The 69640-nt window shown below is 55.6% G+C and overlaps 1 protein-coding gene and 1 long non-coding RNA gene across 2 annotated transcripts; one reads left to right on the forward strand and one right to left on the reverse strand.

The window, feature by feature from the left end:
- Nucleotides 1-491: 491 nt before the first annotated feature.
- On the forward strand, nt 492-30055 carry AP1M1 (adaptor related protein complex 1 subunit mu 1). Its single transcript, XM_019416174.2, has 12 exons — nt 492-655; nt 6013-6169; nt 8024-8091; nt 9650-9780; nt 10483-10630; nt 20516-20642; nt 21766-21908; nt 22337-22408; nt 22830-22988; nt 28239-28364; nt 28929-29004; nt 29169-30055. Exons 1-12 carry the CDS (start codon nt 614-616, stop codon nt 29189-29191), a joined length of 1272 nt encoding a protein of 423 aa, XP_019271719.1. The 5' UTR covers nt 492-613; the 3' UTR covers nt 29192-30055.
- A 1764-nt stretch (nt 30056-31819) lies between these two features.
- Nucleotides 31820-36362, reverse strand: LOC128775502 (uncharacterized). Its single transcript, XR_008420208.1, has 3 exons — nt 36173-36362; nt 33970-34038; nt 31820-31992 (listed from the first exon to the last, which is right to left on the reverse strand). It is a non-coding gene; the product is annotated as an uncharacterized LOC128775502 (long non-coding RNA).
- Between the last annotated feature and the right edge of the window lie 33278 nt (nt 36363-69640).

The raw sequence follows: 69640 nt of genomic DNA on the forward strand, positions 1-69640 counted from the left end.
GGTAATAAACAAGCTCTGATGAGTGTTGACATTGACAGGTGATAGGTCGTGACCCTTGGTAAGACTTGATTGCCATTCAGAGTTTGTTTGACCTCTTTTCCAGGTAACAACCACCTTACCCTCCCCCTATAAAGCATATTACAGTTGGTAACTGTATTTGTTTCCTAGACTCCCCCACCAGGCTAGGAGTTTCATGGGGCTGGGCCCCAGGTGGGGTTCCACCAACGGTATGTCACCTAACTTGGCCCACGAAGGCGGGGCGGGGTTTCCAGCTGCCCTGGCTTGTCTCTCAGCCTGGCAGCCAGAGAGGGCCTCGCTTCAATCAGCCCCGCCTAGCGCCGCCCAGGCCCGCCCTTCTGGGCCTTACTTCCGGGATGCCTGAGGCCAGAGCGGGAAATAAGGGCATATCGGACGTACCGCGCCTGCGCATACCCGCCTCGCGCCTGCGCCTTCCTGGCAGCCCCTCCCCGACCGGACATAACGGTTCGCGCGCGGCTTCCCGGGCCGGAAGTGGAGGCGAACTGTCGCGGGGCACGCCCGGCCTTGCTCAACGCCCGGCAGTGCCCGCCGTCGCCGCCGCCCTCGGCAGTAGCCGAGGCTTCCCGCAGCCGTCATGTCCGCCAGCGCCGTCTACGTGCTGGACCTAAAGGGCAAGGTACAGATGGCTCCGCACCCTCCCCGTTGCCAGGCAACCGGCGGGGCCTCGCCCCTGGGTGGGGGGGTGAGACCCATCCTGTTGCTTGGTAACCGGCCAATGGGACCCACCCTAATCTTAGGCAGGGAGGTCTATAGACCTCACCTGAGGCCGCCACCCTGTTGCTAGGGTACCAGGCGGGGGCTTCGATCCACGAGCCCCGCCCTGTTGCTAGGTAACGCAGCTGCACTGACCACCCCCCCCCCCCCCCCCACGGGCCGGGTTCTCAAGCCTCCGTGGGGGCATCCGGGAACCCGAGGCGGCGGGGAGAGCGGCCCGCATCAGGCTTCGAAGCCAGGACTGGCTCTCAGGTGCCGTGCGACCCTTGGCCCAAGGTGGTGAGGCGTGTCGGGGACAGTGTGCCCTCGGGCCAGCCCTGCCCCCTGTTTATCCTGTGACTTTTCTTTGCCAGTCCCTGTAAAAAATTTATTAACGTTCAGTGTGACACCGAGTTACGAGGGTTGAGTGAAGTGGGTGATGGGAGGGCCATTTTACAGAGGGAGAAACTGAGGCACACAGGTGTGCAACTTGCCCAAGGTCACACCAGTTACAGAGTGGCAGGTCTAGGAGTCGGCTGGTATTTGGGGAGCACCTGCCAAGTGCCATACAGGGTTCTTAGGCTTGGGCTGCTTTTGGTGAGCAAAATCAGAGTTGTCCTTGTCCTTCTGGAGCTCACAGTCTGGTGGGAGAAAGGGACACTGATCTCACAAAGTACAAATCAATGTTGGGTGCAGTGGCTGGGGGTCAGGGAGGGCTTCCGGGAAGGAGGGACAAATCTGGCTGAGACCTGAAGGAAGAGGTGGGCAATTTAATTAGGACCTAAGTGCCATTCCCCGGGGAATCTGGGAAGACCTCTTAGAGGAGGGATCTCCAAGCCTTTCACAGTGGGCTGCTGCTTTTTCCCCCGGTCCGTCCGGTCTGGAAGGCAAGCGAGTATTGGCCTCTTGTATCTGGGAGTTACAGGAACAGTACAATGTTAACCAAGCCCCGCGTGGATCACCGAGAGAGAGAGAGAGGGGGGGGGGGGGGGTGGGTGTCGGGCCTTGGGGCAGGCAAGAGTTAGCTCAGAAGCCGTGGGGAGTGAAGAGGTGAGGCTATCCCTTCCTGCTCCCCTCCCGGAGTCCCAGGCTCTAGAACTTTCCAGGAGTCCCTTGAGTGGGTTGCCTGCCCTGGATGCCACCCAAAGTCAACAGCTAGTGAGGCCCGGTGCTGGGCTCCCTTCCTCAGGCCTCAGGCAAGGGATCAGTCACAGGGCACACCAGGGGCTGGGTGGGTGCAGCGTTCCCAGAGCCCTTGTGGCACGTGTTCTTGCTCCCGTCCTGGCCACTGGGTCCCCAGAGTTCCCAGAGGCTGCCTTATCTCAGATCACTCATTCAGCAAACATTTCCCGAGCATCTAGCATGCCACCAAGCCCAGTGCTGCCTATCTCACCGTGACTGTGGAGTTAGGGCTGAGTTCAAAACCCACCTCTGCTGCTCAGCTGTGTAACCCCAGGCAAAGTAACTTCTCTCTGCGCCTTGTTTCCGTCATTGCTCACCCGAAGCTTTTATGGTGTTGTTGTGCGGGCTCTCTGAGCAGACGCTTAAGACAGGCTCAGCACCCCCATGGCCCACAGTCCTGGTTAACCCCATCGAGGGCCTTCAGGTGGGAAGACACGTGGAAGCTGATGGGTCCAGGTGGTCAGATCTAGGTAGCTGCAAGGGCATGGACAAGGCCCCAGGTAATATGGTTGCCAACCTCGATTTTGGCTGCAGAAGTAGTTACAGAAGGCCACCTGGAGGAGGGAGGTGCCATAGGACCAGGTGACAGTCAGCTGGACAAGGAGTCACCGCAGTAGGCCTGAAGAGTCGGGGGCAGCCTGCTGGGGCTGGCGGGCCGGCAGCCTTGGGGAATGCTGGAGCCTGGAGGATGGCACCGGTGTGGCCGTGGGTGGTCGAGGATGTCCAGATGGGCGTGAGGAGCAGAGGGGACTGCTCTGATCCCAGGAAGGAGGAGCCACTGGAGGAGATTGAAGCCTCGGAGGAGCGTGATCAGACCTGCCTTTTGGGAAGCTCCCAGGGCAGCCGCGGGCTTGCCTCCCACTCTCAGCAGCCATTGTGCCGTTTGTTACTCCATGCCCTTGGACCTCAGGTCTTGAAAGGACCTTTTGTGCGGACCGTTTTTAGCAAAAAGTAAGGTAAGGCACATTAGGAAATTCACGACAACACGTCTGTCTGCCAGCCGCCCGGAACCTCTGAGCGCAAGGAAACCAGCATGGCCACATTTGGCTGCTAGAAGGCCGTCCGTGGACGCTTCTTGGCCCTTATCTTTCTTGTTTCTCTGCAGTTTCTGACATCGCAACCACACTCCTCAGCGGGCGTCCATTGGCCTCTGAGTTGCCGCTCTCTCTCGTTTTGCCCATTTCTGTCGAATCTCCTGGCCCCTCCCCTTGGATGTCGGCCCCTCCTGCTCGGGCCTGGGCGGCCCCCTGACACTGCCCTCTCTTCGGGTCTGCTCTGATTCTCGCCAGTGTGCCAGTGACTCGATGTGTGCCGCATCCCAGAGGACTGCTCTAGAGATGCATTGTTCTCTGGGACACCTCGGAGGTCCTACAGCTGCCACAAACCTGGCCTTTGCCCTGAACTCTCTCCCCAGACCTGCTCTTTCTCACCTGCTCTCTCTCCACCGCAGACCTGCTCTCTCCCACCTCATTGAGCGACACCGCCGTCCATGCGACTGTCCTCATTGGAGACCTGGGCGTTATCCTGGCCTCCATCCTCTCCTCACCCTCGTGTTCACTCCACGGACATTTCCTGAGCACCCACTGGGGTCAGGCTCTGTTGTGGGCTCTGGGACACAGCCGTGAATGAGGTGGAAGTGGTCAGTGTTCTCAGGGAGTGTTAGACTCTGGTGGAAGGGACAGACCATAAACGAGGACAGGGGTCATAGTGCAGCAGTGTAGTGGGCAGTGAAGGAAAAGTGGACAGGTTATGACCTTTCAGGCAGGGCAAGCAGGGAAGACTTCTTGGAGGAGGTGCCGTCTTTGGTGAGGCTTGAGAAATTAGAAGAGGCCCAGGCATCCTGGACAGAGAGAACTGCAAGTGCAAAGGCCTCGAGGCAGGAGTAGATGTGGACGGCTCAGAGAGCAGCTGGGGGACCAGGGTGGCCGGAATGGAGTGAGCTGGGGTGGGGGCAGAGGGGTGAGATGGACAGAGCAGCTGTGGGGATAGAGGTTTGTCACCTCACCATTGCCTGTCTCCCTTCAACCTGTCCTCTGCTCTCTCACCTGGGGCCTGCGGCCCAGGCTCCAAGACCATCCTCACGCCCCCTCGACCAGTGCTCCAAGGTCTCCCCCTGGACTGCACCCCTGTTCTGTCCCGCGGCTTCAGCCACCGCCGTCCCTCTGCCTGTGTAGCACCTGTCCCTTCAGGCCTCAGTGTGAAGGTCACACCCTCGGGAGGCTCTCAGCTTCTCCTAAGTCGGCATCCCAGTTCAGAGACCCTGTTTGTTTTGGTCACCTCTGGTCCCCGGGCCCAGCATGGTGTGCGGCAGAGGGGCCCGCGGTGTGTGCCGGGTGGGTGAGTGGACCTCTCCGGAGCCCTGGACATGAAGGCAGGCAAAACAGATGCTTCCTCTTTCCTTGGAGCACTAGGGGCCTTGAGGCTCCCTGCCAGCGGCAGTCCCCAAAGTCATATACCTGAGAAGGAAGGTGGGGCCTTGGGAAGCCCAGGAAAGCAGTGTTAGGGAGCAGAAGGGGCCGTGCGGGGGGTGAGAACTGGTTAGGATCTGGACTCAGCTTTGCTGGCTGTGACCTCAGGCGGCTGGTGCCAGAGTTCTAGGCATCACTGTGCATCTCTGTAAAAATAGTGGCCCCACCTCGTGGCCGGTCAGTATAGATTCTGGGCAAGGAGCACAGGAGAGGGGACATGGGAATCCCTCGGTCCGGGCCTGGCTCTCCCACTGGGTGCCTAAGAGGCCCTAAGCGGCCTTGTGAACCTCAGCAGGAAGAGGGCACGGACCACAAAAGAGAAGCCAGGAAGGAGGTTCTCGTTTTGATTCTCTCCCTCTCTCCTGGCTTGAAACAATGACGACCATTGAGGCAGGCGGCTCCCAGCTTGGTCAGCTCAGCAAGGCCGACCTCCGCACGTAGCTGGGCCCTGCAGCTGCTGCCCACATGAGCTCACGAGAGCGGCGTCAGCTGTAGGCGGCGTCTCCAGATGGAGCCTTGCTCAGCCTGGCGGAGCTTCAGGCTGCCTCCTTGTTCCTTCAGGGAGGCGTGATGGACGTGTACCCAGCTGCGTTTATTCCAGCGCACAGCGTGGTGCGTTCGGTCATTGTATATACCCAGGAAGCCAGAAGCACACACCCTGTCACCCCCTAAAGCTTCCTCACGCCCCTCGTGTCCAGCCCGTTCCCAGAAAGCCACCGGTTTTCTGTCACCGTTGGTGAGGGTTTTATGTAAGTGCGTTTTATGTGGGACAGGATATGGGACTTGCTGTCTGTTGTCTGGTGGCTCACCTGCTGTGGCTCGAGTCAGTGGTCTTTCCTTCTCGTGGCTGAGTTGCGTTCCGGATGGACACAGTTCTTGTTTCTGGTCGCCTGTTGAGGGACATTGGTGCTCACTCTAGTCTGGATCCGTCGATCAATCTGTTTATCTATTTATAAAGTTTATTTATTTATTTGGAGAGAGAGAGCGTGCGTGTGCATGAGCTGGGAAGGGGCAGAGAGAGAGGGAGACGGAAAAGATCCCAAGCAGGCTCAGCGTTGTCAGCACAGAGCCCAATGAGGGGCTCGAACTCACTAACCATGAGATTATGACTTGAGCCAAAATCAAGAGCTGGACACTCAACTGACCGAGCCACCCAGGCGCCCCCAGTCTCTGGGTCTATTTAAAATAAAGCCGCAGCGAACGTTTGTGTGCGAGTCTTGGCCACAGGTGGCTTTTAGTGGATGTGAACACTCAGCAGTGTCCCCTGATTGGGTACCCTGACACAGGCAGAAGAGCAGAGTGCATTAGCGTAGGAAAGGCCCTGAGAAGGTCTGCAGTGAGAACCTACAGGATGTTGTTTTCACCTGGCATCTCCCAGTTGACTGAGTTCTGGACTGCGACCTCGTATTGCTTTCCCCCGCGAGTTGGCCCCTGTGGAGTTCACTCTGGGAAATGCGCTCCTTGAGGGATTCCCTGGGGGATAGAGGTCAGCGCGGCCTGGAGTCTCTGATGGCCAGGGGTGTGAGTGGGGTCCTTGCGGCAAGGGAGGTTGGCGCGTCTCACGCCCCACCGCACGCATCTGGCTGTGGGCCTCCAGATGGAAGCAGCCTCACCTCCCACCCCCGCCTAGGTGCTCATCTGCCGGAACTACCGTGGCGACGTGGACATGTCCGAGGTGGAGCACTTCATGCCCATCCTGATGGAGAAGGAGGAGGAAGGGATGCTGTCGCCCATCCTGGCCCACGGGGGAGTCCGCTTCATGTGGATCAAGCACAACAATCTGTATCGTATCCCTTTGCGGGGGAGCCCCCCGGGGGCCTCCTGCGTGGGTGTGTGCGTGTGCGCGTGTGTGGGCCCGCAGGCAACCGAGAGTGGCCGGCACCTGGCCTAGCCTGGCCCGGGGCGGGCTCGGGCGCAGCAAGGGCCGTCGGGCACACCCTCCCGGAGCTCCCTGCGGCCTGAAGAGATGAGCGGAGAACACGGTGGCAAGTGTGACGGGAGCTGGGCGAGGAGAGGGTGTGGCAGGGGACCTCATCTAGTCTGGGAACCCAGGAAGGCTTCCCTGAGGAGGTGACATCCAGAGGAGCCCTGCAGGAAGGCCAGGTGTCCACCATCCAGAGCAGTGGGCAGACGCCAGGAGCGATAGACCTGGGCAGAGGCTCTGCAGAAGGAACAAGCTCATTCTGGAAGCTGCAGGAGGGGTGGCGAGAACACCGGGAAGGGGTGTGTGGTGGGAGCAGGCCCAAGTGGTCAGCAACGCTGCGGGGTCTCGAGGGACGTCACCGTAGATGTGATGAGAAGCCTTCCGGGGGTTTTAGGCGGGGGGTGGTGACACAAAATCAGATTTGCATTTTCTGAAGGTTTCTGGCTGCTGAGCAGAGGCCAGGCTGCAGGGAAGCCGGAGTGGATGTGGGGAGGGGGAGGGGGCCAGAAAGGCCCGGTCGGACTGTCTGTGTCCCTGAGGTCCAGCTCCTGCCCCGCCTCTGTTTCTCCCTCACCTCTCTGGAGGGCCCGGGGGGCTGCTCGCAGAGTGCTCAGAGAGAGTACCGCAGGTGGCTTGGAACCCGGAAGCTGGACGACGGTGAAGGCGCCCGGGTCTTGGGGGAGGGGGGGGGGGGTATAAGCCCAGTGGGAGCCGTCAGACCAGTTTCCGGTTGGGCCCTGGCTCCACGTGGGCAGCGGGGAGGAGACAGCGGTGGCTCACCCCTCCAGGTGCCGCTGCCCGGCGCCCCCGGCCTCCCCGGCCTGTCGCTAGTTCTGCTGTCTGGTGACGGTCTCCAGCCAGCCCAACCTTGTGGTGCCCACTGGTCCTCCTTAGCACCCGAAGGCATGCAACCTGGGCTGGAGGCCCAGCACCTGATACCTGGGTCCCGGCTCCAGGCAGGAAGTGAGGTGGACGTGGCCCCTGCTGTCCCTGTCACCTGCAGCTCCCAGCTCGGCCCTGGGGCCGGGCGGCCCAGGCCTGTCATGAACGGCCACGGCCAGGGCGCAGGCCGCGTGCCTGCGGGGGAGGAACCGGCCTCCCCGGGGGGCTCGAGGCCCTTGAGGGAAGGAGCAGGGAGTGTTCAGGACATGCTGCCCCGTGATGACGTCGGAGGGGAGTCTGTGCCACGCACTTCGCACACATTGCCTCAGCGACTCTGCTGCCGGGCGCCCATCAAGCAAGTGAGAAAATGGGGCTCCGTTAAAAAGGTTTGCTTTAGGGGCCAAGGCTTGCAGGAAGGGCCAGACCCAGCGTCGGCCCTGGCTGCCTCCTCTGGAGCCTGCAGTCCTGCCTTCTGCTCCCAGAATGAGCCGCACGCTGCCTCCCCACCCTGGGCTAGAGCTCTCAGCGCAGATATCACTGCTTGGGGCAGCCTCCACCCCGCCCCAGCAGCTGGGGTGGGCTCTCGGTGCCCCCTGCTGCCTCTCTGTCATCGAGCGCTTCCTGGGGTTTGGGACCATGTCTGGTGACTGCCTGTCCCGGGCCTGGCTCCGACCCAGTAGCCCACTGAAGGCCTGGTGAATGGTCGGGGGTGGGGTGGAGGGAGGTTCTGAGCCGGGGGTGGGGGTGGGGGTCCTTTCGAGACGCGGGGTGAGTCGGGGTCTGTGAGGCAGCAGTCTGGGCCTCTGAACTCTCCTTAACCGTGGCCGCCATGCAGTGGTTGCTACCTCCAAGAAAAACGCATGTGTGTCGCTGGTGTTCTCCTTCCTTTATAAGGTGGTGCAGGTGAGTTGACCTGAGGAGGGGTGTCAGTCGCCCTGGCTTTGCTGTGTGCTCGAGGGCTGGAGCACTCCTGGGGAGTTCCGGGGCTGGAACCCCAGGGAATGGGAAGGGGAGCTCCAGCTGCCCTGTGTGTGGGACTTTATGGCCTTAGTGTCCCTCTGCCCTGACGAGGGGAGGAAAGTGAGCAGGAGGTGGAGCTCAGGGCAGGTCCGTGCGCCCGGACGTCAGGAGGGACAGGTACGCCCCACAGCTGGCTGTGGGAGGGTGGAGGGTGGCCCGCTGAGGGCCGAGTTTAGGGAGGCAGGCTAGCCGGGAGGAGGGCAGAGCAGCCAGTTCTGCGCAGAGGTGGGGAGGCGCGAGAGCAGCACAGGCAGAGGCCCTGGGGCCACAATGCGTGTGGTCCGGTCGGGAGCATCGGGCTGGCCAGCGTGCCTGGGGCCCGTGGGGGGCTGCGATCAGCAAGGGGTGGGTGGGGCTGGGCTGCAGGGTTGGGGGCAAACAGGACTTAGTGAGGAGTTTTGATTTCGTTCCTGACGAGAGATGGCGGGGGACTTTAAGCGGGGGACTGATGAGACCTGATTGGAGTTGAGATCGGCTCCGTGGCTGCTAAGTGGAGGAAAACTTGAAGGCAACAAGGAGGCCAGCGAGGAGGTTGCTGCAGGCTTCCAGAGCAGAAATGGAGGGACCGGGCTGGGGCAGGAGCCGTGGGGTTGAGGGAAGTGGAGAATCGGACCCGGGAGGCCTGCGGTGAGCCCTCAGGTGGTACCACGTGCAGCTAGCTCAGGAGTCACTGGTGCTGAACACGGGGGGACTGGTCTGGGCCGTGGAGACACGGGGGTGGGAGAGTATGTGTCCCCCTGGGAAGCCCTGAGTGCAGGCTGAGGAGTAGGCTTTCGTGCCAGGGCGGTGGCCCTGTCGCAGGAGTAAAGAGGGGCACCGGCAGGTCCGAGAGGGTGGGGAGAACGTTCTCCTTCCTGCCGTGTCTGGCATTTCCTGTCTGCCTCCGTGACTTTCCTTCGGTGCGGGTGCTAACGAAACTTTTCTCCCTTCCCTCGTTCGGTCGACTTAATTTTCTGTTGAACTGGGGGACATGTGTCCGTGGCCCAGGGGGCTCGGAAGAGTCCGGAAGAGCCACTGGTTCTGTCTCCAGCGGCTCTTGCCCCTCACCTGAGTCACTTGTAGCTCAGAGGCAAAGGGTGACCGTTCACAGCAGGGATTGAAGAGAAGCTCAGATGGGGCCCTAGCCAGACTGGGGGTGACTGTCAGGGAGGAGAGGAGAGAGGGACCCTCGGGAGTGGAGATGCAGGGCTTCTGACCAGGCCCCCGGAGGACGCCCGCACTGCCTGCAGCCCGCGACTTGCCTCACGGGCAGCCGTCGCTGTCCTGCCGCGGCCCCTGGGTCTGAGGTCGTGTCTGTGGCATGTCGCCAAGCCTGGAACGTGGGTAGATGCAGCTTGTGGGCAAGAGGGCTGTTGGTTCTGGGCCCTGGGGCATGAAGGACAAGTGGGTCTGTGCGGGCGGTCCCCCTCCCGCGTCTCAGCCCCCCGCCGCCCCCGCCCAGGTGTTTTCAGAGTACTTCAAGGAGCTGGAGGAGGAGAGCATCCGCGACAACTTTGTCATCATCTACGAGCTGCTGGACGAGCTCATGGACTTCGGCTACCCCCAGACCACCGACAGCAAGATCCTGCAGGAGTGAGTGGGTGCGGTGGGGACCCAGGCTTGGGGCTGGGGGAAGCGAGCGTGCCTTCACGCCCTGTGCCGCCACCCTGTCTCCTGGCCTTTGTGGTTTCTGTTGGGCGGTTTTGGATTCTTGGCCGCTCCGCGTCCCTGCACAGTGTGAGCATTGTTCAGGGCGGTGCACTGGATGCCTGGGTATCAGGGAGTCACCGCCTTTGTTTCCGCTCACGTAACTGAGGCTGAGAGAGACGCGTCCTTCTTCGCCATCCTGCCCTTCACACACGGATCAAGCACTTTCTGTGAACCCGGCCCCTCGGGAGCGGCTCCCCTTTTCTCCGTTCTCTGACACGGGGCAAGGGTTACTCAGAGAACTGGCCCGCGCCTGCATCTTGTGCCGTTGTTCCCCGGGGGGGGGGGGGGGGGGGCGGGGAGGTCGGGGTCGCCAGCTCCCCTCCAGGGACTCAGTCTCCTCTGCACATGGCCGTGGCAGCTGGCGCACACTCCCTGTGGTCCCGCCCCTGCCGGCTCCTTGCCCCTCCCCCACCCCGGCCTAAGTGAGCGCTCTGCGCTCCTGGTCACTTGAGTTCTTTGGGGCTTTTTGGAAATCCTGACATTCTTGTATAAAGCGGCCCAGGTGAAACTGGAGCCTGCCACCGGGAGGGGCTGTTTTCGGAATGTCCGTGCCTGAGCTCCTCAACTCTGGGCCTGGTCCCACAGGTACATCACCCAGGAAGGCCACAAGCTGGAGACGGGGGCCCCGAGGCCCCCAGCCACCGTCACCAACGCAGTGTCCTGGCGGTCTGAGGGCATCAAGTACCGGAAGAACGAGGTGTTCTTGGACGTCATCGAGTCCGTCAACCTCTTGGTAGGGCTTCCTCTCCTTTCTTTTCCTCTGGTGGAAAAATGTTGTCTTCTCCACGATTGACGTGAGAACAAGCAGACTCTGAACAGCAGCAGAGCCCTGGGAAGCCGTTACTTTCTGGGTGACGGCAGATCCGCAGCAGTCAGGCCGCGCTGCGGCTGGCGCTCGTTCAGGCTTCCTTAGCTTCTGTTCTTGTTGGGGGTCCACGCAGGGGCCTTGTGGGCGTTGCTGTGTAAAGCAGGGGGGAGGTTGGAAGCGCAGGGCTCCGTATTCAGAAAGACCGCCTCACTCACGATCCACTGTCCTTTTGGGCCTCACGCTGTAAATTCACAAACGCGTGTGCGGTCCTCCCGTCGCACCGAGAGCAGTCGCGGCTCTCCTGCAGCTGGTTTTCTTAGGTTTCTTTTCTGTTTGTGCGTGTTTGCTTTTTCCTTTGGTTTTATTTTTTAAGTTCTCACTAAGTCGAATTGACCTTTTTTGCTATTAGTTTTAGCCCACATAGAGATTCTTGTTCCCCTTTGCCGTAATCAGGATACGTGTCACCTCTAAAACCTCCCTCCTGCCGCCTCTCCACCCCCTGGCAGCCGCTGCTCTGGTCGCGTCACGCGTCGCTAGCCAGTAGGCCCCATGCTCCACGCCGCCTCTCTGCCAGCCCGCGCGGCCTGGGCCCGGGGGTCCTGCTCCTGACTGGCGTCGGAGCGCCACATCCCAGTGCCCGTGTCGTTCACCTTCATCTCCTCCCATAGGCGTTTTTCGTCTCACCTGTCACAAGAAGGGCGGGGTACAGGTATTAGCGCGAGCGAGCGCAGTCACGTACCTTGTATAACAGTTTGTGGTTATAACTGTCCCATTTGATCTTTGTTGCTCTTCTCTTACTGTGTGTAACTTACGTATTAACCTGTATTACAGATATATACGTTTAGGAGAAAACATAGCACGTGATGAGGGTTCCCAGGCATCCACTGGGGGTCTTGGACCGTCTCTCCTGCAGATAAGGCGGACTCCTCTAATGTTGTCTTGTTGAGGTTGTCATATGCGTGGAATCCCAGAGTATGTGACCTTTTCAGTCTGGCTTCTTCCACTAAGCATAATGTCTTTGAGACTTATCCAAGTTGCTGTGTTTATCAAGAGCTTGTTTCTTCTTCTTTTTTTTAACGTTTATTTATCATTGAGAGACAGAGAGACACAGAGCGTGAGCAGGGGAGGGGCAGAGAGAGGGGGAGACACAGAATCCAAAGCAGGCTCCAGGCTCCAAGCTGTGAGCACAGAGCCCGACGCGGGGCTCGAACTCACAAACCGCGGGATCATGACCTGAGCCGATGTCAGACGCTTAACCAACTGAGCCACCCAGGCGCGCCCCGCCTGTTTCTTCTTATATCCATTTGTATTTATTTTATTTTCGGAACCACACTGTGTTTATCCATTCACCTCTTGAAAGACTTTTGGGTTGTTTCCAGTGTTGGGCTATTGTGAGTGGAGTTGGTATAAACATTTCGTGTGCAGGTTTATGTGTAAACGGAAGTTTTTCTTTCTCGAGGGCAAATACCCAGAGTGGGATCGCTGAGTCACGTGGTAAGTGTACGTTTAACTTTATAAGAAACCGCCAGACCGTTTTCCAGAGTGGCTGCTCCATTTTTGCCTTTTCACCAGCGGTGGATGAGAGTTCTGGTGGTTCTATATCCTCGAGCACTGTTTTGATTTTCTCCATCTTAATAGATGTATTGTGCTAGCTCATTGTAGGTATAATTTGCAATTTCCTGATGGGTGATGATGTTAAATGCGTCTCTATGTGCTGCTTTGTCATCTGTATTTCATCTTTGGACAAGTGTCTTTTCATGTCTTGTGAGCATTTTTAAATTGGGTTGTTTCTTTTCTGATTGTTGCATTTTGAAAGTTCTTTATGTATCCTGGATAGAAGTCTCTTGTCAGATACGTGATTTGCAGGTATTTTCTCCCAGGCCATCACTTGTCTTTTCATTCTTTTGGTACAGTGTCTTTCACAGGACAAAAGTTTTTAATTTTGAGAAAATCTAATTACCGATTTTTTTGTGCGTGTGCTTTTGGTGCCACGCTGCCGAACCCAGGGTCATGTAGGTTTTCTCCTGAATTGTCTTCTAAAAGTTTTCTGGTTTTACATTTAGATCCATGACCAACTTTGAGTTAAGTTTTATATAAGCTATGAGGTTTATGTCCATTGTGTGGATGTAGAACAGTGTTCTGCAGTTGTTCCAACATCATTTTTTGAAAAAACTACCCCTTTCTCCGTTAAACTGCCATTGTATTTTTGTCAAAAATCAGTTGGCTGTATTTTGTGAGTCTGTTTCTGGACTCTCTTCTGTTCATTCATCTGTATTATCTATTCATTCACCAACACTGCACTGTCTTTGACAACTGTAACTTTATTAAGTCTGAAAATCAGGTAATGAGATCCTTCCAGCATTCTTCTTTTTTCAAAATTGTTTTAGCTATTTAGTTCCTTTGCATAAAATATTAGCATCAGGAGGTATCTGGGTGGCTCAGTCAGTTGAGTGTCTGACTTCCAATTTTAGCTCAGGTCATGATCTCATGGTTGTGGGATTGAGCCCTACATGGGGCTCTGCACTGACGGCTCGGAGCCTGCTTGGGATTCTCTCTCTCCCTCTCTCTCTGCCCCTCTCTCGCTTGTACGCATGCACACACACTCTCTCTCTCAAAATAAATACATATATTTTTAAAAAGTTTAAAATGTTAGCATCAGCTTGTCTGTGTCTACAAAAAAAATCCTGCTGGATTTTGATTGGGATTTTATTAAATAACTATTAAATAATCAGTGTGGGGAGTGCCTGAGTGGCTCAGTTGGTTAAGCATCCGACTTCAGCTCAGGTCATGATCTCGCAGTCCGTGAGTTCAACCCCTGATTCAGGCCCTGTGTTGACAGCTCGGAGCCTGAGCCTGCTTCGATTCTGTATCTCTCTCTCTCTGCACCTCCCTGCTCACACTGTCTCTCTCCTCTCTTTCACAAATAAACATTAAAAAAATTTTTTTAATAAGTAATCAGTGTGGAAAAGAATTGGTATCATTGGTATATTAAGTCTCACAACCCACAAATGCTATATGTCTCTCTAGTTAGGTCATCTTTTTTTTTTTTTTTTTTAACATTTATTTATTTTTGAGAGACAGAGACAGAGCTTGAGTGGGGAAGGGGCAGAGAGAGAGGGAGGCACAGAATCTGAAACAGGCTCTAGGCTCTGAGCTGGCAGCACAGAGCCCGACGTGGGGCTCAAACTCATGAACTGTGAGATCATGACCTGAGCCGAAGTTGGACACTTAACCGACTGAGCCACCCAGGCACCCCTAGTTAGGTCATCTTTGATTTCATTCATAAACATTTGGTAATTTTTACCATGTATATGTTATGTTAGAGTTATACTTAAGTATTTCGTATTTTTGAAAGTATCATAAATTGTGTATTTTAGATTTACTTGGTAGAAGTCACTTGTGAAACTATCTGAGCCTAGAGATTTCTGTTCCAGAATATTTTTAACTACAAATTTCAATCCTGTAATACTTATAGGATTCTTCGGGTCTTCTGTTTCATCTTGGGTGTTTTGGCAGTTTATTGTTTTTAAGAAGCTGATCTACTTCATCAGAGTCATTGAGTTTATGTGTATAGTATTCTCTGTAGTATTCCCTTACTGTCTTTTTTTTTTTTTTTTTAAATGTTTATTTACTTTTGAGACAGAGAGAGACACAGCATGAGCAGGGAAGGGACAGAGAGAGAGGGAGACACAGAATGTGAAGCAGGCTCCAGGCTCTGAGCTGTCAGCACAGAGCCCGACGCGGGGCTTGAACTCACGAACTGTGAGATCATGACCTGAGCTGAAGTCGGACGCTTAACCGACTGAGCCACCCAGGCGCCCCCCTTACTGTCTTTTTAATGTCTGCAGGGTCTGTGCTGATGTCCCCTTTTTCATTCCTGATATCAGTCACTTATGTCATATTTTTTTTCTTTGTCAGTCTTGTGAGAGTTTCATCTATTTTATTGGTGATGAATTGGCTTTTACCAAGAATTGACTTTTGATTTCATTGATTTTCCATTTTCAATTTCATTGATTTCTGTTCTTGGCTCTAGTATTTCTTTCTCTGTGATTTGAGTTTGTTTTGCTCTTCTTTTTCTAGTTTCTTAAGTTGGAAGCGAAGATGCTGATTTGGAATCTTTCTTTTCTAATATAAAGATAATGTCGTACATGTGTAAGCAGTGCTTTAGCTACGACCCATAATTGGTATGTTAGATTTTCATCTTCAAAATATTTTCAAATTTCCCTTGAGACTTCAGTTTTGACTCATGGATTATTTATTTATTTATTTATTTATTCATTTATTTTAATGTTTATTTTTGAGAGAGAGAGAGAGAGAGGGCATGAGCAGGGGAGGGGCAGAGAGAGAGGGAGACACAGAATCCGAAGCAGACTTCAGGCTCTGAGCTGTCAGCACAGAGCCCGACACGAGACTCGAACCCACCAACTGCGACATCATGACCTGAGCTGAAGTTGGACTCCTAACTGACTGAGCCACCCAGGCACCCTGACTCATGGATTATTTAATGAAAGTGTGTTAATTTTTAAATGTTTACCTATTTTTCTGTTACCTTATTGTCGTTGTTTTTTTGTTTTTAATTTAATTACATTATTGTTTAAGAATATACTTTCTATGCAGTGCCTAGGTGACTCAGTCAGTTAAGCATCTGACTCTTGGTTTCGGCTCAGGTCATGATCTCATGGTTCGTGAGTTCCAGCCTTACATCGGTCTCCATGCTGACCATGTGAAGCCTGCTTGGGATTCTCTCTCTCAAAATAAATAAACTTTAAAATATATAAATATACTTTTTATAATGCCCATTCTTTAAAATTTAAGGTTTGTTTTAGTGACCCAGAATGTGATCTCTCTTGCCAAACGTTCTAGGTACACTTGAAAAAAATATATATTTTGCTTTTGTTGGGTGGACTGTTCCGTAATTGCCAATTAAATCCTGTTGGTTAGTGACATTTATTTCTTCTAGCTTTTCTTACTCATTTTCTGTCTACTAGTTCTACCTATTATTGATAGCGTTAAAAGCCCCAGCTGTTAATTGCAGATTATGTCTTAGCATATTTTGAAGTTATGCTGTTAGGCACAGGCACATTTAGGATTCGTATGTTTCCTTGATGAAATGACCCCCTTTCTTTTTTCATTATATAAGGTCCCTCTTTATCCCTGGTAATTTTTTTGCTCTGAAGTCTATTTTGCTATTAATATTGTCACTCCAGAGATTATTCCATCAGTGTTTACACACTATGTGTTTTTCTATCCTTTTACTTCTTTTTTTTAATCCTTTTATTTTTTTGAAGATTTTATTTTTAAGTAATCTCTACATCCAACATGGGGCTTGAACTCATAACTCCCAAGATCAAGAGTCACACGTTCCACTGACTGAGCCAGCTAGGTGCCCCTATCCTTTTATTTTATTTTTTTAAAGTTATTTAAATTCTAGTTAATATACACGGTAATGTCAGTTTCAAGTATACAGTGTAGTGATTCAGTACTTCCATACATCATCCAGTGCTCAAACTGGGTCATTTTTTTAACATCCATTCTGGCAGTCTCTGTCTTTTAATTGATATGTTTAGAGCATTTATACTTACTGTAACTGTTAATTTGTTAGATTAAAATGTCTGCCATTTTATTGTTTTTGTTGCCTCTGTTTTTCATTCCTTTGTTTTTGTTTTTTTTTTTTTCCTATCCTTCCATGGTCTGTTTGAATGTTTTTAATATTCCATTTCATTTCTTTATGGTGGTTGTTACCATATCTCTTTATATAGTTGTATCTAGTGGTTGCTATAAAATGCATACTTACCTGCTTAGAATCAATATTTCACCACTTCACTTGGAATCCAGAAAGTTTCCTACCCCTCAATGCTAGAGCTGTTTTATACATTAATCTAGATGCATTGGAAACCACCTCCGACAGTGGTAAGATTTGTTGCTCTCAGTTCTCAAACATGCTTTAAAGCAGTCAAGACAATAACCCATTTAACTCAGACATTTGGCACTTCTGTGGCTCTCCCTCGATTTCCTGACTTTTCCCAGGTTTCCTTCCGGTATCATTTCCCTTCTGCCTAAAAAGCTACTCTTAGCTGTTCTTTCAGAACAGGTCTACTTTGCTTTTCCTCCATCTGAGAATGTCTTCGTTTCTGCTTCATTCTGAAGGATATTTCAACTGGATACAGGTTCTGGGTTGACAGTTGTCCTTTGGCTCCTTGAAAATGTTGTGACATTCCCTCCAGGTTCCATGCTTCCTGGTGAGAAATCCATGGTCACTCGAATCCATATTTCCCTGTAGGTAACACATTGCTTTTCTCTGGATGCTTTCCAGATTTTTTCTTTGTCTTTAGTTTTCAGCAGATAGATTTGCTGTGTCTGGGTATGGATATCTTTAGGTTTCTACTGTTTGGGGTTTGTTCATCTTCTTGTATCTGTTTGGTTATGTCTCCTACCAAAATTGGGATGTTTGCAGCCATTATGTTCTCAAATATGTTTGCCCAGTGACATGAATATCAGACCTTTAGTCAGTGTCCCAAGGGCCCCTGAGGTGCTGTTTCTTTTATCCCATCTTTTTTTTTTCTCTTTGTTGTTTAGATTGGATGCTTCCTTCTGATCTGTCTTCAAGTTCACTGACCCTTTTCTGTTTTATCTCCATCCTTTTGTTGAGCCCATCCAGCAAGTTTTGTATTTCAGTTACTGCATCTTTTAGTTCTAAAATTTCCATTTGATTCTTCTTCCTATAGTTTGCTTCTTTACTGAGACTTTCTATTTTAACATTTGTTGCAAGGGTGTTTGTAATTTTTACATAACTGTTTAAAGTCTTTTGTCAGATAATGCCAACATTTGCATCAGCATTGGCATCTGTTGATTGTATTTTCCGTGTGAGTTAAATTTTCTTGGCTCTTTGTATGCTGAGTATTTTTAGATTGTATCTTGGACCTTTTTGAATGTTACATTATAAGATTCTAGGTCTTATTTAGATTATACAGAAAATGTCCGTATTTGTGTTTGAGCTGACAGTTGGCCTGGTTAGGTTCAGGCCACAAGTTGCAGCCCCCAATTTGTGGGCCGTAAGTATCAGTTCAGTTTTCAAAGCCTTCCTGCCATTTGCTATTTGAGTTTGTTCGGAGTATGCACTGCCTGGTGGTCTGTCTGGGACTGGGTGGTTTGTTTCTCAGAGTCTTTGGCATGCTAATTAGGATCGTAGCTACTCCTGCCCATTTCTAGAGTGCTCTGGAGACACAAATAACTTCATGGGTTTGCTTTCCTGGACTCCTCACTCTCTGCTCTCTTTCTGGTATTTGTCAGCTGTTTAGGACTTCCCTTTTGGGTTCTGTGACCAACTGGGGGCTCTAGATCCCCACTCTGGCCTGCCTGCCTGCAGTGGGCCTGAATCCTGGGTTTGCCCCACCCTCTGGGAACAACAGCTAGGTTGCCTGGGGCCTGGAGGTGAGAGAACAGACAAGGGGGGAATCGGGGGATTTCCATATGCCCTCTAAGCAGCAGGAGTTCCCCTTCTGGCCCTGAAGCCAGAGCTACAGGCTTCCGCCAGCTCAGTCAGCGTCCCCAGGGCTCACTTCCGCTTCCAGGTTTCCTCTGCACTTTCCCACGGGGCCTGGGTGCCGCGCTTTCAGCGGCTCTTCCCAGATCCACCCACTGTGCCTTTCAGTCTTCGATGATTGCCCATGAACCCTGCCCACGTGTCGTCCTTGTAGCCAGTGGCAGGGAAGGGCATACAAGCCGACCCCATGTTACCCGCAGCCTGCTTGTGTTCACTTTGGAGATGATCATGACTGATCAGACCAGTCCCATCACGCGGCTCACTAGGGTGTGCCCCTTTCCAGCTGCCACAGGCAGTGCAGAAATGAGCCAGCTTGTCCGTCCGCAGATGTGTGTTTGGGGCAGCATCCTTACCTGGGCGGGGTTCCTGGAGCGGTGGGTCCTCCGGTGTGGGATTGTTGACGGTGCTTCCCCAAAAGATTCTCCCAGTGGACTGCGCATAAACATATTTGCCTTTTTACTTTTTAAGTCTTGGAGCAAGACAGTGGCCTCAGTAACCACATGCCCCTCCTGCCTTTGTCTGAATTGTTTATTGAGCCCAGAACATGGTCCATCTGGCACTAGAGTGTGCTGGCCTATGAAAGCAGATCCGGGGAACAGCCTATAAATAGGTTATATGAAAACGCTGGCAGTTCGATGGGTGTCCTGACCACAGTGCACCCAGCATGTGGCTGTGCCTGAAGGACCCTGTTCTTCCGTACACGGGGCAGCACGAGGCAGGTGCAGGTGTCCCAGATGTGCTGGAACACCGTCTTCCTGAGTCTGATTGCAGAGCCGGCTGCTGAGTCCACACCGGCGTCCAGTTTCCGGTGACCTGGGTGTAACGGTATACTTGAGCAGCTCAGCAGACATCCCTTCTGCACCCACCCATCCTGGTTGCCGCCTGCAGGGCTGAGATGAGCCTTGGGCCTGCACAGTTCTTCTCCCCTTCCTGAGCCCGCCTTCCCAGCATTGGTGACCTCACCTGTTCAGTTCCAGAGGGCTGTGTAGTCCCTACTCCCCACGCGGGGGGACGGCCCTCCACATCTAGGGGCAGTCACAGTTGGGAGCATGGGGGGTGCCCAGAGCCCATCCCACCAGCGAGGGCCTACGTTTGCACGTACCTGCTGAGGACCTTCTGCCCCCAGGCACTGTCTTCGTGCTGGACCCAGCAGTGAGTGGCCTGACGCACCCCCTCACCAGAGTGGGGACAGAGGTGGACAGGCAGAGCTGACGAGAGGCGGAGGAGGAAGAGGTGGCCGCTGTGTGCAGTGGGGACAGTGAGAGGCCAGCGTGACCAGAGTATAGTGAGCAGTGAGGTGACAGAACCAGACGTTGCAGGGCCTTCTGTCCTGTTTTGTGCCTTTCCCGGGTTGTCGTTTCCTTGGTGCCTCGGTTTTCCACCTCCTTCAGAGGCGAAGGGCTCTCATGTTTGCCTGTGGTGCTTTCCAGATGCTTGAGTTAAAGGCTGGACAGATTTTCCTCCTTCTCTGTAGAAATAGGCAACTGGGGCCTTCCAGCACGTGGGTGTGGCTGGCACCTCCGAGGAGCGGCCCTCGTGGCCCCAAGGCCTGTGCATCTGCAGCCCTTGTTCTTGGCTGTGGGTGTGGACGTGGTGATGTGGGGTGGTGGTCATAGCTGTGGCCCCAGTGCCTCCGCCAGCCATTGTGTGGCCTCTGTTCTGTATCTAAAATGGGCCTGAGAAGAGGTGTTCCAGCAGCCTGGCTCCCTCAGGACAGCCTCAGGGTTTGCCTGCTGGCCTGTTGTGACTTTCTAATCACTATCTCAGATGCTTCCTGGTCTGCTCTTGAGCTACAGGGTTGCCCGAAGCATAACTCCGCCATGCAGACTGTTGGAGTGCACGGGGAAGGGCTCAGCCGTTACGCCTCTGACTTTATCTGGTGCTGTGGATCCGTGGTCATCGGACCTCAGGGCAGCCCTGGGGAGCAGCGAGGTGTCAGGGCCCGGGAAGCTCCATCTTTAGGAAGTAGCGGATATGGGGCAGGTGGCCTCCTCAGGCCCCACTTGGAGAAACAGAGATCTCTAGAAAAGCAAGTGTGGCCTGCCTGGAGGAAGGCCAGCCTAGTGGTTGCGCAGGCACTGGTAGGGTCCTCGCTCAGCTGTGGCCTGAGGCCTAGAGGGCAGAGCCCACGGGTCGGCCTCTGTGACCCTGGCACAGAGGCTGGAGGGAGGCCGGGATGGGGAGAAGGGCATCGAGAACTGGGTGGCGGGAGGGTATGAAGCTGGTGAGTGGGGGCCTCCCTTCACGCCCGCCTCGCCGCCCCCCAGGTCAGTGCCAATGGCAACGTGCTGCGCAGCGAGATTGTGGGCTCCATCAAGATGCGGGTCTTCCTCTCAGGCATGCCCGAGCTGCGCCTGGGCCTCAACGACAAGGTTCTCTTCGACAACACGGGCCGTGAGTACCCCCCGCCACCCCCCCCTGCATCCTTGTGGCCAGAGCGGGCCTGTGCTGAGCTCACAGCTGAGCTGAGGGAATACCCAGCTGCATGGGCCAACGCGTGTCCCTCAAGTACTTGCTTTAGAAAGATGTTCAGGTGGTTTAAAAGGCAACCGTGAAAACTAGTAAATCCATAACTGGACGTAGAAAACATAGAAGAGCAGAGATCCCAAAGTCAAGTCCCCTCGTCACCCTATGGGCCAGAGGGCACGGGCGAGGACCTCAGACGTCGAGTGTGGGAAGGGTCACGTAGGTCCACGACCCTGCCCTACGCCATCTTGAAGGGAGCTGCGGGCTCAAGGTCAGGCCTTGCCTTGTTCTCTCCTGTCCTGTGCCAGCTCCTGCCCCCACCTGGAGTGCTGGGTCTGGGCTGTTTGAAGGCTACACACAGTGGCTCTGGCTCTTGCCACGCGGCCTGCATGTAGCACCCCCTGCGGTGGGGCGGGGGCCAGAGTGATCTCAGGCACCCAGCGTGCCGAGGCTCTGTGTTGACAAATGGGACACCTGGCTCCTGGCCCACCACAGGCCCCCCGGCCGTGGGAGCGGTGGCAGGGGCGGCCACACCGTCACAGCAGGAGTGAGGCCCCCTCGGGTGTCAGCCCATCAGGGCAGCTCCTGTCCCTGGCTGGGCCCCACCTGCACAGCTCCTCTGCGGGATGGAAAACCAAGACAGGAACCCAGAACACAAGGGATGACGATGCGGCCGGGGCACACCGGGAGCCTTGAGCTGTCGCCCCGCGTCTCCAGCCGGGTCTGTTATACATTCAGCAGACTCGCCCTGGGCAGGAGCGCCGGCTAAGCCACGGACTGGCTGCTGGGGGCCAGAGTGAGCCAGGCCACCCAGCCCTGCCCTCAGCCCGAGCCCGGGGCCAGGATGTGACGGGGCTTCCGAGGGGCTGTGGGGGGACGGGGGAGGTCGTCCAGGAAACCGGGCCCCTTGGCATTCGTGACCCAGACGCTCTCGCGGATTTGAGGGGCAGCTCTGCTCTGCCAGGGGCGAGCCCCCGGGATTGGCAGTGTTGCCGAGGGAATGACCCGGAGGGGCTAGGGTCTGTCCCGCCCTCACCCCGCCTCCCCGCAGGTGGCAAGAGCAAGTCCGTGGAGCTGGAGGATGTGAAGTTCCACCAGTGTGTGCGACTCTCACGCTTCGAGAACGACCGCACCATCTCCTTCATCCCCCCAGATGGCGAGTTCGAGCTCATGTCCTACCGCCTCAACACCCACGTGCGTGCGCCCGCCCGCCCCCGGAGCAGGCTTTCCTCCAGGGTGGCCGCGGGAGGCTCCAGACAGGCTCCCGCCCCCTCCCTGCTGGGTGGGAATGGTCCCTGTCCCCGAGCTGACACCCAGGGCACGAACAGCCCCCTACGGGCTGCCCGGCTCTGCGGAGCCGGTGTTTGACAACTCGGGGCTCTGCACCGTTTGAGGGACCGGAGCCCTTTGGCCCTACTGCCCCCACTGCAGGCAGCCCTGGTGACGTGTTCTGCATTTTCAGAGGCCCCTCTGTCTGCGTGTCCATCTGGCCTGGCTGGGACTCGTCCGGCAGCCCCGGGCGGTGGCTTGCTGGGCTCACGCCTGGCAGATGGTCCCTTGCCTCGGGCCTCAGTGTCCCTCTGTGGGAAAGGTGTGAGTGCCACATTCGCTTTCCCCAACAGGTCAAGCCCTTGATATGGATCGAGTCCGTGATCGAAAAGCATTCCCACAGCCGCATCGAGTACATGATCAAGGTGCGTGCACACCCGGCACACAGCGCCAACCTGGGGACAAGGGCAGTGAGAGAGGGGGCTGTGGATAGCCTCGCCGGCTCAGGGCTGGCTATCCAGGCCTAACCAGGCCTAACCAGGGCAGGGACACCGTGGGGCTCTGCGACCCCTGTCCGGGGAGATCAGGCCTGTGGCTGAGGCCCTTGCTGCCTCACTGACCCAGAGGGGAGAATGGGGAGCCCTGAAGGCCAAGGGGACTGGAGGCTATAGGGAGGGTCTCAGGGGGCAGGAGGGTACGAGCTGAGCCTGGAGAACCGGGGTCAGCTTGGTGGGGGGCCCCGGGCCAGGCCAGGGGGGTGGGGCCCTTGCCGGGGCAGGCCGGGTCGGGGCCGGGCCTTCTCACCTGTGCCTTCCGCAACCTTGGCTGCATCGGCCTCGTCTCCAGGCCAAGAGCCAGTTCAAGCGGCGGTCAACGGCCAACAATGTGGAGATCCACATCCCCGTGCCCAACGACGCCGACTCCCCCAAGTTCAAGACGACAGTGGGGAGTGTGAAGTGGGTCCCCGAGAACAGTGAGATCGTGTGGTCCATCAAGTCCTTCCCGGTAAGCGCCCTTCTCAGTGGGGTGCCCCTCGACTTCCTCCCACGCCCCGCCTGCCTCCTGTGCCCATCCCAGCACGCAGCAGCCTCAAAGCGGGGCACGGGGCCAGGATCCCCGTGGACGGAGAGCCAAGGGGCGGGCCAAGCGAGGAGGGAAAGCCGGAGCCGGCATGGGCAGCTTGTCCGAACGGCCCGTCTCCAGCATCAGGGCAGCACCCCTGCCTCTCTGCCTCCCTCCTGCCCTCCTTCTGGCACTCCGGGTCAGAACTCCGCTTCCCTTGAGGGGAACAGACTGCCTCGAGGCCTGAGCAGCGTGGGTTTCGGGACTCCAGCACCAGCTCCGGGAAAATAGAGCACTTCGTGCTGGCGTAGATGCCTGGCTTGTGGTCAGGGTTTTGAGCACTTGAGTCTGGGTTTGCAGCAGTGGCAGCCGGAGAGCCGGGAAGGGGGGTGTGCCCCCCCGTGCTGTGCCGATTACGGCCCGTTGCCGTTTTCTCATCATGAACAAGACGAGACTCCTTTCCTTAAGTCTGGGGGCCATTTGCATTTCTTTCTCTGGAAATTACGGCAGCTGTCCCCTTCATTTTTCTGTCAGGTTTGGTCATTTTCTTCGTTTCCGAGAGCTCTTTTTATATGGGCAAGATTAAGCAAAGCATTTTCCTTGGTACGAGTTGCAAGAGGTTTTCCCTAGTTTGATGTTATCTTTTGGCTTTGTTTCTGGTGGTTTTTGCTGTGTGACCTGTTTTCTTTTTTGAAAAAATTTTTATTTATTTAGTTTGTGAGAGACAGTGAGGGGGGCACAGAGAGGGAGAGAGAATCCCAAGCAGGCTGTGCAGTCAGCACGGAGCCCACGGGGGGGCTCAGTCCCACGAACCGTGAGATCATGACCTGCGCCAAAACCAAGAAAATGAAGCCGCTGTGTGACTTTTTCAAAATTGCTTCTTTGCTTTATGACTGTTGTTTAACGTAGTCAGATTTCTCAGCCCTTTCTTTTTATGGTGTCTGGACTGTAAGTCATACTTTGAAAGGCCTCACCTTTCCCAGATATAAAGGAATTCACCCATATTTGCTTCTAGAACGTGTATAGTGGCATTTTTGTTAACCTTGGCTTTTAGGTCCTTTCAGAGCTGGGTCTGGTAAATGGGGTGAGGTACAGGTCCAGTTTTGTCCAGTTTTCTAACATCATTTACTAAAAAATCTTACCTTCCCCCAGTGGTTTTGAAATGCCATGTGTATCAAATACCAAATTTTCATATGGCATAAGATCTCTTTCTGAATGTCCTGGTGTCTACCTGTCCATGGAGAGAGGCCACGTTTTAACTCAGGGCTTTAGTCTATATTTTAACATCTGATCAGGCCAGGCCCACCTCCCCCCCCAACCCCCCATATCCATCTCTTGTCTGTTCACTGGTGATTCTTGCTTGTTTGGTTTTCCTTAATGAATTTTGGAATCTGTTTGTTTGTACTAAATACGAAAGTCAGAACACCTCTCTGAGGCTTTGTCCTTTATGAGGACTTTGTCCTTTGTCCTTTTATGAGACTGACCTTTGTGTCAGTCTCGCCTTTGTGCTTTTGGGGATGTTTGAATGTTTACCTTATATACTTCACATAGCCTTTCCCTAGGTGTAAAAAAGTGCATTTGTTGAAATACAACATGCAGAAAAGTACACAAATGCAATGTGAATGAGTCAATGAACTTCCTCGGGGGAAACATCCACGTGTCTGGAACTAGATAAAGGCCACAGAACATCCCCTGCCCTCAGGAGCCTCCAGGGCTCACGACCAGTGGGCACATTTCTCATAAAGATGATTTAAAAAAAAAATTTTTTTTTTATGTTTGTTTATTTTTAAGAGAGACAGAGCGCAAGAGGGGGAGGGGCAGAGAGAGAGGGAGACACAGAACCCGAAGCAGGCTCCAGGCTCCGAGCTGTCAGTACAGAGCCCGATGCGGGGCTCGAACTCACAAACCGTGAGATCATGACCTGAGCTGAAGTCACATGCTTCACCGACTGAGCCACCCAGGCGCCCCTCTTGTGAGGATGATTTTTAAGTCAGTGTGTCGGTGAGTGGGGTCTTCTCTTCCATTGTGTCTTCCAGCAGGTGGCTGATGTTTGTATGGGAGTTTTACGCCCTAGTTCCCTCCTGTATTTTTGGTTTATGGTAGTTTTTCTTTCAGTTCCTGTGCATCTTCAGATACTCCTTCGTATCATTTATAACCAGATACGGTTTTCCCTTCTCTGCTGTTGTTGGGCATTTGATGGCTCTGGCGTCTCCTTGCTGTGGCTGCTGTCTCCAGGGCCCGTAAGTGGAGGTGGAGAGTGACCTCTGGTCTTGGCCCCAGCTGGAGGCGCTGGGCGTCGTCCCCCCAAGTCTGACACCACGTGGGGCCGTGGACTCGATCCAGCCCTTACTTTCCTGTGTTTTCGGCACAAACGGGTAACAAATTCATCCAGGTGCCCTTTTGGTGTCTCAGTTCAGATCTGTTAACGGGTGGATCTCGAAACATGGCTGCATTCCGGTAAGCTCCACCTGATCGAGGCTTGTTTCCTTTTTAAAGCACCGTTGAACTGCGTTAACACTGTGCATAACCTTTGCACGCTGATGTTCATAACCGAGGCTGACTTTTTTGGGGGCGCTCTCTGTTCTGCCTGTTTCGTAATTACCCCGTGCCCCATTTCCATGCCGCAGGGCAGTTTGAGGAGCCTGGATGTCGTCTGGTCTTGAGGTTGATAGAATCTGGCTGTGTGACCTTCCAGATCTCGACTACTTTCTCTCTCCTGTGGAAATTGGGCCATTCAGAGTTTCCATTTCTGTTACAGGCTGTTTGGGTAAATTGTTTCCCTTCAAAAAGTCAGCCAACCTAAGCAGGTTTTTAAGTTGTCTGCCAAGTTGGAGAAAGTGGTCTTTGTCTTTTTCTTTTTCTTTTTCTTTTCCCATTATGATGGTTACTTCTACCTTGTTATTTTTTATTTTGTCTATTTGGGCCTTCTGTCTTCCTTGATAAAGCTACCTGGTGGCTTCTCTCTCTTTTTTTTTTTTTCTTCCAGATTTGCTTTTTAATTTTGTTGTAATATTTTCCAGTCTTTTATAAGTCTTCGGTTTAAATTTCTTCATCCTTTCCTTGTTCTAAGTTTTCTTTCTTTTTTTAAAAAAAATTTTAATGTTTACTAACTTCTAGAGAGAGAGAGAGAGACAGAGCATGAGCAGGGAGGAGCAGAGAGAGAGAGGGAGGCACAGAATCGGAAGCAGGCTCCAGGCTCTGACCTGTCAGCACAGAGCCTGACGTGGGGCTCAAACCCACCAACCGTGAGATCATGACCTGAGCCGAAGTTAGATGCGTAAGCAACTGAGCCACCCAGGCTCCATCCTTGTTCTGAGTTTTCAAGTTGGATAGCTTCATTTGATGATTTTGTTTTAAAATTTATATCGCCACAAGTATTTAAGCCGTAAATATTCCTACGAGCCCTGCCTTAGCCATATAGCGCTTAGATTCTGACATGTTCTATTTCATGTGATCATCTGGAAATTCTGTACCCAAGCAGAGTGGGTTGTTCTTTTTAAATTTCCTCGGGGAAGGGCCTTCTGTTTTCTTTTCTCCTCACTACAGATTTGGAGCACTGAGGCCAGACAGTGCTATTCTTGTCGTTTCCGTTTCTGGGATTTCTTGAAGTGTTTGTTGTATGCGAATGGAAGGTCAGAGTTTGCAGATCCCCTGCGTGCGCTTGGGAGGAAGGCAGGGCTTCTGCTGGCGGGGAGAGAGCCCACGAGGTCTGCGTGACGCCGAGGTAGCGTCTGCCCGTCAGCTCGGCCTTCCTCCGGCTCCCTCTGCGCCTCGTGTGGCGCCCGCTTCACAAGCTGCTGCCGCGTGAGTTGGTGGCCTGGATACTCGCAGCTGCGGTGTCTTCCCTGTGGACCGCGGGACCGCGGCCTCTGGGACCATGGCCTGTCCTCCCTTGCACCTGTGACTCCTGCCCTGCGTTCTCCCCTGCCGTTTGTCTGCCTCTGGCTGGTGCGCCTTCGCCGGGTCTTCCTGCGGGTGTGGCCTTTCTCTGCTTTTGCGGCACAGAGTTGTGTTTTGGCCTGTGAGCCGGCCTATAGGTCTCTCTCGCTCTCGGGGGACTCGCACCCGCTGACATCGGCGTGACGGACACGGGGCGGGCGAGCCGACGCGCCGCTGCCCCTCGGCCTGTCCTCGTGCTTTCGTTTCCCCTTTTGTCTTTATAAGGCTCAGATTTGGGGTCCGTTACTGTTTCATATACAGGCTGATGATGAAGCGGCTTTAGTTCCTCGGCTGCCTGCTTTGTCTGCGGCTGGGACCGCATTATTCTCCCCTCATTGTCCCAGAGTCTTTACTCAGCACATGTCACTGGCTCAGGCAGAGTCCCTGCTGTGGCCCTGGCCCTGGCGGTGGTGAACACACTGGCCGCTGGCTCCGCCCCAAGGAGGGGAGCATGAGGGGAGCACGACCGCAGGCCGGGAGCCGGGGCTCCGCTCCGCTCCGCTCTGCCCTGCCCGAGAAGCTCCAGGACCGCCCCTGCCTGCTCCGGCCAGAAGCAGCCCCGCTCAGCAGCCGCTCCTGCCAGAGCCGCGGGGGTCACCTGGTGTCCTGGGCGCGATGAGGGCCGCACTCTCTTTGCTCCCTACTCCTCTAGGCACGACACCCCGGGCGCTTGGATGGCCGGGCTGAGATGCCTCACTCACGTCCGGGCCTGGGCTTCCTGTCGTTCAGGGGCCACCTCTGGGAGCAGGACCCGAGTCCAACCCATCAGTCAGCCCCCAGCCTCCATCTTTCACTTTTGTCATCTCCCTGTGTTCACCATGCCTCACCTTGACCTTCCCCCTCTGCTTCCACGTGCCGCCCAGACATGGGGCAGGTGGGGCTGTTCCCTCGGGCTCTGGCCTCAGCAGGTGGTCCACACCTCGTGCCTCCTTTCCCTGCCTGAGGCCTGTAAGTCTAGGCATCCTTGAAGCAACTAGTCTTCATTCCCTGAGAGTCTGTGCCACTCTCTTGATCCTAAGAATTCGGTGATTTTCTGCAGCATGCCTGCGATCGGGCCGGCTCAGCTGGCAGGACGGTCCGAGAGGCCTGGGCTAAGTGTAAGTGTGTCTGAGGAGCCGAGACTCTGGGAGACGGCGGCCACGCAGGAAGGGGCTCCGTGGCCGGGCCAGCAGCTGGGCGCCCTGCAGGGGCAGCTGTTGGCTGAGCTGGGTCGGGGCCTTGGCCTGACTGTCTCTCCCTCGTCTGCTCCCCCAGGGTGGCAAGGAGTACCTGATGCGGGCCCACTTTGGCCTTCCGAGCGTGGAGGCGGAGGACAAGGAGGGCAAGCCCCCGATCAGCGTCAAGTTTGAGATCCCCTACTTCACTACCTCTGGCATCCAGGTACACGCGGCCAGGGCCGCAGGGCCCCAGAGCACACGTGGACGGGCCCAGGCCTCCATCCCAGCTCGGGTTGCTGCAGCCAGCGTGGACAACGGTGCTGGTCTGCCTTCCCAGGGCGCCGACGTGCTGCCCCGGCTCTGCCGCCCTCCTCGGGCAGCCTGGTCCCGCCCCTGTCCGCACAGACCTCACCCTGCACTTCAGCCCCGAGATTAGAGAGTCGTTCCGCCCCCGGAACTAGAGTTGGAGCCTCCGGTGTTCACGCGCCTGCCACCACAGGGCCTGTTTTCCAAATCCGCGAGGGGAGGTGAACTCTGGGCCTCCTCTCCAGGAGTCTGCCGGAGGGCCGTGTGGGAGAGGGCACAGCCTGGCTCGCTCCTGCACCTTCTGGCAGTGACTGCTCCCTCCCGCGGTGTCCACACGCTCCGGACCCCCCCCCCCCCACCTCTGCCTGTGCTTGCCTGCTCCTCCTCACAGCCTCCCCTCCCCTCCCTGGCCCCGAGGGAGTGACGGGGTGGGGGCGGGGGGCAGCACGCACGTACTCAGGCCCCGCTGCCTGTGCCCTAGGTGCGCTACCTGAAGATCATTGAGAAGAGCGGCTACCAGGCTCTGCCGTGGGTCCGGTACATCACTCAGAACGGAGGTGCGTGCAGCCCGCCACGGGCGGTGCAGACAGGCTCCCTGGTGGCCGCCCCCCTGTGCCCCAGGTGGTGCACACAGAGCAGCCCCGGGGTTGTGGTGGGGGAGGGGGGCGGCCCCGCCTCCAGGTGCGGAGCAGAAAAGCAACGCCTCCTTCCCTGCTTCTAGATTACCAGCTCCGGACCCAGTGACGGGCCCCACAGCTGGCGCTGGCGCTCCAGGTGGAAGCACCCGGAGGAAGCACCTGCCGAGCCTGCGGGATGGAGGAGGGGTGCCCCCTTGGCTGCCGGCCACCCTCCCGGCTCCTCCGGGCTCCTCCCGGGCCCCACCTCCTCCAGGCACACCTGCTCTGCCGTTGCCACTCTCGTCCCTGAGGTCCCTTCTCCCAGAAGAGGCTCATCTTCGAGAAGTCTTGTCGCTCTGCCCCCTGAGTCAGTTTGAGGGGAAGGAAATGAAATCTTTCCCTCCAGAGATCAAATGCAGCCTTCTGTGCTGTTTAGCTCCCAGGCGCCAGAAAGATTGGGAAATGCCCGCCAGACTGCTGGCCGCACGCGGCATGTGGCCGGGCCGGCAGGGCCGCTGTTTTATTGCCGTTCTGCTGAACGTCGTAGGTTTATAAGTGTCCCCAGAGTTTGTCTTGTTCGTCCATCGTTGTTTACGTGAACCTCACTGTGTGCACCCCCCGCCCCTTGTCCTGAAGCGCTCTTGGGCAGCACTTAGCGCGGGCGGGCTCGCCCCCCTCCTCAGCAGCGCCAGTACCGGGTGGCGCTCCCACGTCCGGCCGGAACCTGGCACTCGGGTCTGTGGCTGCAGCTTCTGACTGCTCCTCGGGGGCTCCCGGCCTAGACCCCCGGCTTCAGCGGAGGTGCCTTCCCAGGGTGAGCCGTGCCGTGCAAGGCCATCACCCAGCCACATCAGTGTTTGTCCCCCGGGGGACCGCCGGCCCCATAGGGCGGGGGGCACGGGCCATCCCCGTCTGTGCTGGGTCACCCACCGCACCACCACCCTGTCTGTGTCCGTGTCACGATTACATTAAATTCCATCACTTAAACACACTGCCTGCCTTCCCTCAGGTGCAGCGTGCTGCGGACTCCTGGGTGCCAGGGGCAGGTGCTGGACTCACATCGAGGTCCTCTCTGAGCTCACTAGAAATGCACATTCACAGACCCCCCCCCCAACCCCCACCCCCCCACCGACCTGCTGAGGCAGAGTCTCTGGGATCGAGGCCCAGGAGACCTCTCAACAGTTTCCATCTGTGGTTCATATGTGCGCTGGAGTTTGAAAACTGATGCCCCTCAGAGGGGATTGTGGTGGGCGCATGGGCAGGAAGTGCCCTGTCTTCCACGGCAGGCACCTGCATCTCCCCCTGCTGCCCTGCTGGGCCTTGCCCGGCTCACCCCCTGTTGCCTGCAAGGGCTGTGCACCCCTATCCCTCCCCCAGATCACCCAGCTCCCCCTTCGAGGGCTGGTGGGCATCAGCCCCATGGAATCCTGCCCTTCCAGCCGCGTTGAGTAAAGGACGCTGCCTGGGGCTCAGGCCAGAGCCCTTAGAAGCGCCCTTGATGCCTTGCCCCTCGCTGCCCACACCCACATCTGCAGCAAGCCCTGATGGCCTCCTTCCAGAAGACCCTGGGTCCAAAGCATTTTCCATCACTGCCCTCACCGGAGGCCAAGCCGCAGCCTCTCGAGCCCCTGGGGGTCACAGGTCATCTGCAGGGTAGAGTGGGGCCTCTTCCCAGCAATGCTTGGGACAAGGTTATGTGCAAGCCCTCCCACTGTGAGCGTGTGCCCGTGTAATACTAGGTATAGTATATGTAGGAGAAAGATGGCAAGTGCTGGGCTAAGCATGCATCTTGAGTCAGGAAAAGAACAAGAAAATAAGCCTAAGAACACAGGAAGAAGGAAATAATAGGGGAACAGAAAGCAAACATTCGATAAAAAGCAGAACCACAAGTTGGTTATTTTAATAGATGAATGGAATTCAGAAGCTGCTGGGAAATTTGATCAAGACGAAAAGAAGGCCCAACTCGCTATCCCTCGAAAGACTTCAAACGTGGAGAGAGAGCTTTTCAAACATGGAGAGATTAGAGCAGGAGAGGTGCCTCCTGAGGCAGGCAGGCCGCCTTCTGCTGCCCAGGCCATGTGCCTGCAGGGGCTTCGGCCTCCTGGAGGAGGGGCTCTCCTGTCTAAGCCACACAAAAATCCCATGGAGGGGAGGATGCTGTGAGCAGCTTGGTGCCAGCACACTTGAAAATGTCAGCTAGCTTGGATAAGTTCCTAGAGGGTAAAAAACTGACTCAAAAAGAGGGGGAAAGTCTGAATAGTCCTATAAGCTAGCAAGGAAACAGAACTAGTCAGAACTCTGGACCCAGATGGCATTCTTGGAAAAGTCCTACCAAACACTCAAGGGGAGAGAAAAGGGAATTTAAGAAACTCAGAAGAAAAATAAACATTTCTTGACTCGTTTTATGAGACCAGCATTTCCTCAAAACAATATGAAACAGGAAAATTCTAGACTAGCCTCACTGGTGACCATAGATGTGAAAATCCTAAATAAAATTGAGGGAGGGGGGCGTCTGGGTGGCTCAGTCAGTTAAGCATCCAACTTTTCATACCAGCTCCGGTCATGATCCCAGGGTTGCGGATCAAGCCCTATAACCCACGCTGAGCACAGAGCCTGCTAGAGGTTCTCCCTCTCCTTTTGCCCCCCCCCCCCCCCACTTGCCCATGCACACACGTACACCCACATGCAAGCACGTTCTCAAAAAATCGGAGGGGAAGTGGTGACGTATAAAAAGGATGTAACCTTGTGTCTAAGGTTGAATCTTAGGTATGCAAAATTTAATGCTGGAAAACGCGTTGCTCCGATCCACTGCCTTAAAAAGAGTAAGGGAGTTGGGGCGCCTGGGTGGCACATCTTCTGATGTCAGCTCGGGTCTTGATCCCAGAGTTGATGAGTTCGAGCCCTGCATTGGAGCACCCAGCGTGGAGCCTAGTTAAGAAAAATTTATTTAAGTCAGGGAGGAAAACATATGATCACTTCAACAGGTATGGGCAAAGGGTTTAATAAAATTAAGCATTCATTCATGATCAGAAAGAATAACCCTTAAGCCAACTACAAACTATTGACAATAGTACCCAAAATGAAGTGCCTGGGATTAAATGAAACAAAAAACACACAAGGCCCCTAGGGGAACCTTATGGAGGTGTTCAGGGAAGGCCTAATGGAAAGAGAGGTGCTCCATGGGCATTGAATGGACGTCTCAGTACCAAGGATGCCAATATTCCCTCTGGTAGGCAGAAAATGCCCTCCCCCCGGCCCCCCCGCAGGATGTGCACAATCCAACCCCCAGAACTTCTAAATCTGTTAAATTGCATGGCAAGGGGGATTCAGATCGCAGATGGGATTAAGGTTGCTGATCAGCTGACCATAATGGGGAGGTTACCCTGAACGACCTGGTGGGTCCAATGTAATCACAACGGTCCTTAACAGTGGAAGAAGGGGACAGAAGAGGGAGAAGCAGAAAGTGGTGGTGTGTGAGGGACCCGGTGTGTAGATGAAGGGTCATCAGCCAGGGATGCGGGCTGGGATCAGCCAAGGATGTGGGCTGGATGCAGGCTCCAGAAGCTGGGAGAGGGTGGGACGAATTCTCGACGGAGTCCCCAGCAGGAGCACAGCCCTGCCGACACCTTGGCTTTATTTAGCCCGGTGAGACCATCTCAGGCTCTGGACCCTAGGACTTGTTCATAAATCTGTGTTGTTTTATGTTTGTGATAATTTGTTACAGCAGCACTGGGAGACCAATAGACTCTTGAAAACTATTTATAGGTTAAATACATTCACAATCAAAATCCCAGTCAGGTGCGTGTGGAACTTGACAAGCGGGTTGTAAAATTTCCATGGAAGGTCAAAGAGCCAAGAATAATAAGGAATCTTGAAAGAGAATAAAATAGGATGGCCTGTTTGGGCATCAAGAGCTACTTCATTAAGAGTAATTAAGACGCAAAATAGGGTCGGTTAAGGTCATGATCATGGGATCCAGCCTCTCGTTGGGCTCTGAGCTGATAGTGTGGGGCCTCTCCATCCCTCCCCCCGCTCATGCTCTGTCTTTCTCAAAATAAACCTAAAAAAAAAAAGACACAAAATAACACCTACAGAGTAAGTGCTTTAGAATGAAGTTCAGAAACAAGCTCAGCTGAACTATATTCTTCAGGGATCCTTCCACCGCAAGGGGCAGATCTAGAGAAGGAGAAGACGAAGTCAAAGTGGGTCTACCTCGGGGGACAGAGAGGCAATCACAGGGGCTCTGGGACGCTGGCCACACTCCATTTCTTGAGCGGGCGGTGGTGACGTGGGTGTTTGCTCCATAATTTTGTTAAACCGCATGTTTGTGTTTTACGTGCTTTACAGTATGATGTTATAATCCCCCCAAATTTAACGCATGAAACATCAGATGACTTTAATGTCAGTTAACAATTCCAGACAATCAAAAAAAGATGGAAAGCCCCCACGTCATTCTTTTAGGCAGCCAGCACTTGAATGCCAAAACCAAGTTCAGGATGGGAGAAAAGAAACCGGGGCCGAAACTTACGCACCACAAAGCAAAAGCACTCGACAAAATGTCAGCAACCAGGATAGAGCAGCGGGCGGTAGCATCATATGCAGTGACTAGGCAGGGTCTACTCCAGGGACAAGGATGGCTTCCACAGAGGGCCGCGCAACCCGTGCAACTTGTCCCATCACCAAACCATATCCGTTTGTTCCAAGAAAGAAATGTTAAGACACAGCCGACATCCCTAACGGAAACGAGCTCAGAAGTAAAAGGGAGAAGCTTCCCCACTCCAAATGATCCCATTTCCCGCCAAGCATCAGAAAGGAGGCTTTTGCAGACAAGCAGGAAGGGCCAGGAACGGGGACCCCAAAGTCCCCCGGATTTCACAGGTGCAACTGGGAGATGCTGAAACTCACTTAGGGGCTCGTGAAAGTCATAATGTCCTTGCTGTCCTGCCACGCTGGCCCGAGTTCCATCACAGGCCCCTGGACAGAGACGTGTTCGAGAAGGCGCCCACTCACGACCAGCTGCCCTGTTAGAGCGAACAGCGGGACACAACCCACATGGAGCCGGGGGAAGGAGGGCCGAGCAACTGTGTCCATCCAGGCGGATATTCTGCTCACTCAGTGAACGGCCAGGGCTGGGTGTGCTGACCGGCCACATCCCACAGCTGGGCTCAGTGGCTTCCCCGCCCCCCTCCCAGAGCTGAACATTCGCCCAGCCTGCGACCCCATGGTTCCATCCCTGGGCAAGTGGCCCAAGACAAGTGAGCCCGTGAGTCCACAAAAGTTCACCAATGGAGTGTTCACAGCGGCCTGACTCACGATAGCCCCAAACTGGAAACTCAAACGGTGGCTGCCCCACTCAACAGGATGGGACGCAGCGATGAAAAGGCACAAGAGCCAGCTCCACGCCACCACGGAAGGGAGCACGGGCATGAGCGACACCTACGGCCAGAGGCAGGAGGCTGTGGACTGGAGGGAAACTTCTGGAATGATGGGAAGGTCCTACATTTTGATCTGGGTGCTGCACACGCTCGTGTGCGTGTAGGTAACATGCACCGAGCCATACATTTGACACGTGTGCACTTTACACACTTCATGTGGGCATGTTACACCTCAGTTCTTCAGAGCTTAAAAAATAAAACTATTAATAGTTTACAAATGCAAACAATATTCATGAAATGAGCAGATCGCAGGAGGATGTGGTCCCACTACTTATACAGACTTTATAGTCACACAAATCATATTGTTTATGGCCAACATAGTACGTAATAAAGTATAAACCATACGAAGGAAGGACAAACTCCAAATTCTTGGCCACGGTACGCTGCGGGGTGGAGAGGGACAGCCAGAGACCACGGGTTCAACTGCATCTGTCAGGCTTATTTCTTCCGGTCAGTGGTACATGCATGGAGACTTGTTCAATACATGGGTATCATCGGTGTTTTTGTGGTGGCCTAAGATCGCTCTTAATAAAGGTTGCAGTTCAGATCCTGTTTCTCCCCTGCTCAAAATCCCACCATGGCTCCCCAGTGCCCTCAAGAGTAAAACTCCACGGCTTCCACTCCCACCCTCCTTCCCTCCGCTCCTGCCACCCCTGCCTCTTTGCCCCAAGCTTGTCTCCCCTCGGAGCCTTTGTACCTGCAGTCTCTCTCTCCTGGGGCACCCTTCTCTTGGCCGCAGCTCAACTCGAATGTCACCTTCCCGCTGCCACTCCAGCTTGTCCCTAAGTGCAATTGTCCCTTGTTCCACATTTTCCTGTGTCCCCCATCTGCCTTACAAGGCCCTCAAGGGCAGGGTTCCCTGTCTGGTTAGTCACTGCTGCGTCCCCAGGCTCCGGGGCAGCGTGGGGCTGGCACGGGGACCTGTGGATGCACCCCAGGTTCTGCCAGTCATCGCCACAAGGGGGCGCCTACAGGTCAGAAATCAACCCAGGACTTGGGCCACCTGGAAAGGTGGGCAGGACAGGCCCTCTCTGAACACAGGGGTGCCCCGGAGCCCTGCTGTTCCTCCTGGGGGTCCTCACTGCAGCCTGACTGTGACAGATGTGGACACTGAGGCTTGGAAAGGTCACAAAGGTGACAGGTCCTGAATGCCCCCTGATGGCCCCGTGGTGCCTTCTCAGACACGGTGGAAGAAGCTAGGGAAGCAGCAGATGGGGGTGGAGGTGACTGGGGGCCCTGATCTCAGGGTGGTGCCTGTGATCCTCAGTGGCCGTTCTGTCCTGGCCAGAAGAATCAACTCAGGGCCAGCCAGGGGTCAAGCTGACCCTCTCCACCTCAGGGAACCCGAGGTGCAGGTGGCCCAGTGCCTGCCCCAGCCCTGCAGCCCCCACTGTACACAGGGGAAACTGAGGCCCAAAGACAGGCCAGGACTAGGCAGGTGCCCTATGCCCAGTGCTGCCCACCCAGCCTGTGCTGGCTGCCCTCTGGGGGTGGGGGATAGGGGCCTTGGAGGAGGGCAGACGGGGTGCCCCTCACCCACCCCTTCCAGCTCCTTATTCAACAAACAGGGAACTGGGTCTGTGTCTCACGCAGGCTTTCCCAGGGTTCCCAGGCCAAAACTGAGCCCCACAGACCAGCTTCCCTTGCTGTGTGACCTTGAGCAGGCCCCTTACCCTCTCTGGGCCTGGTTCCACGTCCGTGTTGGGGCTGCTGCAGGCCATTTCATTAGCAGAAAAAGTCTCGTGAAGAAGGAAGTTTTAGGTTGTTGTCAACCAAGCGGGAACTATTCAGTTGCCCTCTCTAGGGGCCACGATCCTTCCAGAAGGCGCGAAGACCACGGGGCCACCAAATCGTCATCACTTTTCAACTGAGGTGAAGTTCACATGACATATAGTTAACCATTTTCAAGTGAGCAAATCTGTGGCATTTAGGGCATTCACAGTATTATGCAACCACCACCTCCCTCTAATTCCAGAACGTTCTATCACCCCAAGAGGAAACCTGTCCCCGTGAGCAGTCGCTCCCTGCCCCCTCGTCCGGCCCCTGGCGACTGCCAATCTGCCTTCTGCCTCTGCCCATTTACCTCTCCTGGACACCTCATGTCAATGGAATTATACGGTGTTTGTGTCTTTGTGACTCACTCCTTTCGCTGTGCAAAATGTTCATCCTCACTGTGGCACGTTTCAGCGTTTCAGTCCTCGTTATGACTAACGCGCTACCGCGTTACGAGCTCATCCACTGAGGGGCACTTGGGTTCCTTCCACCTTTTGGCGACTGCGACTGGCGTGGCTGTGAACACGGGGGGCAAGTATCTGTCTGAGTCCCCGCCTTCGGTTCTTTGGGGTCTATAGCGGGGAGGGGAATTGCTGGCCATAAATACGGTAATTCACGTTTCATTTTTTGAGGGATTTCACTGTTTGTTGTCGTTGTTGTTGTTATAAGGCTACAAGGCCATGGCACCTGGCCAAACTGGGCATACCGTGCCTGGAAATTTCTGGCAAGTTCTTTTGGATGAGCCCTTTCCTCTGCGCCAGCCCGCCTCTCCCATCAGCCCCTGCTCCCGCCCCGAGTGAGCGCTGGCCCCTCCTCTCAGTGACCCCAGCCCCCCAGCCTCCCCGAGGGGCCAAACCTCAGAGCAGTGGTTACACGCAGCTTCGCATCCACATCACCACACGCTTTCTTTTTTAATTTTTTTAATGTTTATTTATTGTTGAGAGAGAGAGACAGAACGTGAGCGGGGCGGGGCAGACAGAGGCGGGGGACACAGAAGCCGAAGCAGGCCCCAGGCTCCGAGCCGTCAGCACAGAGCCCGACGATGCGGGGCTGGAACTCACGAACCGGGAGATCATGACCTGAGCCGAAGTCCGACCCTTAACCCACTGAGCCGCCCAGGCGCCCCGTGTACATTCACTTTTGGATCGTGATAAAACGAAGCGGCAAAACGTGCCAAACACGCAGATCTTGTGTGAAGCGTGATGCACGTTTACCTCTGTGTGTTCAGGTGCACACGTAACACCCCTCCGACGGCTCCCCTGCCCCCGGCCCGCCCCGCAGGCTCCCTCATGCGGCCGCGCAGAGGGAACCACGGGGCTCTCGCTGGCACCCTTGCTTCATCTACTCGTTCTCGAATTCAGGCAAACAGAACCCCGGGGATCTACCTCTGCTCGGCTCCCTTAAGGGTCACCCACGTCCTCCCCTCTTCCCTGCTGCATACTATTCCGCGGTGTGGCCGATGCAGCTTGTCGGCCTGGTTCCCCGGCTCACGCGCGCTGGGATGGAGTCCAGAGCTATTAGGAAAAAACTGCTCCTGGCGCGTCTTGTGGCGGCTGCGTGTTTCTTCTCTTGTGGGTAAACACCCGCGGGTAGGATGTCTGGGTTCGAGGGGAGGGGAGATCTAGGTTCGGCTTCAGTAGACACGGTCCAACAGCCTTCCGGGGTGGCTCGACCACTCTGCCTCCCACGGCAGCGAGGGAGCACTCCGTGGGCTCCGTATCCTCACCAGCGCTTAGTGTTACCGGACGTTTTCATTGCAGCCCGGCTGGGGGTGCTGTGGTTCCCACGTGTTCTAACCCCACTGCGGTCTGGACCGCCCACCCACAGTCAGGCTCCGGGGGGCGGGGTGGGGGGGGCGGATCCAGTGGGGTGCTGGCCACACCCCCTTTGTTGAGCTGCCCCCTCCGCCCTTGGCTTCTGGGCTACCTTCTCCCCCTGTGTTTCCCCCCCCCCCCAAAACGGTTCTGTCTCCACCGCTCAGACGGATCCTGAAGCCAGGTCGTCTTGAGGTCCTCCGGCATCCCAGGAAAGACCGTGGTGATGTTCCTGCTCGCTCCGCCTCCTAAGTCTCACCTCTGCACCCACCGCCTGCTTCTCACCTCCCCCCCCCACGTCCCCCACACCTCACCCAGCCTAAGCCACTGCACTGGATGAGCCCAGCCCCTGGCGGTCCCCACCCCATGGATGACACTTGCCCTTGAGTCCAGCGCATCAAAGGGATGCTTCTTAGACCATGAGGTGCCCGGCTCATGGGGTTTCACCAACTCCCCAGAATGTGTCCCCCCCACCAGGCCCAGACCCACAGCAGAGGCCTCACCCTGTTCGGCTCCTCTGCCCTCTCCCGCCCCTCCCCCACCCCCATTCATTCAGCTATTTATTGAGCACCTGCTCTGTACCAGGCCTTGTTCTCAATGCAAGGAGGCAAATAGCCAGAAAAACCCCTCCTCTGGGAGGCAGTGGGGTGTGGGGGACAGATATCTCTGTGCTCGTGGCACATGGGGGGCTGGGTGGGGACAAGGAGGCCCCGGCCCTGGCACGGGGCTAGAAGATGTTTCAGAGAACTCCCCGTGGAGCCGGCGACTTGGGACAGGGGACAGAGAGACCTGGAGCCAGCGGTGGGAGCCACAGAGGGTTTTAGGTTTCCACATCTTCCCCTGGCAGCTGATGGGAGAGGAGAGCTCAGGCAGGAGGGAAGTTGGGGGGCCCGGGGCGGAGGGTGAGAGAGAGAAGAGGTCAGGGTTGGGGTGTGGCCGAGAGCCCAGAAGGCCTGGGGACAGTGGGGCTGTAGGGCAGGGAGGAGCCTCCCACACCCTCTGGGTGGCAAACACATCCGACCAGGGGATTCAGTTCCTCAAAATTGCCACATACGCACGTGGACACAAGGGGACAGAAACACGCGCACGTACGGCACAGGCCCATGACACACAGACACAAACATAACAGAGACGCGAACACAACGCACAGACACACGCTCGCTTTCACAACTGGCCTTTGAAAGGACAATCTTTTCTGCCTCGCCCGCTTCTCCCCGCAGGGCCCCTTCCTCCCCACTCGGGACCGGGCCAGGTTCAAGAGTCGCTGTCGGTCACGTGGCCCTCTGGGTCCTGCAGCCCCCACCCGGTCCTGGCGGCCTGAATGCATATCCCGCTCTGTCCCCACACTGGGGTCTCCTTGGGCCGCACGGCAGGTGCAGGCGGGTGAGTCAACAGTGCCTCTTGAGCAAGGCACTTGAGGAGACACTTGGCCTCCTAAGTGTCCCTTCCCTTGCTGCTGTCTACTCTCCCACCCTCGAAGCGGGGCTCCCCGCTCCCCAACCCCTCACCCCAGCCTAGGCTCGCTCCTGGACACTCCAGCTCCAGAGGCTCAGGGGTTGGCCAGATGAAGGGCTGGGTGGCGGGGCGGGGGGTGGTGCGGGGGACAGCGGTAGAGCTGGGACCTACCCGGGAGATCAGCGAGGGCTGCCTGGAGGAAGAGGCATCAGTAGTAGTAGGTCCTGCAGGTCGAGCTGGAGCTTGCCAGGGGCTTGGGGGAAATCTTTTAGCACAGCTGAGCCCACGGCAGCTCCAACAGGGAAGGATCATCAGGCTGTTTGCCTTTTTGTTGGTTTGTTTGTTTCTAATTGTGGCAAATCACACAACATGCGATTCACCATCTTTAAGCGCACAGTTCGGCGGCACGAAGCGCACGCACGTGGTCGTGCAGCCGTCACCACCGTCCATCTCTAGAACCTGCTCATCCTCCCAAGCCGAACCTCTGTGCCTGTTAAACACTAGCCCCTCCCCCCCCCATTCCCCTCCCCCGCCCCTGGCGCCCACCATCAGCGGTCTCTGTGACTCCGACGACTCCGGGGACGTCCAACACGTGACATCGCACAGCATCTGTCCGGTCGCGGCCCCCGGATCCCTCCACGTGGCGCCCTCTGTCAGAACGCCCGTCCTCTTGAAGGCTGCGTCATGTCCCATCGCACGTGTGTGCCACATCTTGTTCACCCATCCACCGGCTGCAATCCTATTTTTAATTTTTGAGGAAGTGCCCTGCTGTTGGTTATGTGCTTTAAAACCAGTGTTTCCCATCGACGATGCAAACAGCCCTCTCCGTCCCCACCTCGGTCTGGAAGGTGGGGTTCCCCTCTGCTGAGCCCCTCGGTCGTTTCATTCATGCCTCAGAGCCACAGCCCATTTCACAGCCCATTTCACAGAAGAAACCTGAGGTCAGAGAGCAGAAGACAGGCCCAGGGTCACTCGGCCGGGAGTGGGACCAGCGCCGCCCCCAACCCCCCACCCCCCAGACCCACAGCCGGGGAGCTCCCTCTCCAGGTCAAAGCCCTGGACACCCCAGCCCCTTGGCAGTTCCTGCACAGCCCGGCCCCCGCGCCGCTCCTGACTCTGCTCCCTTCCAAGAGAAACAGGTTGCACCTGGCAATGCATCCCAGCAGGAGCCTGGCCACGTGAGGGTGTGTGTGTGTGTGTGTGTGTGTGTGTGTGTAGCCATGTGGTTACACGGCAGTCCCCACCGCACCACCGCTTGGGAAGGGAGGAGCCGCGGGTTCCAGACCCAGGGCAGGGGGCCGGGAGGGCACGGAGCGAGTGGTGCTGGAACCAGCCGGACCTGAGTGCGACATGGGCATTTGAGCCTCAGTCCATTATTTGGGAAATGGGTTCACCACTGCCCTTGCCTCTCAGGAAGCCTCTGTGAGGGGACTGGGGGGACGTTGCAGGAGGAGCCCCAGCAGGCATGAAATGAACCATTTTTCTTTTCTTTTAAGGTTTTATTTTTGAGAGAGAGAGAGAGAGTACAAGCAGGGGAGGGGCAGAGAGAGAGAGGGAGATACAGAATCCAAAGCAGGCTCCAGGCTCCGAGCTGTCCGCGCAGAGCCCGGCGTGGGGCTCAGACTCATGAACCACGAGATCATGACCTGAGCCGAAGTCGGATGCTTCCCCAACTGAGCCACCCAGGCGCCCTGTCTTATTTTTACTGCTTATTTTTGAAAGAGAGAGAGAGCACGAACGGGGGAGGGCAGAGAGAGGGAGACAGAGGGTCCGAAGCGGGCTCTGTGCTGACAGCAGAGAGCCCGACGTGGGCCTGGAACTCACAAAGGCGAGATCGTGACCTGAGCCACCCAGGCCCCCCCTGAAATGAGCCATTTTAAAGCACACAATGCAGCGGCATTTTGTGCCTTCACGAAGTTGTGCAGCCACCACTGACACCTAGTTCTGGAACATTTCCATCATCCTAAAAGGAAACGCTGTGCCCGTTAGGCAGTCACTCCCCATCACCCTCCCCCCCCCGACCCCAGCCCCACGGCCACCACCAGTCGGCTTGCTCCAAGGATTTGCCTCTTCTGGACGTTTCATATAAACGGGACCACGCTCTCTGTGGCCTTTTGCCTCTGCTTTCTTTTAGCTCCACGATGTTTTCGAGGTTCACGCACGCCGTAGCCCGTGTCAGGGCTTTGTCCTTTTTTCTGGCTGAGTACTATTCTATTGTACAGATGGACCGCGTTTTGTGTATCCATTCGGTGGACACTTGGGCTCTTTCCACGTTTCGGCTGCTGTGAATATTCACGTATGTGTATTTCAGTCCCTCGGACACACGTTTTTGCGTCCTCCAACCAGGAGACCAAGCGGCTCGGGCCCACGGAGGCAGCGCTGATTTATGGAACAAAGGTCGACATTTTGCTCACGTCTCTTGAAAAACATTAAAGAGGAGACCCAAACCAAAGTCCCCCTCACCTCTTTTCCCCGCTGACCCTTCCTGCGTTGTGCACAAAAGCCCCAAACCGGAGCCAGTGAGGGAAGGATGGGGTGAGCGAGTGGGGGCTGGGTCTTCTGGGGCGAACGGTCTTGGGGCGCTGGCACCTTGGGGCGCCTTGGCCTCTCTGGAGGCAGCGAGGGTATGGATAACCTCCCTGAAGCCACACGGCAAGACAGAGGCAGGGCCAGAGACCCGCTCGCGGACCCCAGCCGGCACCTGGGCAAAGCCCCTCGCCTCCCTGTGGCTCCGGTCAGACCCCCAGCCCCTGCCATCAGGACCTCGGGGACCTTTCCAGCACCACAGCGTTGCTGATGGGACAGAGGTGGATCAGTGTGAATGAAGAGAGTACCGTTTAATTTCGGCAAATCGGTTTATAAAGCAGTGTGGGGGCAGTGAATCAGCAGGACACAGACGGGCAAGAAAATGTGTCACACACCAAGTTAAGCATGTTGAGTTATTAACGTGGGCCACTTTAAGCCACAATAAAGTCAGTTTTGAAATCTAAACAATCCCTGAGGTCCCAGGGTCCCCCCTGAGAGGGGACGTGTTCCTCCCCGCCGAGGAGCTCAGGTCTTGAGCAGAAAGAGTGGGGTTTCAGAAACGCAGCATCATTTCCTCTCTGAATCTCAGTCTCTGTGAAACGGGGAGCGTGGCCCTTTGCAAGCATCTGCTCATTTGCACCGTTCCCTCAGCCTGGCCGTCCCTTCCACGAGTTCTGTCCTGTGCGCTCCTACACGTCCTTTAAACCCCAGCTGTGACGCCCCCCCCCCACCTCCTCCAGGGAGTCAACCCAGATGGACACCCGGTTCCCTCCAGCTGAGCCTTGATGTGGCGAGGCTGGGGGGCACTGGGCCGAGCTCTGTCTTCTTCAGACCCGGGGATCCTTGAGGGGCTAGGCTGGGGGGCCCAGGGTGGGAAGTGTTAAAAGAAACTGGAGACACCACCACCCCCACTCGATGGATGAGAGTAATTTTGACAGGGGCCCCACTCCCCAGGGTCACGCAGCCCTTTAGGCCCAGATTCAATTCCAGAGCAGTTGGACTCCAAGTCCAGTGCTCCTTCCCAAAGCTTGCGTTTTGGCTGAGTAACTCACCACCTGCCAGGGGCTGCTTGCTCTGACCTCCTCCTGGGTCCCTGAAGCCCCTGTTTGGGCCAGAACAGCCTGTCCCCTGTGTGTGTGTTGGGGGGGCTGTCCTCCCAGTGGCCCTGGGGTCAGAGATAAGGCCACTGGGCCCAGCTATCGGCAGGAAACATCTTGGCAGGACAGGAAGCCACGGCATTGGCCAGCCGCACCCTCGCGGGCCTCGGCCTATCCGCAGCCAGATATTTTGGGAGCCACTATATAAACCCCGACTCAGCTCCAGGCTGTTCCCGGGGGCGGGGGGGGGAAGCCTGAGGCTTCACGTTCCTCGGCAGCCCCTGTCACTCGTGCGGCTGCTGGGACACAGGCACCTGGAGCCCAGAGCAGCCGGGACAGATGCCACCGTCCTGGGCCTAAAAGCCCCCCGTTCCATCCTGCTGCAGCCACTTGCTTGTCGAGCCACCCTGGGCAAGCGCTTTCGCCTCTCCGTGCCTCAGTTTCCCCTCTTCACCGCCTTCCCTGGGTCCTGTCCCAAGACACACAGACGCTTCTGGGCCTGCTTCGGCACCTGCTCACGCCGACCTGGCAGGGCCCAAGGATCTGCATTTTAAGCTGGCCTCGCCCTGAGATCCTTACACAAGCGCAAGCTTCTCAAATTCAAGGACGTACAGCCGGTCCCGCCCCTCCCCGCCCCCAGGCCTCTCCTCACTTTCTCCGGCCCAAAAAAGCCCCTGGACAAGCACCCATCCAGACCCTGCAGAGCGCTAGATCAGAGAGACATGACAATGTGGCTGTAGCTAACTTCATTTTAGAGGAGAGAAATGAGGCCCAGAGAGGGGAAGAGACTTGCCTGCGGCCACACAGCAGGCCGGAGGCAGGGCCGCACCAGGGTGCAGGCCTAGGGTCTCCTCCTGCACCCCGGGCACCTCCCAGGAGGCTCAGGTGGGGCAAGTGCAGCTCCCGGGCCAACCAGTCCCGGGTCTACCTGCTGCTTCCCACCCCCACCCCCGGCTGGCACAGAACGGGGCCATCCCGGGCCCAGTTGCTACGGCTGGGGGGCTGACTGACACGCACATTTCACCCAGGACAGTAAAAGTGAAACGCAGAAGTGAAATAAAAATACTCAGAGAGCTCAGTGGGGCTCAGAGTCGGCTCCTGCTCTCAGACCTTCAGCCTTTTCCTGGGGAGAGGTGGGGGGCGGGCCAGCGAGCCAGGCGGGGGAGACCAAGCGTGGCTATGTAAATGGCCGGCCCAGCACCTGCGGGCCAGCAGCCAGTGCGAGTGGCGGAGCATGGCCAGCCGTCCCCGCCCCGGGCAGCTGCAGCCGGCGAGAGGGAACTGCCGTGCCAGATATAACCTGACCTGAACTCCACCCAAAGCCCGAGCTCCGCGCCAGGCCTGCGCTTGGAAAGCTGCTTTTGGCCAGAGGACCTGGGCAAGCCGCGGTCCGGTTCTGGGTTTCCATCTGCCCCCCAGGAAGGTCTCGGTGCGGGCCCCATGCCCTCTAAGTGCTCCATGCCTGCCTTCCTGATGGGGGGTCTGGTGGGGGAGCAGGAGGCAAAGCGACCCTGTCCTGGTCAGCCTGGGCTCTGAGCTCCTGCTCAGCTTGTGGCCAAGGGGGCACTGGGCTTGCATCTCTCCCCTGACAGGATGCTCACTACCGTTCAAAGCAGCCTGCGCTGGAGTCCAGAGACCGGCTGATGAGAGTTGGTGGCTCCCTCAGTGTGGACCCGCACTCCACCCTGCTCTGCCATGGAGCCACCTGGAGCAGGTGACAGGGACCTGGGTCTGTCCTTGTCTAGATTAAACACCCCCTCTCCATGGGCATCACTCAGAAGTGCACACACACACATGCACACACGCGCGCACCACGGTGGCTGATGGTCTTCCCTGAACCCCCCCGCCACATGCCTACCCCCTTTCAAACTGGCAGGGGCAGCTTCCTGCCTGCTCTGACCAGCCCAGAATGAGGAAGGAAATCACCTCCCTCATTCTGGCGTCCGTCCTCTATTAATGCGACCCATAAATCCAGCAGCTTATTGAGCCGCGACGTCAGAGGCGGAGGGCCCCTCACGGAATCACGAATCATCAATTCAAAAGGGAGCTTTGTCGGGAGAGGGTGAGGCTGGGAATGTTCTGTTTGTTGAACTAGGTGGTGGTTACAGGGTTGTGTTGTTCTGTGAAAATTGATCAAGCTGTACCAGTGGGGTTAGGCACTTTTATGTCCATATGTCACTTTTGGGTAAAACGGCTAAAGAGAAGGGAAGGGAAGAAGGCAGTTTGGCGACAGGCTGGGACCGGTTGGCGAGGAGGCAATCCGCAGATCGGTGTGGGGCACGGGTGGACGCGGGAAGGGTATCCCAGGCGACAGTCATAGCAGGTGCAAAGACCTGGGGTCCTGAGGCAGCCTGATGTGTTTAGGGACCCGGCAAGGGCGCACGTGGCCCAGGTGGAGGGCAAGGGCTGGCCATGTAGAGCCTCAAAAGCCACAGCCAAGCATGGGGACATTACCGTGAGGCCAGGGCAATGCCACCCAGAGATTTAAGTGGAGGCTGATGGGGTGGACGCATGTAAAGGCCGCCAGGGCCACAAACAGGAGCAAGTGAGGGGTGCTCAGCCCCTTTGCCATAGGGGGAAACTGAGGCCCAACAGCTTGGCTACATGTCCGGGAGCCTGCCCGGGCTCTCCCAGGGGCCCTTTCTTTCTGGTCCCCTGCCACCATGCGGCTGGAGGGTAGAAAGTGCCCAGAGAGCAGCCAGGCACCGTGGGTTTGAGTCCCGATCTGAGCTCACTGGCCTCAGTGTCCTCCTCTGTGAAACGGGAGCCCGGGAGGCCATCTCCCCCCCTGCAGGGGGCGCTCAACAGGCAGTGAGTTCGCGGGCCAGAGGGCGCCTGGCCAGCTCACGGGGCATCTCACGGCCGGGCACCTCAGGGGTGGCTTTTCTGAGAAGCCTGAAGCTGAGGAGGAACCCCTTTGCCCGTGTGGTGGCCTCTCTTAACCTGCACCCAGAGAGATTCTGCAGAGAGGGTGGGAGGCGGGAGTTTTAAAAAGAAATGTCCCAGTGATGCAAATTCAGGCCTAGGGGGGTAAAACCGAAGCAGAAAAGAGAACCTTGAGGAAGAGACGTTGTGTCAGGGGATACCCTCCTCGTGCAGAGCAGGGGCCCGCTTGCCACCAAGCCCTGCCTCCCTCCCCACCTGGCCCCTCACTGCGGCTCTGGGACCCCACCGCCATCCCCCCACTCTGCCGTCTGGAGTCACCTTGCTCCTTTGGCTCCGCCTGTCCCCTGGCCATCGGCCATCAATCATCGGGAAGGTGAGACCTCCTTGGCTGGTTCCCCATCGAATTTCCGGCTCCCGGCCCGGACCCTGGCACCCGGAGGTGCTCAGTAAATATTTGTTGCCTAAATAAATGGTGGTAGGTCAGCGCCCTGTCTTATCTCAAGGTAGGGGGAGGCTTTATCGGCCCGGGCTCAGCATCACGGCGGCTGAGCCCAGCCTGGCCTCAAAAGTCCGGCCACCACCCTTCCAGGGGTCCCAGTGTCCTCAGCTAAACGACGAGTCTGGGGTGACACATCTTCTAGGGGTCCCAGGGGATAACCCACGGCACGCAGAGAGCTAGGGACACAGGAAGTGCTCCATAATTGGCCACTGGCATCCCCCCTCTGGGCCCACCTCCCATCCCCGCCGACCTTGGGATGGCCACTCCGGGGAAAAAGAGGGCAGAGCCAACTATGAGGACATCGGGGGGCTGGCAGGCTCCCCCGCCTCGGGCTCTTTCTAAGAAGCCAGTGGTGATAACATTCCCCCAAAACAGGAACCAGCGGGTTGGGCCCAGTGTTGCAGAAACCTCTAGCAAGCCTGACCCCCATGCATGGCCTGACCCCACAGCCGGCTTCAGGGCCCGCTGGGCACAGCTTGGAAAGATTTTTATGTAAAGGTGGCCAATGCAAATCCAGGGGCCCAGCGACCTCGAAAGGCCCCACTTCCCCCTTTACCTAACCTTAGCCTGGGAGGCGGCCACCGGGGCGTAGTGGGGGGGGAAGGCTGGTGGACACCCAGCCTGAACCAAGACCCCGTCCCCAAAAGCAGTCTCTCCCCACCCCTCTGCCCCTCCCCCAGCCCCTGGCAGCCACCTCTTGTCTCTACGGATTTGCCTGTTCTGGACTTTTCATATCAATGAGATCAGACAACCTGTGACCTTTTGTGTCTGGCTTCTTTCGCTCAGCACCACGTTTTTAAGGTTCATCCACATTGTAGCTTGAACCGGCCCTTTGTTCCTTTTTATGGCTGAGTAATATTCCCTTGTGCAGATAGACCACATGTTGTTTATCCATCCATCCATCCTTTTTTTTTTTTTTTTTAAATTAATGTTTGGGGCGCCCGGGTGGCTCAGTCGGTTAAGCATCCGACTTCGGCTCAGGTCGTGATCTCGCGGTTCGTGAGTTCGAGCCCCGCGTCGGGCTCTGTGCTGACAGCTCAGAGCCTGGAGCCTGTTTCGGAGGCTGTGTCTCCCTCTGTCTCTGCCCTTACCCTGCTCATGGGCTGTCTCTCTCTCTCTCAAAAATAAATAAACACTAAAAAAAATTAATGTTTATTTTTGGGAGAGAGAGAGAGAGCGTGCGCGAGCACGTGGGGGAGGGGCAGAGAGAGAGGGGGACAGAGGATCCAAAGCGGGCTCTGCGTTGACAGCAGAAAGCCCGATGCAGAGCTCGAGCCTACAAACCGTGAGATCATGACCTGAGCTAAAGAGGGACACGTAGCTGACTCAGCCACCCAGGCGCCCCTATCAATCCTTTTTTTTTTTTTTTAATTTTCTTTTAACGTTTATTTATTATTGAGAGGCAGAGAAAGACAGAGCATGAGCAGGGGAGGGGCAGAGAGAGAGGGAGACACAGAATCTGAAGCAGGCTCCAGACTCTGAGCTGTCAGCACAGAGCCCGACGCGGGGCTCGAACTCACAAGCCATGAGATCATGACCTGAGCTGAAGTCAGATGTTTAACCGACTGAGCCACCCAGGTGCCCCTGAAATCCGTATTTTAAAAACAGCTGAGCAATGGAATATAATGCGGGATCTTGGAACAGAAAAAGAACACCAGCAGAGAAGCTGGTGACGTTCAAATAAAGTCTGACATTTCATTCACTGGCACCGTAAATGCCCCAGTATCTGTTGCTTCAGTTTGGCAAAGGTACCGTGATTTATGTGGGACACCGATGGGGAAAGTTGAAGGGAGCAGCTCAGTGCTCCCCCTGTACTGCCCGTGTGACCTTTCTGGAAGCCTGGAATTATTCCAAAATAAAAACTTTAAAGAGTGAGCTGGACACGAACACACAGCAACACCCAAAATCCCACTGGGGGAGCAGAAAAACCAAATGTCAGAATACGAGATTCCGGCGACCCCCGGCCGGCCTCCCCCCAACCCCATCGGCTGCCTCCCCTCCCCACACCTCTGCTGGACTTTATGCACAACTATTTCCTCTGCAGCTGCAGTGGCCCAGCTTGGGGACAGAGCAAGACAGACAGGATCCCTGATATTGGGGAGAGAAACAGGAGATGTACAAACATGCAAATTACTTCAGGTAAAATGGAAAAAAGCTACAGAAAAATGCATCAGGATAAGGAGGTGGGTGGAACTCAGAGGGTTACTTGAGCCAGGAAGGCTAAAGCCAGAAGGGCCATTTTAGCCAGAAGGGCCTCCTTTGTCGGAGCTCAGACCTGCAGGAGGTGAGGGAATGAGCCAATGGAACAGCATTCTCAGCAGCGGGAACAGCCAGTGCAAAGGCCCTGAGGCAGGGCTGTGCCTAGTGTGGTCGTGGAACAAGAAGGAGGCTGGAGTGTTGGGAGTGGAAGAAGATGGAGTCTTCTCCAGAGTAGCCAGGCCCAGACCACAGCACCTCGTGGGCCTCAGCAAGGAGTTTGGATCTTATCCCAAACATGCCTGTGGACATACCCGGGACAGGGTCGGGGGCAGTACAGCTGTTATGCAGGCCCAGCCCTGCCTTTGGAGCTTCAGACCCTTCATACCTGCCCTGGGAGGCCTCAGGGTGCAGAGAATTCAAGCTTTCCTGAGGAAGCTGGAACAGTGTGAAGCTGTGTGGAACAGCATGGGTGCATTCAGGAACCAAGGCTGTCCCCGGCAGCACTGAGCTCAGATGGCCTCTCCAGGACCTGAGCCCTTAGCCAACAACTGCCAACCTCAAGCCTGAAGCCAGGAAGACTTAACTGGCCCCCATGTGCTGCCCTTTCACAGAAACTTGACTTTGTAACAGAAAAGAGGCCACCATGCGGGACAGAGGAAACTGAGCTGTTAGCACTCAGCCTCACACATTTCCCACGGACAGTCCCAGGCCCGATGGGGGCTCATTCCACTACTCCTGAACCCCATCTCTAAAGCAAAGGGCATTTGAGACCCAAATGGCCAAGCCAGACCCAGGAAGTGGGGCATGAGGACCAACAGGGCACCAGTTACCCCATCAGTGGAGTGGATGGAAAAAGCCCCAATATGCATGATACCAACCCGACGCTACCGTCGAGGGCTGGGGGCCCTGCCTCACCCCGGTGTCCCCGAGCACCTCACGCGTGCCCTTCCATTCCTGACCGTGGCTGGGCCCAGACACCGTTTTGATCTCGCTCTGTTCGGTCGATCTGGCACCACAAGTTTGATCTCTGTGAAAACCACAGCTCAGGGGCTGTTATCTGCTATCAGCGGCAGGGGTGAGGGTGGTTTTGGGGCCTCGAAGTATGTGTGCTTCTCAGAAGAGCGGGCCCATGTCATCATAGGGTAGGTGGCACAAAACAGCCAGGTTATCAGGCCTCCTCATCGTGATCCTGGCCCGATTAGAGCCTTTAACGCGCCCAAAGACTTGTTTACGGGACTTATGTTTAAGATTTTCGGCCGGATGCCTCCTGGTCTCACAGCCAAGGGGTCAGAGCTGGGGAGAGGGAAGGCAGGGTTGCGCTGGGGGGCTTCCTGGAGGAAGGGACACTGGAAAGGGTCTCGGTGGGGAGTGAGTGAGGGTTCGTGACAGAAGGTGGGGAGGGCACTGGGGGCAGAGGGACCCCCACGGTCAAAGTCTCGGAGGTGAGGACCTCCAAGAGAGCTGGGGCTCTCATCTCAGGGGCGGTGGGGATTTTGCAGTTTAAACCAGAGAGGGCGAGGAGGGGGGACCAAGGGTGAGGGTCGGATCCCCCGTCCTGCCCTGGCCACGTAAAGGGACCTCAGCTTGCACTCTGAGCCTCAGGGTTCCCATCTGTGAAATGGGGATGGTGGGAGCACCGGCCCCGCCTGGGTGCCGTGAGGAAAAATTGCAAGGTCTCGGGATGCGCGTTAAGGGACAAGCCCCAGGCAGGGATGAGCCGAAGGGGGTCCGCCCGGCAGTACTATCGAGAAATGGGAACCCCGTGGGGATGGAAGGTAGAGTCGTGGGCGCCCAGGGCTGGGGGCGCGGGGGGATTGGGAGGCTGAGAGCTACAAGTCATGGGGCTGCTTCCTGAGATGCTCGGAAGCGGCCCGTGGTGGTGGGTGGCACAGCCCTGCAGATACACCGAAGACCGTTGCCTTCAGGCTTTAAGTGGGTGAATGATGCTACGTGCCATTATATCTCAGTAACACTGAAGACAGAGGAGGCCCTTCCGCCTTAGAGCTGGAAAGCGCGGGAGGCCTCTCTCACCTCCTGGCAGAGCTCCAAACCCGAGCCTCCCTCCCGGTAGGAGGTGTTTCAGGGAGAGGTGCTGAAGGAGGGAGGTAGTAACCTCCCCGTCACCCAAGTCGGAACCAGGTGAGCCTCCGCCGGGAACTCCAACCGACCCAGCGGCGCCTCCCCCTCCTCTGGCGGGACAGGTGCCAGGAGCCGCCCCTCAGATGTGGCATCAGGCACCGGGCCCCCTGCCCGCCCACGAGACTGGGCCAGCCTGGGGTTTCCGTGCACATTTGCTACCTGTCTACCTGCTAAGCCACTTCCTCCACGGGCTGCCGCCTGCCTGCCTGTCTGTCTGCTCGACAGGCACCTGGCTTCCCTCCCGCCACCCCTCCGCTCCTGGCAAGGCCTGGCCCTCCCTCACCCACCCGCATTCCCTTGTCCTGCTTCCTGGTGAGCTGCCTATGGAGGACCTTACACATCAGGAGGGAGTGTCCATTTCAGACCCTTTCTAGAAAGAGGGCTCCAGAGTCAGGGCCGGCATTGCCGCTGACCCCCTGGGGGTCCTCCAGGATAGCCGAGCTGCTCGGTTCCTACTCCTAAGCAACGGGGCTAAGATCGCCAACCACCCAGAATGGATGCGGCCACGGGGCCTTTGCACTGGCTGTGCCCCCTGCCGGGTGCGCAGCTCTCCCTGGCCTCTCTCCCCTCCCCGACTCCCCCCACCCTCATGCACAGATGCACCCTCTCTCCCCCTCACCTTACTTCATTCCTCTCCTGGGCCCCTCAGGACCTGAAATTCTATTTTGTGTCTACCTACTGATATCTTCCACTCGTCTCCCAGCGGCCTGAGAATCCCGTAAAGAAAAGGACTCCCACAGTCCCTGACACCCAGCAGGGGCTCCGGGTCTATTCTTCACGTGATTAAGGAAGCCAGTCTACCGAAACCGTGTGCACAAATTCAAGGGGAACATTGCGTGTGACTTCACAGCCAAGTTGGCAAGAAAATGTCGGAGAGTCGAGTAAAAACTTCAGGCGAGTTTTCAGAGTAAGCCTTAAAGCTCAAAGAAACTCTCTGCTCGGAGAAGGGTCAGGTTGGATCGTCCTACCTCCCACCTCCAAGAGGCCAAGTATGAGAAGCAGGACCCTGGGGACCCCTCTGAGACCCGCAGTGGCCCGTGGCTGCATTGCCCACCACCGCCTGCCTACGGGTGGTCCCCAAACCAGAAGTAACATAAGGGGAAAAAGACCCTTCACTCCGGGCCTCTGTGCACGATCACCGGGAGCTCGGTTCCTGGCTGTCCAGGGACCGTTCTCCTGAGCCAGGGCCTGACCAGAGAAATCACCGGCAAGGAGAAGGAGGGATGTAAAATCCCGGGGTCTCTCAGGGCCCAAGCACAGCCCCAGTCAGGGGCCTGGGACACGGCCCTTAGCAAGTCCCTGCCCCATATGGCCGCTTGGGAACAGGCCTCCGTTTGAATGCTATCTCTGAGAAGGCCTCCGGGATATCCGTGCCTATCCGGAGCCGGGTTGGGGGTTCCTGGGGCTCTCCCACAGTTTCTACACCCCTACCCGAAACCTGGGGGCCCCCTTTCCCCACCCCCAAGCATTTCTAGCTGGCTCCAAGGCCAACGGACACAAATCTGTTTCCCAACGCACTGCTCCAAGGTGGGGAGGCGTGCAGGTATGCCCTTCTGTCTGGGCCGAGGGAACGTGGGAGCCTGGGCCGGGGCCGGGGCCCTGGAGGACAGTCATGAGTGAGGGCTGAGCTGGCAAACAAAACCTGGGTTCAAATCCTGCCTCTGGTCACAGCTTGTGCATTTGCGATATCATTACCGCTATTATGATGATCTGTGAGATGATCTCTCTTCAGAGGGAGGCCGGCCCTTTTCTGGCTGGGGAGGGGTGTGTCAGAGGCACAGTATGGCCAACGGGCCCCAGAAAGGCAAGACACTGAGAAATGACGCCTGGAAGCGAGTTTAGCACGTTTTCCTCCAAACTGATCTCCTGGGTCTCTGAAGTTTCGGGCAAACACCTGCTCGCCTCCCCACCCTATGTCCCCCCACCACCCGCCTCACATAATCTGCAGTCCCATGGCTCCTCGGGAGCCCAGTCGTGTCCCACCCCAGGACCCTTGCACGTGCTGTTACTTCTGCCCGGAACGCCAATCTCCTCAATTCTCACACATTTCTCCCCTCCTTCAAGTCTCAGCTCAAATGTCACCTCCTCAGAGAGGGCCCCTGGAGAGGTCCCCCCCAGGGACTAACAGGGCCACCTCTCCCCCCCTCTCTCAGTGCTCCCGTTTACCCAATTCTCTGTCTCTAACAGGACTTATAATAGGATCATCAGACCCCCCTCCCCCCGGAACATCAGCTCCGTGAAGCAGGACTGGGTCTATCTTGTTTACTGCTGTGTCCCCAGGGTGCAGGGGAGGGGAGCAGGAGGGGGGAACCTGACACATGGTAGGTGCTCAGGAAACTCAGAGAACCAAGGACACCCATTTGGGGAAGGCTGATGCCTGCAGGCAGAGAGGGAGGCAGAAGAACGGGGCTGTCGCTTCATGCTACAGACCCAGCAGTGGGGCCAGGGGTGGCGGGGATGTGCCCAAGTCCTCTGTCCCTGCCCCCCAACCAATGCCCCAGTGACCCCATTGACCCTCTTCTTTCTCAATATCCTCCCTTGAACCACTTCCCTCCCCAGAGCCACCTCATCCTGGGGGGCGGGGGTCAAACACACTCTTGCCTGTGGGTTCCTCTCGGCCTTCCCCAAGCCCTGCAGCGAGAAGAGATGCCATCACTATTCCCCTGTGCAGATGAGGAACAGACTCAGGGGCCCAGAGAGGGGAAGTGGGGGCCCGGGGTGCTCCAGAAAACTCTGTCTTCAAGATAAGTAATACATGATGCAACATTTTCGAAAATCAAAACGGGTGCGAAAACAGCCACCACGAACGGAACACGGCCATCCTAAATAAAGACAGGGCTGACCCAACACGGGTGGGATCTTGCCTCACTGTCCCCACTCCAATCCCAGAGGGAAACCAGGCTTTGGAGGGATGGCCGTCCAGCCCCAGATGCAGTCCCCGACGAAGTTCTGACTCCGGGCAGAGATCGTCGGAGGCCAGGCCCACGGGAGCACTGATGAGAGGTCTGGCCCACAGGCTCCAGCTGAGTGTCACGGGGAGGTGGCCAACACGGGGTCAGGGACACCAGCGGCAGGATCCAGACTGCTGGAAGCTGCAGGACAAGGGACCCCAGTTCCTTATCATAAACAAAGAGCAAGGAGAAATAAAGAAGGAGAGAGGAGAAGCTTTCTGTTAAAGAGACGTAAGAGATATTTCAACTCAGTGCTACACCGGGTTCGAAAAGGACTCAAACAAACCAATTGCAAAAAGAAACATATACATATTTGTTCTTAATTATACAAATATAAATCTAACATGTTGGTATATATTTGTATATAGTATATGTGTATTTGTATATTGTATATGATTCACATGCATCGTATATTCACACACGTTTGCATATACTGGATTCACATGCATTTACACGATACCATTCATATGTGTATATCACATATGCACACGCACACGTGCACACAATCCTCATTATTCACCAGAAACCCTGAATTAGTGAATACTGGACCATCGACCCCACGGGAAATACAGGGTTAGTTTCCTACCAGCCTCTGGGCACGACGTGTTCATCAACCGGACCACAGACAACCTTGTTTCATGTGTGTTCCTGTTCACAGGCGCCTTGTTGCGGCGGATGGCTCAGTGGGTTAAGCGTCCGACTCTTGATCTGGGCTCAGGTCGCGATGTCACGATCGTGAGATCGAGCCCTGCCTCGGGCTCTGCACTGCCAGCGGGAGGCTGCTTGGGAGCCTCTCTCTCCTGCTCTCTCTCTCTCTGTCCTTCTTCCCCACCCCCACCCCCGATAAATAAATAAATAAACATTAAAAAAAGACACTTGGTCGAATACAGTGCTGCTGATTCGTTAACACTGAACCCGCGGCCAACAGCGCTTAGACTCGTGCGCGAATGAAGTTCATTGACCGTATTTCCTCCGCGCAGCTCGCGTCCTTACACTTCGCACCCCTGACAGCTACACGTGGGGGCCTTTCAAACAGCAAAGTCACCAACGAAAAACGCACAAGCAACAACTGCGTTTACAGACCAAGAGCTACAGAAGGAGGAGGCCACGCCGGGTCCGCCTCAGCTGGGAACGTGTGCGTCAGCAACTCAAATTTTTGCCCCTCCGCGTGTGTCCATGAACCCATGTAGGGGTTACAAATAAATTCTAGTGAGCGGGAGAATTCGCAAAAACAGAATCTGCAAATAATGAGGAGTGACTGCCTATCTTCGTATATAGTATCTGCAATTATATAAAAGTATTTAAACGTGTCATATATTGATGCATAGTATGTAAATCTGTATTTGACTACAAATATATATTTTTTATTTTTTTTAATGTTTACCTATTTTTGAGAGAGACAGAGCGTGAGCAGGGGAGGGGCAGAGAGAGAGGGAGACACAGAATCCGAAGCAGGCTCCAGGCTCCGAGCTGTCAGCACAGAGCCCGACGCGGGGCTCGAACTCGCAAGCCGTAAGATCGTGACCTGAGCCGAAGTCGGACGCTTAACCGACGGAGCCACCCAGGCGCCCCATGTATTTAACTACAAATATTGATATAAATATCATAAATACATGTTGACCTATACATATTTATATAGGTAAACATGCAATATATATTTATATATTATATATGTGGAAGTCAGGGATGGTGGAGATTCGCTGGTTAAAAAAACCAGAAAGACATAAATAAACCCCAGTTGGTACCTGACTTGTCCCTCCTCCTTGGTCTCGCCTCCTAGAATCTGGCTTGATGGGCCTGAGTGTTCAGGTCACCGCCGAGACCCCCACACGCACAAGACCCTCAATGTAAATCCGTCGTGGGGGTGCCTGGGTGGCTGTCGGTTGAGCATCCGACTTCGGCTCAGGTCACGATCTCACATTTCGTGTGTTCGAGCCCCACGTCGGGCTCTGTGCTGACAGCTCAGAGCCCAGTCCAGATCCTCTGTCCCCCGCTCTCTCTGCCCCTCCCTCTCAAAAATTAAATAAACATTTAAAACATACATGTATATAAATCCTTCACGGAAGGAGGGGAGGGAGCTCAGGACGGTGGGTGGCCTGCCTGGGTCCACACAGTGACAACGGCAGAGCTGGGATCTGAGCCCAGTCCCTGTCACCACGCCAACCTCTCTTACCTGGCTTTTCTGCAGGCCAGGCCTTCTTTCCTCGTCCCTGGGGTCCTTGCAGGGTCCTCGCTGACGCTACAGCCTCCAGGTGCTCTCTGAGCCTCAGTTTCCCCCTGTGTGAACGGGACACACGTGTTGCCGACCAGCTCCGGCACGTGGAGCTCCACTGTGACCCAGATGCCCCAGGGGGTCCATGCTTCAGGGGGTCGTCTCCCCCTTCACCACTCACTGGATTTAGTCCAGGCCCTGGGCTGCCCGGGGAGAGATCACGGTCGTTCATTTGCTTGCGTATTTCACAAATATTTCTCTTTTTTTCCGTGTTTATTTATTTTGAGAGAGAGAGAGAGACACAGTGCGAGGTGGGGAGCTAGAACTTTTCTCAAAGCTTGCTGAGGGAATGTGAGAGGGTGCAACCACCTTGGAAAACAGCCTGGCAGCTTGAAGCCCTTAACCGTCGTGGGTGATGCAAACGTTCTGGCACGAGACGGGCGAGATGGCTGCATAACAACGTGGATGAACTCAGAGCCCTGAAACGTTCGCTTGAAGACGGTTAAGTTCCTGGCACTCAAATTTCACCTCCATTAAAAAAAAAAAAAAAAAAAAAAAAAGAATTAGGGGTCCCTGGGTGGCTCAGATCATGATCTCGCGGTCCGTGAGTTCGAGCCCCGCGTCGGGCTCTGTGCTGACGGCTCAGAGCCTGGAGTCTGCTTCTCTCTCTGCCCCTCTCCTGCTCACACTGTCTCTCTCTCTCTCTCTCTCTCTCTCTCTCTCTCAAAAATAAACATTAAAAAAGGTTAACATAAAAAAGCACTTTATGTATCATAAGATTAACCTATTTAAAGTGTGCTATTCAGGGGCGCCTGGGTGGCTCAGTCGGTTAAGCATCCGACTTCGGCTCAGGTCATGATCTCACGGTCCGTGAGTTCGAGCCCCGCGTCGGGCTCTGTGCTGACAGCTCAGAGCCTGGAGCCAGTTTGGGATTCTGTGTCTCCTTCTGTCTCTGCCCCTCCCCCTCCCCCGCTCACGCTCTCTCTCCGTCTCTCTCTCTCTCTCAAAAATAAACATTAAAAATTAAAAAAAAAAAAAGATTAAACAACACACGTTCCATTTGACCCAGTCATTCTTCACGCAGGTATTTACTCAAGAGAAATGAAGAGATACGTCTTTGGAATGTTCGTAGCGCCTGTAGTCGTAATCTCGGAGACGGGGGAGAACACATCAGCCCATCAACTGGTGGAGGGAGGAACACGCTGTCCACCCACGCACGGAACAGGCGTCAGCCGCGAGGAGGAACTGCTGTGACACACAACAGCACGGAGGGAGCCCAGGAGTACGATGCCAAGAGGAAGAAGACACGGGCTCACCTCCTGGGTGATCCCATCTATGTGAGATTCCAGAAAGCGTAGACGGAGGGAGACAGAAAGCAGGCCGTGGATGCCTGGGATGAAGGCGGGTGTTGGGGGCAGGGCGGGCAGGGGTCACAGGGGACCCAGGAAATGTGCAGGGATGACCTGGCCACTAATTCCATCGTGGGTGTCGGTTGTCTGAAAACACATCCTTTGCACAGTCTATATAAGTGCAGTTTATTACGCGGGCACCGTATCGCAGTAAAGCTGTAACCTGCATCTCCTGTGCTCCTGGCGGGGAGACAGGCAGGAAGCGCGGGAAGGAAGCAGTGAGGGGGGCTGTTTTATTCCAGGTGAATGGGGACGGCTGCCTACTGGGTCACGCTGGACCACAGACCCCAAGGAGGTGGGGAGAGGAGCCATGTGGCTCCCTGGGGGTAGGGTGTCCTGAGGAGAGGGAACAGCCAGTGCAAAGGCCCTGAGGCAGGGAGGCCTGTGTGGCTGGAACAGAGTGGGGGAAGGAGACAAGGGGAGGGTGGGTTGGCTAGAAGGGTGTCTGGGAACTTCTACAAGGGAGGCTGGAGCAGGGCGACAGTGGAGGGAAGGAACAGGGTCAGGAGACATTATGGAGGCCGAGAATGTTCCAATGGCCTGAATGAGGGGGGAAGGGAGAGGAAGGGGTTGGGCGACTATCCCTCATGTCTCTGAGGGGGTCAGACCCCATCTCATCTGTCTCACGTTCCTCTCTCCAATCCACTCGGCCCCAGGGTGATCCCAGGCCCAAGTCCCGGTGAACCGAGGCAGTCTTGACCAACGTCACTGACCCTCGAGGCTGACAAAAGGCTTGTGTCCTCTCTGGCCAGAGGCAGAGGCCTCCCCAACAGACGCATCCCTGTCTGGGCCCAAACTGCAGCGATTTCATAAAAAGGAAGTTTTAAAAGAAAACCGTTTTTAGATCCCCAGATTATGATTTTGGAAAAGTTGCAATGACCGTGCAGAGAGTTCTGGTCTCCCCTTCCCTCTGCTTCCGCTCCCCCCCCACCCCGAGCACCAACTTCTCATGTGTCTTTCAAAGCAGACGAATTCACGTGGGGACAACGCTGTTGACCAAACTCCAGGCCTTCTTCGGATTTCTTCAGGTCTCCCTCTGGTGTTCCAGGATCCCATCTGGACACCCCCAGCTAGCCGTCAATTTTCACCAGCATTTTCTCCGCCTTCCCCACCACGTTCCAGGGAGTTAATACATTTTTGCATTTCCAGACCGGCTGAGCGATGACAGGGTTCTAAATGCCCTTCGCCCGGTTTCCCCCGACGCAGACATCTTGTACGACCGTGGTGCGTTGGTCAGATCGAAGACGCTACGCTGCCCGTGGTTTTAAACCGTCACGAGGACAGCCCCCCTGAAACACGTATGGGGCGGGAGCCTCAGCCTCCCATGACTTCAAGTTTGGGGTCGGGCAGGTTAGGGCTTCTAGTTCCAGCTCGGCAGCCATATCCTGCTGTGTGACCTTGAGCGGGTTGCTTCACCTCTCTGAGCCTGTTTGATCTTCTATAACACGCGTGGAGGGCTGGCCTCCTGGGAGAACAGGCTGGGCACCGGTAGGCACTCGACAAATGTTGGCACATTTTAGTCTTATACGTTTAGTTTAGTTTTACGGGTGCCCGAAGGCCTCAGCATCTGCCCGTGGAATATAGGGGCAGACATACAGTTCCTTAGACCAAAACAGAACCCCCAGGGTCTGATTCCCCAAGAGAGACACATGGATGGGCCGGGAACCCTTCCCACCCCCATAGAGACACACTTCAGAACGTGTGGACGTTTTTTAAAAAAAACCTGGTGGTAGTTTTTGTAACAAAATACTCCATCGTAACCATTTTTAAGCACACAGCCCGGTGACACGAAGCACATTCCCATAGGTGGGCGGCTGGTGTCACCACCGTCCGTCTCCAGAACCGGTTCATCTTGCAAAACAGTCTCTGTCCCCATTAAACATGAACTCCCCACCCCCTCCCCCAGCCCCTGGCGCCCCACATCCTACTTCCTGTCTCTGTGAAGGTGATCACTCCAGGGGCCTCATGTAAGTGGAATCATGCTGTCTTTGTCCTTTTAAGGCTGGCTGACTTCACTCAATTTGATGTCCTCAAGGTTCATCCGTGTTGTACCGTGGGGCAGAATGCCTTTCCTTTTTGGAGCGCCTGGGTGCCTCCCTCGGTTAAGTGTCCAACTTCGGCCCCGGTCATGATCTCGCGGTCCGTGAGTTCGAGCCCCGCGTCGGGCTCTCTGCTGACAGCACAGAGCCTGGAGCCTGCTTCGGATTCTGGGTCTCCCTCTCTCTCTGCCCCTCCCCTGCTCGTGCTCTGTCCCTGTCTGTCTCTCAATAATAAATAAACGTTAAAAACACACACACACAAAGACCGAATGTGATTCATCATATGGATGCCACGCTTTGTGTACCTGTCCTTGGACGGGTGGGTTCATTCCGTCTTTTGTTTGACTACCGTGAATAACGCCTCCGTGGCCATGGTGCACAAGTGCCTCTTTGAGACCCTGCTCTCAATTCTTTCAGAGATACACCCAGAAGTGGGGTTGCTGGACCACACGCTAATTCTGTGTTTAGTCTTTTTAAGGACAGCCATATTGCTTCCCACAGGGGTTGCGCCATTTTGACATTTCCACCAACAGGGCGCCAGGGTTCAAATGCCTCTACATCCTCCCCCACACTTGTTATTTTCTGGGGTTTTGGTAGCAGCTATTCTAATGGGTGTGAATTGGTATCTCGTGGTGGTTTTGATTTGCATTTCCCTGATGTGCTCTTGGGCCATTTGTATATCTTCTTTGGATTCGAACATGTTGTTAATTCCTGGGGGCCACTCGGAAGCAAAGAGCAAGTGTGGGCGGCCTCCTTCCGGCAAAGGCCGGCAGCTTCCTCGCAAGCCGTCTGACCACCTACTGTGCGCCAGGTGGTCTCCGAGGCGGAGACCCGGGCTCCCTCGAGATCGGCTCGCTGTTCACTGTTCTGCCACGCTACCTCGCGTCTCCACGCCTTTCCACATGCAGTTCCCTGTGCCTGGAATGGCCCTCTCGCCTGCTCCGTCAGCAACACAGAAAACTCCTACTCATCCATCAAAACCCATCCCCAAACGTCTTCCTCTGTGACATCACTCCTGCTTATTCCCGTCCAGGTATCCATTCAGCCACCACACATTCACACAGGGCACGGGGGGGGGGGGGGGGGGGCGGGTGGCATCGGCCAAGAAAAGAGTCCCTGCCCCCATTCAGCCCACAGTCTTGCCGTGATCTCTCTTACGGTCACAGCTCCACTGTCCTCAGTTACTACTTATTATCTGGGTGCCTCAGGACTTGCTTCCTCCCTGAGACGGTATTCGTGCCCGCGTAGCGTATGCCCCGAGCCGCTGAATTCTCCCAGCTGTGAAACAGGTAGCATTTTACAGATGAGGAACCCGAGACTCGGAGGTTAAATGGCTTGCCCAAGGTCACACAGCTGCTAAGTGGCAGAACTGGGATTTGAATGCAGTCCGCCCACCTTGAAAGCACACGGGGCACGATTTCTCCTTAAAGGGATTTCAAATTTTCTCAGCCCTCCTGAGCCCATCCTCAGACCCCTGCTTTGTCCTTGCCCCACCTCCCCAGCTTTGAGCCCAACTCCTTGGCCAGAGAACCCACCTCCCTCTATCTGGACCATATACCTCTGTTGATGTGGCAGAGCCTCACCGCATCCCAGGGCCCTCCCCCCCCCCCCGCCCCCTGCTGAGTCATATCAACCCAACGGAACCCTGAAGTTTTTCTCACAGGTGCTACTGACATGCCGTTATCTCCCCCACCTGCTCCTGGACACTTCCTTTCCTTGAACCCAAGGGCAGGGCTGAGCCTTGTTATTTTTTATTATTGTGGTGAAATTCACGTAACATAAAACCTACTATTTTAAAGTAAACAACAGAGTGGCCTTTAGCACGTTCACAAGGTCATGCCACCGTCACCTCTGCCTAATTCCAGAACTGTTTCGTCACCCCAAAGGAGACCCCGTCCCCATTTCCCCTCCCCCGGCCCCCGGCAACCGCTCGTCTACTTTCTATCTCTATGGATTTGCCTGTTCTGGACGTTTTGTACAGACGTGACCCCACAACAGGTGGCCCTTTGGGTCTGGCTTCTTTCGCTCAGCCTGATGTTTTCGAGGTTCATCTACGGTGGAGCGTGTGTGGGGGCCCCGTGACTTTTTACGGCTGAGTAATAATCCACGGTGTAGACGGACCACGTTGTTTCTCACGTCATCGTTTGATGGACATTTGGGTCTTTTTCACCGTTTGGTGCTTGTGATCCGTGCTGCTGGGAACGTGCGTGTGCAAGTCTTATTCGAACACCTGTTTTTGATTTTGGAGCGTATATTCCTGGGAGTCTAATTGCCGGGTCGTATGGTAATTCTATGTTTACATTTTTGAGGAAATGCCAAGCTTCAGTGACTGTACCGTTTTAGACTTCCCCTCGGCAAGGGCTCAGTACTGTTCCATCACTGCAACTTTCACCTGCCTAGGACCCGGGTTCAAATCTTCACTCCACCACTGTGACCACGTGATCCTGTTCTTTCCCCCCGCCAGGCATCCTGCTTCTCCCGGTAGCAACACCCCGTTCTCCTTCCAGGAATCACCCTCGCGTCCCGGCCGGTGGGTCTGTCAACCCCAGAGCCCCGGACTCCTCGGGATTTGGTGGGGCGTGGGGAGGAGGTAGAATCGGGGGAAGCAGAGACAACCCCTCCAGCTAAGAAAATCCCCACGGACAAGGCAGGCCTGAGATCCACTTCCAGGGAGCGGAGGGGAGAGGGCGGCCTTGGTAGCTGCCGTGGACTCCTAAGTCAGCGAGATTTTAAATCTGTTTTTGCCCAGAAATAGCCGGACGGATCTTAGAACAGGGATGAAAAAGAACCTGTGTTTAGAGCCGCGCGCTGAGCGTCTGGGCAGCTGGCAGCGTTTAGCCTGGCGCGGACGATCGAAAGCAAGTGTGCAGTTACGGTCGTGTTCAAAAATACGGCTGCGAAGCGGCAAGCTCGGGGCTGGGCCATGCGCCCTGTAATTCTCTTTCCAAATAAAAGGCAGAACTATTCCTGGCTCGGCTTGGGGACTTCTGTGGCTGCCGGGGCTCCAAGGAGGCCAGCCTGGAATGCGAGGCATGGCCCGCGCCCTGCCAGGCCGGGGCCTCCGCTGCCTGGGAGTTTACATTTGGAGCCTGTCATTGTAAGACTTTTTAATTAAAATGTTATTCCCGCAGGGGCCGAGCAAGGCTGCTCCAGCCCGGGACCCCTTCCCCAGGAGACCCACGGGCTTGCGGCTTACGCGTCGGGCGTGTGTGATGTTTGGCAGCTTGAGTCAATTTTGAGCTATTTGTGGAGGGGATAAAAAAAAAAAAACACACACACATAAAACCAAACATTGTTTGATGTTCGCCAAATATAGCATTTTTGCATTTCTATAAGCGAAGCCCTGATTTTAGAAAATAACGTATTTGATCAGCCGTACGGGGGTGGGGGGGGATGGAAGCCTGCTACAACCCAAAGGAACCTCAACACTGTTACTATTATCAAAAGAGGCTCCAGCTGGGTTAGGCATCTGACTCTTGATCTCCGCTCAGGTCGTGATCTCGCAGTTTGTGGGTTCGGGTCCCGTGTTTACATAAACTTAGACATACAATGACTATAAATGCAATTAACGCACAATTAATATAAATATATCAATTTTTATATAAATATATATATGCAATGGATAGAAATGGTGTATACACATAGCTTATATATTAACATACATTTGTATTAGTCTGCCAGGCCGCCACAGCAAAATACCACCCCCCTACCGACCAGGTGTCCTCTCTGCAAGCTGGAAGTCGAAGGTCAAGGCGTTGGCAGGATTGGTCTCTCCTGAGTCCTGTCTCCTCGGTGGGCAGACGGCCACCCTCTTGCTGGGCTCTGCACATCTTTCCTCTGAGGGCACACCCGTCCCCGGTGTCCTCTTTCTGTGTCTGTGTCCCCTTTCTCTTGTAAGGACACCAGTCAGATCAGACGAGGGCCCACTCTACGGCCTGATTTTACCTTAGTCACCTCATTCAAGGCCCAGTCTCTGGACAGTCACATTCTGAGGTGCTGGGGGATGGTAGGACTTCAACGTATGAGTTTGGGTGCGAGGATAGGAATATTCAGTCCGTAAGAATATAATATAATATAATATAATATAATATAATATAATATAATATAATTAATATAATATAATAATATAATGTCATTTTAATTCTTTTAAAAAATGTTTATTTATTTTGAAAATGAGAGAGAGAGAGAGAGCAGGGGAGGGTCAGAGAGAGAAGAAGAGAGAGAGATTCCCGAGCAGGCTCCACGATGTCACCGCAGGGCCCGACGCAGGACTCGAACCCACAAACTGTGAGATCATGACCTGAGCCGAGATCAAGAGTCGGACATGAACCTGATGGAGCCGCCCAGGCGCCCCGATATAATACCATTTTTGAGCCATTTGAAGGTGCCCTGCAGACGTCACTCTCCGTGACTCCTGAGAGCCACGAGATTCTCCCACACAACCCCCAGACAAATGTCACGCTCCCCAAATTTCACATTGAAAAATGACTCATCTGGGGCACCTGGGTGGCTCAGTCGGTTAAGCATCCGACTTCGGCTCAGGTCATGATCTCACAGTCCGTGAGTTCGAGCCCCGCGTCGGGCTCTGTGCTGACAGCTCAGAGCCTGGAGCCTGTTTCAGATTCTGTGTCTCCCTCTCTCTCTCTGCCCCTCCCTGCTCATGCTCTGTCTCTCTCTGTCTCAAAAATAAATAAACGTTAAAAAAAAATTAAAAAAAAAAAAAAAGAAAAGAAAAATGGCTCATCTACGGTTGTCACATAACCCTAACCTCCCCGGTAATACCTGCCAGGGTTTGAACGTTTGTGTCCCCCTAAAATGCACATGTTGCAACCCCAGCCCCAGTGAGATAGTATGAAGAGGTGGGACCTTTGGGGGTGATCGGGTCATGAGGATTGGAGCCCCATGAAGGGAATCGGGGCCCTTATCAGAGGGACCCCAGAGCGCTCCCTTGTCCTGTCTGGCATGTGAGGACACGGCAGGGGACGGCATCTGTGAACCAAGGAGAGGGTTCCCACCAAACACCAAATCAACCGGCACCTTGATCTTGAACTGTGACAAATACGTTTTGGTTCACGAGCCACCCTGTCTCCCGTATTCTGTTACCGCTGCCCAAACAGACCAGGATGGCAACTTTTCTTTTCTCATTCAGGGTCCCATCCAGACTCACCTGCTGCTGCCCTCGTTCTCCTGTCTCCCTTCCTCGGGAGCGGTGTCCCAGCCTTCCCGTGTCTTTCGCGACACTCGTATTTTTGGAGAGTCCAGGCAGTTGTTTCCGAGAACAGTCCCCCCGCCCCCGGGGGATTGGCCTGTTGGTTCCTTGTAACCGGGTCCGGACTGTGCATCTCAGGGCGGGACCCACAGAAGTGACGCATGCGTGGCCCCTGGGGTTGGCTTGCCCCGTGCCCGGTGATGTTACTTGTGCTCACTTGGGTCAGGTGGTGGAATCATCGGTCTTAAAGACTCCCCAGGGCACGGGAACATTCCGGTAGAGCCGGAGACGACGGCCTTAGATCCCTTCTCTTTGCTGCACGTGCAGAGAAGTTGCAAAGCCTCGTTTGACTCGAGCTTCCTTACCCACCTTGGCACTTCCTCACCCTGGTGTCTTGTCTGGCCAGCTGAAAAGGAGCCAACGGAGCCCAGGCACGGCTCAAACTCGTCCCTAGCCCTGAGGAGGTTCATAAAGGGGGCCAGGTGAGGACGGGTGGGATGCGTTCTTGGAGGGCTCCCTGGAGAAGGAGACCTGTCAGCTATGCCTACAAGTGGCTGCACCCAGTGCGATCCCAGGATCCCAGGCTCTTGCCAAAAGGTCTATAGGAACCTCCTTCGGAGCTCATCCAGCGGGATAGACCAGGGGTTCACTGCCACTCCCCCCCCCCCATCCAGGGGCTCATGTTGACTCTCCCCATCAGATACTCATGGCGCTTTCCCAGATTTGCAGTCTGAACCAACCGCAGGCCAGTGTGTTTGGTGGCCTTGGAGGGAGAGAGAGGAGCTATTTTGGGTTCTGAGGGCTGTAATTCCTTCTGCGCAGAGAAAGCCTGGTGGGAAGGGAGCGGGAAGAGAGATTACTAGCTTCCCTCATCCAGTCTCAGTTTACCCGTCTGCTAAAGGGGTGAGCACTTCACCCCTCGCAGGAGGGACGCTGGGCGGAAAAAGTCCATCCCAGAGTCGGCCCTTCTGGCTGGGTGTCTCCCCTTCTGCCTCCAGGGGATACTGGCTGATGCCTCAAGGCGCCTTGGGTTATCACCACTGGCAGGGGCTACTCCTGGCACATGGCGGTGGAGACCAGGGACACTGCTCAGCTCCCTATAGGGTACAGAACGGCCCTGCCAAAGAGAGATCCAGCCCCAAATGTCAGCGGTTGTGGGGGGCAAGAACCTACTGGAGAAAAATATTGTCTCTCTCATGCATTCAGATGACTGCCATGTAGGTGGCGTTGCGATTTAAAATATGATTTGGGGGGCGCCTGGGTGGCTCAGTCGGTTAAGCATCCGACTCTTGTTTTCGGCTCAGGTCATGACCTCACGGTTCGTGAGTTCGAGCCCCGCATCGGGCTCTGCGCTGACAGCGGGAGCCTGCTTGGGAGCCTCTCTCTCTTCTCTCTCTGCCCCTCCTGCCTTTTCTCTCTCAAAATAAATAAATAAGCTTTTAAAAAAATGTAAACACCATTCTTATCAGGGGGTGACAGCCGAGGGGTGCGGGGCTCCTTTTGGGGGTGATGAAAATGATCCAAAATCAGTTGCGTGTTGGATGTAGAGCTCTGTGAATAGACCCAACAATCATCCAACCGGACAATCTAAGTGGGTGAAATTGTACGGTATGTGGATCGCCCCTCAATAAAGCTGTTATAAAAAGAAAAAAAACACAATAGCCAAAGGTGGAAACAACCCAAATGCCTGTCGATGGGTGAAGGAACGAGCCAAATGTGCTCCATCCATGCAGTGTGATCTTATATTCGGCCACAAAAAGGAAGGAAATTCTGACACATGATACAATGTGGATGCACATTGAGGAGATTATGCCGAGTGAATAAGCCAGTCACAAAAAGAAAATGCTGTATGATCTCACTAATATGAGGTCCCCAGAGGAGTCAGATTCATAGAGACAGGAAGTACCAGGGGCTGGGGGAGGGGACGCGGAGTTGGCGTCCCATGGGGACCGAATTCCAGTTTGGCACTTCCCCCGAAAAACTTGTTACAAGGTAAATTTCGTTCTGTGTATTTTACCACCGTTAAAATAGAAAAAGGAAACAAACATTCTCAGCCCGCAGGCCGTACACAGACAGGTGGCAAGCCAGATTTGGCCCCCAGGCCAGAGTTTGCAGACCCCTGGGCCGGCCCACACAGAGGGGCCAAGGGAAACTTACCCACAAGGCAACACTGGGTGAGGGCGCACCTGTTCCGGGAAGGGCAACAGGTGCCCTGGCCACGGTGAGCCTGGGGTCTAGGGAGATGTCAACAGGCTGAGTGCCAGGCTCCTGGGATAGAGAAGGGATGATGAGTGAGGGGGCATGGACAAAAATGGAGTGGGGGAGCTGCTGGCAATAAAATCTGTGCGTTTTGATAAGCCACGGCCAGGGGGCCATGGAAGTGAGAAGCCAAAAGATGCTGGCCGGTCCCCTGGGCCCCAGGAGCTGACCCATGGAAAGAAGCCAGACCCTTGGGCTCTCCCCGCTGGAGAGTGGCTCAGCCACTCCCCAGCCTCAACCCCTCCAAGGGCCACCCCCCTTTGCCTTCAAGTCACATCCAGGCTCTGAGTCCCCAGGCGCAGCCGCCCGGTCCTGCGTGAGCGGGCCCCAGTCTTCGCACATGCTGTTCCCCCGCAGGGACTGACCGCCCGTCTCTCTCCCCATCTCAGCTCCACGTGTCAGAGTCCATTTTGGGGGCTGCTGTTTCCCCTCCCCTGGCCCTGCACTGACTTCCCCAGCTGGGTGTCCATGCTGCGTTTTTTCTTCCCAGACTCAGGGCCCCTCAGGCGTGGGCCCGATGGAGTTGAGTCTTTCCAGGGGCCCTGGCCGCATGTAGCCAAAGCCCGAGGGTTTGCTGGAGGGCTTCATTAGCCTACAGCGAAGGCTCAGGGCCCGGCACAGGGAAGTGTGAAGCCAGGTGGCCGAGCTCAGTGCCGGGGGAAGCAGGGGGGCAGGTGGATGGGCAGAGCTAGCTACGAGAGGGTGAGGTGTCCCGGGCGGCAGGCCCCAACCCGGGGGACCAGAAATGGCTGTAGGCTTGGAAGCTACATGGGATATGAATTTAGGCGTGCCTTTTATTTTTTTTAAACGCTTATTTATCTATTTTGAGAAAGAGGGCGGGGAGGGGCAGAGACAGAAGGAGAGAGAGAATCCCAAGCAGACTCTGAGCTGTCAGCGCAGAGCCCGACGCGGGACTCGATCTCACAACCGTGAGATCACGACCTGAGCCAAAATCAAGTCGGACGCTTAACCGACTGAGCCACCCAGGTGCCTTTATGCACCTTTTAAACTAGCCCTGAGCCAAGGGCCCCTTGTCCCTATTGAGATGAGGCCCCACACCAAGGCTCATGCCGTCTGTGGGGTTCTGGGGCCGGGAGCTGGCGGGGAGAGGATCTGATCCCCACTACTGCCCGAGGCATCTCTTCTAACTCGCGTTATGATCTTTTATAACCCAGCCTCACCTCCCTGGATTTCCCTCTGACACACTGAACACCCCCTATTTCCCAAATTTTCTAAGTTCTCGATTCCGGGCCTTTGCCTGTGCTGTGACCTCCGCCTGGGATGCCCTTTCCCCGTGTGTGGCTGGACCGGAACATCATTTAACTGTGCGGTGTGGCCACGCTCCCCGCCCCCAGACACAGCCCCTGCCTCCCCTCTGGGCACCTCCAGCACTAGGGTCCTTCCAGCTCTGACTCCACAGGCCTGGGAGTATCTGTGTCCAGTTCTGTGTCCCCCAGTCTGGGACCCCCCCCCCCCATGCCAGGTCCTCACTTAAAATAGCCCCGTGTCCCCACTGAACAGTACCTGTCCTAGAGAAGGTGTTGACGAACGTGTATCCAGTGACAAGTGGGAGAGGCAAGGGTTAGCCGCTGGAAGATGGCCATCCTTCCTCCCATCCCGACCTGGGAGGAGTCCTGTGAGGCCAGTCCCCAAGCTCCTTCCTCTGTTCTGCAGCCACATCCCACAGCTGCCTTTACAGAGAGACCCTCTCCTTTTTCTCTCCCATACCTCTCCTCAACCCCACTTGGGTCACCCCTCCTCCCTGCCCCCGGCCCTCAGGGGTCCTCCAGCTCTCCCATGGGGGTTCTCTCTGGGCTCTCAGCCTCATTCAAGTCCAGATCCAGGCCCTAGAGGCATCTCCCCAACACACAGACCCAACCAGCTTCCTCCTCTGCTCTCACACCTCTCATGGCTCCCTACTGCCCACAGAATGAAGTCTGAGCTCCACTTCTCGCATGAGGCCCCTGGGTCCCAGTTTCCTCACTGGGTCCCCCCTCACAGGGCTGCAGGAGGATCACACAGGGTAGGAGGCAAGCAGGACCGGGCCCACGAAGGACCCCTGTTCCTTCTGTCACAGACATCTGAGCATTCGCTGGGCTGGCATTTCTCAGAATTGCTGATGTTTGGGGTCGGATCATACTCTGTGATGGGTACATGGATGCTAGATGATAGATGGACAGAGAGACAGATGGAAACAGACAGCAGACAGGGTTTCTCTCATGCTAGGGCAGGGTTTCTCGCCCCGTCACTGCCGACACCGGGGGCTCCATCATCGTCTGCGGTGGGGACCGTCCTGTGCACCACAAGGTGCTGAGTGGCATCCCTGGTCTCTGCCCCCTCGATGCGAGTAGCTCCCCGCCAACCCTCAGTTGTAACAACCAAAAAAGTCTCCAGACGTTGCCGCAGAATCACCTGACTCAGGGAAATGTCTTCGGACGGGGGTGACAAAGTCCCATCTGAGACAAAACCACAAAGAAGGAAACAGTGGAACAGGTGACCCCAGGAGGTGACGTCAAAAGAGAGGGAACAAGGGGGCAGAAGCTTCTCTGAGGGCTTCTCAGCAACCCGAGCAGAGAGGCCCGGAGGTACAGAGGGAGGGGCTGCTTATGAGGGTCCCCCTGCCCCCGGGAGAGAAGCCCCCTTCCAGTGGGGACCGGGGTGGGGGCCTCATACC

This window comes from Panthera pardus, unplaced genomic scaffold, assembly GCF_024362965.1.
Source record: "Panthera pardus isolate Hobbes unplaced genomic scaffold, ASM2436296v1 HiC_scaffold_8, whole genome shotgun sequence".
NCBI lineage: Eukaryota > Metazoa > Chordata > Mammalia > Carnivora > Felidae > Panthera > Panthera pardus.

Bases quoted from the DNA above. Each gene is read 5' to 3' on its own strand.
- AP1M1 (XM_019416174.2), top strand. From the start codon at position 614: ATGTCCGCCAGCGCCGTCTACGTGCTGGACCTAAAGGGCAAG. The intron at 20,643-21,765 runs GTGAGTACCCCC...GCCTCCCCGCAG, and splicing joins TCTCTTCGACAACACGGGCC to GTGGCAAGAGCAAGTCCGTG. The intron at 29,005-29,168 runs GTGCGTGCAGCC...CCCTGCTTCTAG, and splicing joins GTACATCACTCAGAACGGAG to ATTACCAGCTCCGGACCCAG.